The following is a 72089-nucleotide window of genomic DNA, read 5'->3' as shown; positions in this document are numbered from 1 at the left end:
GGGGACAAGCTAAATTTCCCTCTTGGAGTGTACCTCACGCTAAACAGTGCTATGGGAAGATAGGCTCAGAGCGTGGGCTGAGTAGTCTCTGCATATCATTTCCGCCCATTGTTGATGTGGACTGGTATAATTAAGGCAGAGTTTATCCCTGCCTGTTGAACAGAGCCAAGGGACACCAGCCACCTTATCCATTTTAATGAGCTGTCCCTTTAAGAGCAGAGCTCAGCTAAGAAGAACAGCACAATCACCAATTTCAGCATTTGATCAAACAATGAGATATAGAATAGGTTTGATGATTTCTTTGTGCTGCGGAATCTGTCTTCCCAAAAGGTGCAAAAACCAGTGGTTTTTGAAGTGTGCGACCACACTGGGACCATTGGACAGTGGAATATCCAGGCCCAGTAACTACCATTAAGTTATTTATTTTCCCTTATAAATCCATTTTTCTCAATATTAAATCTATAACATGTCACTGCACAGAAAGGATCAGAATTGTAAGAGCAAATAAATCAGGCATTGTTGTAATGATGATGAGGGTTGGAAAGTGAGAGACAGCATTAGGAAGTTGGAGAATTTCAAAACGTCAGGTTCCCTGTGTACAATGTATTGATGGGCTTAAATCGCCTATCTGAAAATGGTCTGGGTGGCAGATCGGGATTATTAAGGAATGAAAGAATTAATATTACTGGTGCTCTCTTTGGTTCTAGACTTGCAATAAATTACAATCTGCAAACTAATGATTGCTTCCGGTTCCTACGTTTTCACTGTGCTTTGCCCTAATAATATAAAGCAGAATCCTCAGAAAAACAACAAAATAAAGAATTCAGTTATAAAACTTTTTTAATAAAAAACTTTTTCCTTTACAAGCAAGCAGTCTTTTTCCCCACAACAATTCCTTCTTTAAAAGACTTTCCATTTCATCTCTTCTTTCACCTTCGTCACCTCCATCACCTCTTCCTCATTCTTCTTCTCCATGCCTTCCATTGCCATCTTCCCCCTCTTGGCCAAGTCTATTAAGACTATCTGTAATACACAGAAAACTGTGGCCACTAGATAAAGGTGCTCATAAATAAGGAGGAGAAGGAGGTACAGTGCGTATGTTGTACTCAGGAAGACTGCCGTATAATGAACACGGGATTTGACCGTCCCTTGTAGAAATAAAGAGTCCAGCATTAGCCGACATGTTGCTGAGTTCACAGAAACACATACATAAATGCACGTGTAACATATGAGCAGGAAAGAGCTGGCACAAATATGGAAATATTCACTGCTAATGGAGGGTGGTGGCGGTTTAAATTTCCTATTCACTGAGAATTTTACCTGTATTAAAGAGGAAAAACACAGTTAGACGGAGTATATAATTTTATCGAGAGTCACAATCTTTCCAGTTTGATTTTTGTCACAATCGAGTCACAATCTTTCCAGTTTGATTTTTTTTCTATTGATTAAAGATGGCATAGGACACAGCAATGTACCCAATAACTGGAATATCTATTAGAGACAAACAAATCTGACCAATTGTTAGCTACCACTCACTTTAGGCAGTCTGACAGTGAAATAGCCTGTTGGTAGCCATATGTATTGGGCAGGTAGTAGATTGAGAGGGATAGAATGTGGAAAGAAGGGAGCTGTAAAAAACAGGACTGGTATCTGAAATAAAGTGTGTGAACAGAATCCTGTTGCAGCAGCTGGTTTTATATGCAGAGTAAAGTTGGACATATTATGGAAGCATGGGTTGGTGAATAAATGAAGAGAAAATTACACAAATAAATATCAACTGTGTCTGGAGGAACAGAAAAGGGTTTCTGGGAAAATTGATATATGGCTGCCGGCAGCATAAGAAATAAACGTTGGATTCCATTATTTTAAAGGGACTCTATAGTCACCATATAAAAGCAAGAAAGACAGGTTCCCCAGCCTTCCTTCTTGCTTTTATATGAACTTTCATTGATTAAAAAAAAAAATTTCGGTGTTTTTATATTAAAAACTTACCTCCGTTCCAGCGCCGAGCTCCCCGCTAGGCCGCGCCCCCTTTTTCGTCAAAATGACGAAATCGCGGGGCCCAATGGGACGGCTTCGCGCTGGACCAATCGCGTTCTTCATAGAGCGGCATTGAATGCCGCCCTATGAAGAACCTGAGCGCTTTACCGCGCATGTGCGCGGAATGCGCGTTCGCGAGCTGAGCAGACAGCTCAGCTCGCTTTCTAAAATTGTCAATAAGGGGGGGGACCTACTGTCCCCCCCCGGCCCCCACCCCTGTGCGGCGGGTGGGGGCCCTAAAATTATCAATGAGGGGGGGGGACCTACTGCCCCCCCCGGCCCCCACCCCTGAGCGGCGGGTGGGGGCCCTAAAATTATCGATAAGGGGGGGGGCTACTGTCCCCCCCCCGGCCCCCACCCCTGAGCGGCGGGTGGGGGCCCTACAATTATCAATAAGGGGGGGACCTACTGTCCCCCCCCCCCCGGCCCCCACCCCTGAGCGGCGGGTGGCGGCCCTACAATTATCAATAAGGGGGGGACCTACTGTCCCCCCCCCCGGCCCCCACCCCTGTGCGGCGGGTGGGGGCCCTAAAATTATCAATGAGGGGGGGACCTACTGTCCCCCCCCGGCCCCCACCCCTGAGCGGTGGGTGGGGGCCCTAAAATTATCAATGAGGGGGGGGACCTACTGCCCCCCCCGGCCCCCACCCCTGAGCGGCGGGTGGGGGCCCTAAAATTATCGATAAGGGGGGGGGGCCTACTGTCCCCCCCCCGGCCCCCACCCCTGAGCGGCGGGTGGGGGCCCTACAATTATCAATAAGGGGGGGACCTACTGTCCCCCCCCCCCGGCCCCCACCCCTGAGCGGCGGGTGGGGGCCCTACAATTATCAATAAGGGGGGGACCTACTGTCCCCCCCCCCGGCCCCCACCCCTGTGCGGCGGGTGGGGGCCCTAAAATTATCAATGAGGGGGGGACCTACTGTCCCCCCCCGGCCCCCACCCCTGAGCGGTGGGTGGGGGCCCTAAAATTATCGATAAGGGGGGGACCTACTGCCCCCCCCCGGCCCCCACCCCTGAGCGGCGGGTGGGGGCCCTAAAATTATCAATGAGGGGGGGACCTATTGTCCCCCCCCCGGCCCCCACCCCTGAGCGGTGGGTGGGGGCCCTAAAATTTATCAATAAGGGGGGACCTACTGTCCCCCCCGGCCCCCACCCCTGAGCGGTGGGTGGGGGCCCTAAATACAAAGGGGGGGGTACCCTAGTTAACCCTCCCCCCCCAAAAAAAAAATTATCTCCCTACCTACCCCCCTCACCCTAAAAATAATGAGGGGGGACCATTAACTAAAAACCTGTAAAAAAGAAAAAATGAGATAAAATCAACTTACCATTCGATGTTTTCTTTCTTCTAAAATCTTCTTTCTTCAGCCCCAAAAAAGGCCAAATAAAAATCCATAATAACCGACGCAATTAAAAAAAAAAAAAAAAAAAAACGAGCGCAAAAAAAAATAATCCATCTTCACCCATGGAGGGCTCCGCGCAGACTGAGCTCCGCAGGGCGGGGCAAGGCTTATAAAGCCTTGCCCCGCCCTGCAATTAGGCTAAGAACACTCTGATTGGTGGGTTTGAGCCAATCAGAGTGCTCTTTGTCATTTTACAAGCGTGGGAAAGTTCTTTGGAATTTTCCCACGCTTGTAAAATGACACAGAGCACTGTGATTGGATGGGTTTCAAGCCATCCAATCACAGTGCTCTGTGTCATTTTACAAGCGTGGGAAAGTTCTTTGGAATTTTCCCACGCTTGTAAAATGACACAGAGCACTGTGATTGGATGGGTTTCAAGCCATCCAATCACAGTGCTCTGTGTCATTTTACAAGCGTGGGAAAGTTCTTTGGAATTTTCCCACGCTTGTAAAATGACACAGAGCACTGTGATTGGATGGGTTTCAAGCCATCCAATCACAGTGCTCTGTGTCATTTTACAAGCGTGGGAAAGTTCTTTGGAATTTTCCCACGCTTGTAAAATAACACAGAGCACTGTGATTGGATGGGTTTCAAGCCATCCAATCACAGTGCTCTGTGTCATTTTACAAGCGTGGGAAAATTCCAAAGAACTTTCCCACGCTTGTAAAATGACACAGAGCACTGTGATTGGATGGCTTGAAATCCATCCAATCACAGTGCTCTGTGTCATTTTACAAGCGTGGGAAAATTCCAAAGAACTTTCCCACGCTTGTAAAATGACAAAGAGCACTCTGATTGGTTTAAACCCACCAATCAGAGTGTTCTTAGCCTAATTGCAGGGCGGGGCAAGGCTTTATAAGCCTTCCCCACCCTGCGGAGCTCAGTCTGCGCGGAGCCCTCCATGGGTGAAGATGGATTATTTTTTTTGCGCTCGTTTTTTTTTTTTTTTTTTTAATTGCGTCGGTTATTATGGATTTTTATTTGGCCTTTTTTGGGCTGAAGAAAGAAGATTTTAGAAGAAAGAAAACATCGAATGGTAAGTTTTTTTTATCTCTTTTTTTTTTTTTTACAGGTTTTTAGTTAATGTTCCCCCCTCATTATTTTTAGGGTGAGGGGGGTAGGTAGGGAGATAATTTTTTTTTTTTGGGGGGGGAGGGTTAACTAGGGCCCCCCCCCCTTTGTATTTAGGGCCCCCACCCACCGCTCAGGGGTGGGGGCCGGGGGGGACAGTAGGTCCCCCCCCTTATTGATCATTTTAGGGCCCCCACCCGCCGCTCAGGGGTGGGGGTCGGGGGGGGACAATAGGTCCCCCCCCTTATTGATCATTTTAGGGCCCCCACCCGCCGCACAGGGGTGGGGGCCGGGGGGGGACAGTAGGTCCCCCCTCTTATTGATAATTTTAGGGCCCCCACCCGCCGCACAGGGGTGGGGGCCGGGGGGGGACAGTAGGCCCCCCCCATTATCGATAATTTTAGGGCCCCCACCCACCGCTCAGGGGTGGGGGCCGGGGGGGACAATAGGTCCCCCCCTTATTGATAATTTTAGGGCCCCCACCCGCCGCACAGGGGTGGGGGCCGGGGGGGACAGTAGGTCCCCCCCCTTATTGATAATTTTAGGGCCCCCACCCTCCTCACAGGGGTGGGGGCCGGGGGGGGGGACAGTAGGTCCCCCCCTTATAGATAATTTTAGGGCCCCCACCCACCGCTCAGGGGTGGGGGCCGGGGGGGGACAATAGGTCCCCCCCTTATTGATAATTTTAGGGCCCCCACCCGCCGCACAGCGGTGGGGGCCGGGGAAGGAGAGTAGGTCCCTGTGGGTTCGGGCTTCAGCTGTCAGCTGAAGCTGTCAGCTGAAGCCACGCCCACAGCAGTGCTGACAGGCTATCAGCACACAAAGCGCGTTCACAGTGCTTTGTGTGCTGATAGCCCGTCTGATGCATTCACCCAGAATGCATCGGACGAGAGGCCTTTTTAGGGCCTCTGAACTCGGAAGTCCCTCTGGTGGCCGTCTGATTGACTGCAACAAGAGGTGTTCCAAGCTTCCAATGTAAACACTGCATTTTCTCAGAAAATACAGTGCTTACAAGAAAAAGGCTCCGGGTAGCTGTAGCACTCTCCTGAACAACCTCATTAAGCTGAAGTTGTTCAGGTGACTATAGTGTCCCTTTAACAATCACCTATGGTGTATTTATATGGAGTTTATATCAATACTTTATGTATAGCACAAGGAAATCAGTAAGGACTTTATAATCAATAATTAATTATTGTTATTAATATCTAAGCATTTTATTATTGTGTTGCTGTTTAAGCTCATATTTTAAAGTAACAGTATAATCACCAAAACAACTTTATATTAATGAAGCAGTTTTTCTGTATACATTATGCCTCTAAAGTCTTACTGCTCAATTCTCTACCATTTTGAAGTAAAATCACTTTTAATTCTGTCTATCCAGCCCTAGCTACACCTCCCCTGGCTGTAAATCACAAAGCCTGCAAAAAAACATATAATTTTCTTTTAGATGTTACTTATTTTAAATGTTTTTATCTCCTGCTATTCAAATGAAACTTTAATCACACACAAGATACCCCTGCATGGTCTAGCAAGCTATTAACAGAGTAGGAGATACGAAATTCTAAATTAAACATAATTTGTAGTAAAGGAAGTGTAAGCTTTACAAAGCTCTTTTCAGGAAGTGTTTAGGAAAGTTGTGTAAGTCACATGCAGGGAGTTGTGACTAGGGCTGCATGAACATAGTGATTCAATTCCTAAATGGTATAGAATTGAGCAGTGTTCCTTTAGGTTTTTATTTAATGCAAAAAAGTAACAAAATAAAAACTTAAAATTTGTAATTTCATTTGTTTTAATTATTTGAAAATGATAGCTAGACAGATAGATATAAAGCAGAAAAATAATCACTCACCATTCTCATTATACTTGTTTTATAGGATAGCAAAGTACAAGTCAACGGTCCTGTACTCAAGAGGTGCCTTTTCACAAGATCCCTTTGCAGGTGAGTAGGAAATATATATTTCCAGTTAATATAACCACTGTCCAGGTGAAGTGTAGCTCTGAGTGCTGTGAGTGTTCACGGAATGTTTGAAAATGACATCACTGTGTGTTACCTAGACGTACTCTGCTGTAATTTATGACATCACAGACTCTGCTCTTCTGCATAGGCCTTACTAAGTATTGCAATGTCAACTTTGTTATTACTTATTTTTTTCATAGATAAAGCAGAGGGTTTGAAAAGGCCATTAGGTACTTTTTTGCATGAAATATAACTTCTAATCTAAACTTCAAATTGACTATACGAACAACAAAAACAGAAATATATTTTTATATTATTAACAGCAATGAATAATATATATACCTATGTCCCTTATAGATTTCTAAGTAGTGCATAATCGCTATTATATACAATATATGAGTTCATGCGCTGTTAATTATTGTTAAATGTTACATTTGTGGAGTTTTTTCTTTATTTGCTTTTCCTGTGATCAACTAGGACTCTACTTGAATTTGTTATATACATCTAGTTAAATAATATATAAGCACACACATATTATATACATAGAGAGCTTAAAATCTATAGCCTGGAGAGCCCATGGCATACTCTCCATAAATTGCCAATGACTTACCAGTAGTGAGTTGAAATTATTATAGATACATATATATATACATGTATGTGTGTGTGTAAATATAATCATACCTTGTCCAGATATTTGTTATGTGTTGGAGCAGCTCTTGGACAAGTTGGTAGATTTGATTAATAGTATTAATAATCGATCTATCTGTAAATATATATATATATATATATATAAACTTCATTGAGATACACCTTTTGTATAATCATCTCTTATTCGGGTTTTGTAAAATCTGGAGAAGATACATAGATGATGCTTTTTATGTGTTGGAGCAGCTCTTTTCCACGTTTGAAGATTACATTGATAGTATCAATAATCTTGATTAGAATATCAAACTCACTGCTATGGTTACAAAGGTACCTAGTTTGAACTAAATTGTACATGAGCCTAGAGAATGTTCTTTATATGAAACCCAAATATAAAAAATAATCTGTTGTTATTTTAGATTTTTCTATCCTAAAAATCATTAGAGAAAATTACCATATTGCCTGTTGCTGGGAAAACAGTTTCTAGTTTCTAATCAAAAGTGAAGAAAAATTGCAAGAAATTTGTGCTGGGTTTACAGAAAAGCTGTTGTGGATCAAATCAAGTGCTTGATATTTTTGCATATCTGCCCCTGTCCAAATTAATAAGTATTTACGTGCACGCTCCCAAAGTAATTCACACCAGACACAAGTTTCAGGTTAATGAAAGACTTGAGGAATCTTTATTCCGAGGGTCCGGTAAAACAATTGGTTAGGTGTTAAGTGGTTCATCAATTGCTCATCCTACCGGGTGTGATGTCACTGGCATCATGGAGCTCTCCTCCAGATTCCAGCGCCATCTTGTTAATTCAAGGGTGTTAGTTGACTACAGGGGAAATTCCCTAGCGGCCATTTTAAGTAACTTATGAATAATATTGATTATAGTTATGCAGAGCAAATAGGCATTTTACGAAAATTAATAGAGTTAATATTCTGTCCACAACAGTCCCCCCTAAAAATTACTATTTACGATGTAAACAACTACTATCTATCCCTAATAATATCCCTAATAGGCTGCTGCTCATCTTCTCAAACATGTTTTCTTGAACTCTTCACTGCACTAGAACCCGTAGCGGCTTGTCCACTACATCTCCGCAACAGACTTTTTACCCGTTAGACAAGACGCTGTCCCTATAGTTTCCCTAGAGAGAAGTAATTGTATACTTAATGTGGTGGGACTGAAGAGGTGCATGTGTTGTGTCACAGGTTCCGTCATCAATGTCTTGGTGTAGGAATGTTGGGGTGGTGCGGTCAATGGTTTGATCTACAGTCTTCTGCAAATATTTCTGTGCACAAGGCATTATACAGCAGACAAAGAAGAGGAAAAGAATCATTACAGTTAGGACAGCCATACCCACTTGGAAGAGTACTTTCTGCCATCCGTTCATCCATCCAAACCATCTATCCCAAGAATTGGTGATCCCTGAGTTTCTTTTTAACTCTTCAGAGAGGCTTTCAAGCTTCTCGATGGCCATAGTTACTTTCCCGTTAGGGCCGGTGTTATCTGGGATAAAAGTGCAGCATGTCATGGTATCTGGGAGTATTTCACACACACCTCCTTTCCCCCGCCAGAATCATGTCTATGGCCATCCTATTCTGAAATGACATTTGGGAGGTGGCTTGTAATTGTTCTGCCAGTCCCTGGAGGGCATCTCTGGTATAATTGACAAAACATTGTTGGTTTTAGTAGATGTAATTAATCCAATTTACATTCTTATAGGCCGTGATGAGTGGAATCAAGGATTTGAATCCAGCTGCAACCTCATCCCTGGCTTTAAAATCATTTGGCACCCCCTTGGCATCTATGTATATGTGAGGGTCGAAACTGCCCTGTACAGGAGTGTCTCTTTTTACTCTAAAGTATGTGTGTGGTGAGTCAAGAGGGCCTTGGTGGTTGTCTGATATTATGTGTATGGGCATGATAACTTTAGTAAAAGCACATTACCCCCACCATAGGCCTGTCAATTTGGATCTGAGTTGCATGTATCCACATAGCCAATAAATGTCTCTCAAGTATTTAACTTGATGTATTAACAGGGTAGCTGGAGGCTTTCGGCATGTAGCACAATAACCAGAAGAGAATTTTCCCACAAACTTCCCTGTGGTACTGTGTGTAGTGTATCAAGTGTAATTACCTGAATATACTGTGACTCCATAAGGTGGCCTGATATCCCTTTGAGTTAGAGGGTATATCTTCTTCCATGATTCACATACTGATGAGTTTGTAATTGACTGCACATAGAGACTTAACCCCTTAAGGACCAAACTTCTGGAATAAAAGGGAATCATGACATGTCACACATGTCATGTGTCCTTAAGGGGTTAAAGGACCACTCTAGGCACCCAGACCACTTCAGCTTAATGAAGTGGTCTGGGTGCCAGGTCCTTCTAGGGTTAACCCATTTTTTCATAAACATAGCAGTTTCAGAGAAACTGCTATGTTTGTGAATGGGTTAAGCCTTCCCCTATTTCCTCTAGTGGCTGTCTCACTGACAGCCGCTAGAGGCGCTTGCGTGATTCTCACTGTGAAAATCACAGTGAGAGCACGCAAGCGTCCATAGGAAAGCATTATGAATGCTTTCCTATGTGACCGGCTGAATGCGCGCGCAGCTCTTGCCGCGCGTGCGCATTCAGCCGACTGGGAGGAGAATAGGAGGATCGGAGGAGGAGATCTCTCCGCCCACCGCTGGAAAAAGGTACGTTTTTACCCCTTTCCCCTTTCCAGAGCCGGGCGGGAGGGGGTCCCTGAGGGTGGGGGCACCCTCAGGGCACTCTAGTGCCAGGAAAACGAGTATGTTTTCCTGGCACTAGAGTGGTCCTTTAAGAAACATGTTTCAACATCAGGAGGTAGATTTAGAGGCACTGTACCTAGATGGGGTCTGGCTCCACCACAAACATAACAGTTAGTTTTATTATGAGAATTAGCATTATATCTCATCCACTCAAGCCATAGATTAGTGTCTGAAAAACCAGTCTCTACTGCCATAGTGTCTTCAAATGTAGGGTTAGCTATGGCTACCATGTCTTTAAGAGTCTTAATGTGGGGTTTGAGAGGGTTGATGGTCATATGTCTTGTATCTACCCACTCAGGTGATGTGTGCATGTCTTGTAAATAGAAAGTTCCCAATTTATTGTATGAACTACCCCCTCTCCAGTACATTCCCATTATATACTCTCCAGTGTCTCCTGGACTAGGGTGTTCTATGTTTAAGGTAAGTTTCATTGGAGTAGACCCAGTTGGTTTGCACAAAGTCATTCTGTGTAACAAGGATTTCCCATTCCTGTCCACTCTATCTAAGGCACTTTGTGGTCTGTAACCCCATGGTCGGCCCGTGTTCCAACCCGCTGCTTTCCAGGAACTACAGTGATGTCCCCAATGGTCACCAGTCACACAAATGTGTGGGTCCTTTTTATTAGGTATGTCTTTGTATATAGTCGAATGTTGGGATTGTGGAAAAGTACAAGAGACAATATCACAGTAAAGCTTCCTCTGGAGCTGGAACTTTCTTGCAGTGCGAAGCGTGTATCCAAGTGTCCTTCCCAGCTAGTTTTACTGAGGTAGATGTAGTTAGAAGGACTTGGAATAAACCATGAAATCTTGGCTCAAGTGTGTGCTTTCTCAGGAATTTCTTAACCAGAACCCTATCACCAGGGAGTAACTTATGGGTGATTGTATCAGACACTGGATCTGGAATAGAAGAAAACACTTGCGCATGGATTTTGGTCAAGGCATGAGAGAGAGCAGTTATGTAATTTACCATTGCATCTGACTGAATTTGGAGCTGCTGAGGAAAGTAACAGCCTAGCCTGGGAGCTGAACCAAATAGAATCTCGTAGGGGGACAAGCTAAATTTCCCTCTTGGAGTGTACCTCACGCTAAACAGTGCTATGGGAAGATAGGCTCAGAGCGTGGGCTGAGTAGTCTCTGCATATCATTTCCGCCCATTGTTGATGTGGACTGGTATAATTAAGGCAGAGTTTATCCCTGCCTGTTGAACAGAGCCAAGGGACACCAGCCACCTTATCCATTTTAATGAGCTGTCCCTTTAAGAGCAGAGCTCAGCTAAGAAGAACAGCACAATCACCAATTTCAGCATTTGATCAAACAATGAGATATAGAATAGGTTTGATGATTTCTTTGTGCTGCGGAATCTGTCTTCCCAAAAGGTGCAAACACCAGTGGTTTTTGAAGTGTGCGACCACACTGGGACCATTGGACAGTGGAATATCCAGGCCCAGTAACTACCATTAAGTTATTTATTTTCCCTTATAAATCCATTTTTCTCAATATTAAATCTATAACATGTCACTGCACAGAAAGGATCAGAATTGTAAGAGCAAATAAATCAGGCATTGTTGTAATGATGATGAGGGTTGGAAAGTGAGAGACAGCATTAGGAAGTTGGAGAATTTCAAAACGTCAGGTTCCCTGTGTACAATGTATTGATGGGCTTAAATCGCCTATCTGAAAATGGTCTGGGTGGCAGATCGGGATTATTAAGGAATGAAAGAATTAATATTACTGGTGCTCTCTTTGGTTCTAGACTTGCAATAAATTACAATCTGCAAACTAATGATTGCTTCCGGTTCCTACGTTTTCACTGTGCTTTGCCCTAATAATATAAAGCAGAATCCTCAGAAAAACAACAAAATAAAGAATTCAGTTATAAAACTTTTTTAATAAAAAACTTTTTCCTTTACAAGCAAGCAGTCTTTTTCCCCACAACAATTCCTTCTTTAAAAGACTTTCCATTTCATCTCTTCTTTCACCTTCGTCACCTCCATCACCTCTTCCTCATTCTTCTTCTCCATGCCTTCCATTGCCATCTTCCCCCTCTTGGCCAAGTCTATTAAGACTATCTGGAATACACAGAAAACTGTGGCCACTAGATAAAGGTGCTCATAAATAAGGAGGAGAAGGAGGTACAGTGCGTATGTTGTACTCAGGAAGACTGCCGTATAATGAACACGGGATTTGACCGTCCCTTGTAGAAATAAAGAGTCCAGCATTAGCCGACATGTTGCTGAGTTCACAGAAACACATACATAAATGCACGTGTAACATATGAGCAGGAAAGAGCTGGCACAAATATGGAAATATTCACTGCTAATGGAGGGTGGTGGCGGTTTAAATTTCCTATTCACTGAGAATTTTACCTGTATTAAAGAGGAAAAACACTGTTAGACGGAGTATATAATTTTATCGAGAGTCACAATCTTTCCAGTTTGATTTTTGTCACAATCGAGTCACAATCTTTCCAGTTTGATTTTTTTTCTATTGATTAAAGATGGCATAGGACACAGCAATGTACCCAATAACTGGAATATCTATTAGAGACAAACAAATCTGACCAATTGTTAGCTACCACTCACTTTAGGCAGTCTGACAGTGAAATAGCCTGTTGGTAGCCATATGTATTGGGCAGGTAGTAGATTGAGAGGGATAGAATGTGGAAAGAAGGGAGCTGTAAAAAACAGGACTGGTATCTGAAATAAAGTGTGTGAACAGAATCCTGTTGCAGCAGCTGGTTTTATATGCAGAGTAAAGTTGGACATATTATGGAAGCATGGGTTGGTGAATAAATGAAGAGAAAATTACACAAATAAATATCAACTGTGTCTGGAGGAACAGAAAAGGGTTTCTGGGAAAATTGATATATGGCTGCCGGCAGCATAAGAAATAAACGTTGGATTCCATTATTTTAACAATCACCTATGGTGTATTTATATGGAGTTTATATCAATACTTTATGTATAGCACAAGGAAATCAGTAAGGACTTTATAATCAATAATTAATTATTGTTATTAATATCTAAGCATTTTATTATTGTGTTGCTGTTTAAGCTCATATTTTAAAGTAACAGTATAATCACCAAAACAACTTTATATTAATGAAGCAGTTTTTCTGTATACATTATGCCTCTGAAGTCTTACTGCTCAATTCTCTACCATTTTGAAGTAAAATCACTTTTAATTCTGTCTATCCAGCCCTAGCTACACCTCCCCTGGCTGTAAATCACAAAGCCTGCAAAAAAACATGTAATTTTCTTTTAGATGTTACTTATTTTAAATGTTTTTATCTCCTGCTATTCAAATGAAACTTTAATCACACACAAGATACCCCTGCATGGTCTAGCAAGCTATTAACAGAGTAGGAGATACGAAATTCTAAATTAAACATAATTTGTAGTAAAGGAAGTGTAAGCTTTACAAAGCTCTTTTCAGGAAGTGTTTAGGAAAGTTGTGTAAGTCACATGCAGGGAGTTGTGACTAGGGCTGCATGAACATAGTGATTCAATTCCTAAATTGTATAGAATTGAGCAGTGTTCCTTTAGGTTTTTATTTAATGCAAAAAAGTAACAAAATAAAAACTTAAAATTTGTAATTTCATTTGTTTTAATTATTTGAAAATGATAGCTAGACAGATAGATATAAAGCAGAAAAATAATCACTCACCATTCTCATTATACTTGTTTTATAGGATAGCAAAGTACAAGTCAACGGTCCTGTACTCAAGAGGTGCCTTTTCACAAGATCCCTTTGCAGGTGAGTAGGAAATATATATTTCCAGTTAATATAACCACTGTCCAGGTGAAGTGTAGCTCTGAGTGCTGTGAGTGTTCACGGAATGTTTGAAAATGACATCACTGTGTGTTACCTAGACGTACTCTGCTGTAATTTATGACATCACAGACTCTGCTCTTCTGCATAGGCCTTATATATAAGCACACACATATTATATACATAGAGAGCTTAAAATCTATAGCCTGGAGAGCCCATGGCATACTCTCTATAAATTGCCAATGACTTACCAGTAGTGAGTTGAAATTATTATAGATACATATATATATACATGTATGTGTGTGTGTAAATATAATCATACCTTGTCCAGATATTTGTCATGTGTTGGAGCAGCTCTTGGACAAGTTGGTAGATTTGATTAATAGTATTAATAATCGATCTATCTGTAAATATATATATATATATATATATATATATATATATATATATATATATATATATATATATATATATATAACTTCATTGAGATACACCTTTTGTATAATCATCTCTTATTCGGGTTTTGTAAAATCTGGAGAAGATACATAGATGATGCTTTTTATGTGTTGGAGCAGCTCTTTTCCACGTTTGAAGATTACATTGATAGTATCAATAATCTTGATTAGAATATCAAACTCACTGCTATGGTTACAAAGGTACCTAGTTTGAACTAAATTGTACATGAGCCTAGAGAATGTTCTTTATATGAAACCCAAATATAAAAAATAATCTGTTGTTATTTTAGATTTTTCTATCCTAAAAATCATTAGAGAAAATTACCATATTGCCTGTTGCTGGGAAAACAGTTTCTAGTTTCTAATCAAAAGTGAAGAAAAATTGCAAGAAATTTGTGCTGGGTTTACAGAAAAGCTGTTGTGGATCAAATCAAGTGCTTGATATTTTTACATATCTGCCCCTGTCCAAATTAATAAGTATTTACGTGCACGCTCCCAAAGTAATTCACACCAGACACAAGTTTCAGGTTAATGAAAGACTTGAGGAATCTTTATTCCGAGGGTCCGGTAAAACAATTGGTTAGGTGTTAAGTGGTTCATCAATTGCTCATCCTACCGGGTGTGATGTCACTGGCATCATGGAGCTCTCCTCCAGATTCCAGCGCCATCTTGTTAATTCAAGGGTGTTAGTTGACTACAGGGGAAATTCCCTAGCGGCCATTTTAAGTAACTTATGAATAATATTGATTATAGTTATGCAGAGCAAATAGGCATTTTACGAAAATTTATAGAGTTAATATTCTGTCCACAACAGTCCCCCCTAAAAATTACTATTTACGATGTAAACAACTACTATCTATCCCTAATAATATCCCTAATAGGCTGCTGCTCATCTTCTCAAACATGTTTTCTTCAACTCTTCACTGCACTAGAACCCGTAGCGGCTTGTCCACTACATCTCCGCAACAGACTTTTTACCCGTTAGACAAGACGCTGTCCCTATAGTTTCCCTAGAGAGAAGTAATTGTATACTTAATGTGGTGGGACTGAAGAGGTGCATGTGTTGTGTCACAGGTTCCGTCATCAATGTCTTGGTGTAGGAATGTTGGGGTGGTGCGGTCAATGGTTTGATCTACAGTCTTCTGCAAATATTTCTGTGCACAAGGCATTATACAGCAGACAAAGAAGAGGAAAAGAATCATTACAGTTAGGACAGCCATACCCACTTGGAAGAGTACTTTCTGCCATCCGTTCATCCATCCAAACCATCTATCCCAAGAATTGGTGATCCCTGAGTTTCTTTTTAACTCTTCAGAGAGGCTTTCAAGCTTCTCGATGGCCATAGTTACTTTCCCGTTAGGGCCGGTGTTATCTGGGATAAAAGTGCAGCATGTCATGGTATCTGGGAGTATTTCACACACACCTCCTTTCCCCCGCCAGAATCATGTCTATGGCCATCCTATTCTGAAATGACATTTGGGAGGTGGCTTGTAATTGTTCTGCCAGTCCCTGGAGGGCATCTCTGGTATAATTGACAAAACATTGTTGGTTTTAGTAGATGTAATTAATCCAATTTACATTCTTATATGCCGTGATGAGTGGAATCAAGGATTTGAATCCAGCTGCAACCTCATCCCTGGCTTTAAAATCATTTGGCACCCCCTTGGCATCTATGTATATGTGAGGGTCGAAACTGCCCTGTACAGGAGTGTCTCCTTTTACTCTAAAGTATGTGTGTGGTGAGTCAAGAGGGCCTTGGTGGTTGTCTGATATTATGTGTATGGGCATGATAACTTTAGTAAAAGCACATTACCCCCACCATAGGCCTGTCAATTTGGATATTAGTTGCATGTATCCACATAGCCAATAAATGTCTCTCAAGTATTTAACTTGATGTATTAACAGGGTAGCTGGAGGCTTTCGGCATGTAGCACAATAACCAGAAGAGAATTTTCCCACAAACTTCCCTGTGGTACTGTGTGTAGTGTATCAAGTGTAATTACCTGAATATACTGTGACTCCATAAGGTGGCCTGATATCCCTTTGGGTTAGAGGGTATATCTTCTTCCATGATTCACATACTGATGAGTTTGTAATTGACTGCACATAGAGACTTAACCCCTTAAGGACCAAACTTCTGGAATAAAAGGGAATCATGACATGTCACACATGTCATGTGTCCTTAAGGGGTTAAAGGACCACTCTAGGCACCCAGACCACTTCAGCTTAATGAAGTGGTCTGGGTGCCAGGTCCTTCTAGGGTTAACCCATTTTTTCATAAACATAGCAGTTTCAGAGAAACTGCTATGTTTGTGAATGGGTTAAGCCTTCCCCTATTTCCTCTAGTGGCTGTCTCACTGACAGCCGCTAGAGGCGCTTGCGTGATTCTCACTGTGAAAATCACAGTGAGAGCACGCAAGCGTCCATAGGAAAGCATTATGAATGCTTTCCTATGTGACCGGCTGAATGCGCGCGCAGCTCTTGCCGCGCGTGCGCATTCAGCCGACGGGGAGGAGAATAGGAGGATCGGAGGAGGAGATCTCTCCGCCCACCGCTGGAAAAAGGTAAGTTTTTACCCCTTTCCCCTTTCCAGAGCCGGGCGGGAGGGGGTCCCTGAGGGTGGGGGCACCCTCAGGGCACTCTAGTGCCAGGAAAACGAGTATGTTTTCCTGGCACTAGAGTGGTCCTTTAAGAAACATGTTTCAACATCAGGAGGTAGATTTAGAGGCACTGTACCTAGATGGGGTCTGGCTCCACCACAAACATAACAGTTAGTTTTATTATGAGAATTAGCATTATATCTCATCCACTCAAGCCATAGATTAGTGTCTGAAAAACCAGTCTCTACTGCCATAGTGTCTTCAAATGTAGGGTTAGCTATGGCTACCATGTCTTTAAGAGTCTTAATGTGGGGTTTGAGAGGGTTGATGGTCATATGTCTTGTATCTACCCACTCAGGTGATGTGTGCATGTCTTGTAAATAGAAAGTTCCCAATTTATTGTATGAACTACCCCCTCTCCAGTACATTCCCATTATATACTCTCCAGTGTCTCCTGGACTAGGGTGTTCTATGTTTAAGGTAAGTTTCATTGGAGTAGACCCAGTTGGTTTGCACAAAGTCATTCTGTGTAACAAGGATTTCCCATTCCTGTCCACTCTATCTAAGGCACTTTGTGGTCTGTAACCCCATGGTCGGCCCGTGTTCCAACCCGCTGCTTTCCAGGAACTACAGTGATGTCCCCAATGGTCACCAGTCACACAAATGTGTGGGTCCTTTTTATTAGGTATGTCTTTGTATGTAGCGGCACCCCGGTGTAGTAGGGGTTTACGCCGCTGAGAAGGTGTCCTTTCCCCCAAGCACGAAGTTAGCTACAGCATAACAGGTTCCCCATAATTACGACATCCAAGTAATAGCCATCCCCTCCAAGCACGAGACGAGACTCTGTGTTGAGGGTCAAAGTAGGAATAACGTTTATTCTGTAACTCGGGCTTTTATGCCGTACAACAACTCCTCCCCGTATCCGGAGGAGATAATACATTTACAGTGGGAGTCACTCCCACTGTACCAGACAGAATATTTTACCATTATTACAAGTTTTAATATCACACACAATATGCAACGAAATTACATTGTGCTACGTGTATTAGGGAACGGAGATCTAAGGGAACAACATACGTGAAAATCCCCTAGATCGGTTGGGCCGTTCGCCAGATACACATTTGCACCAATTACGCAAGAACTATACAATATAAACGAAAACTCTCTGTTGGATCCGGTGTCTTTATTTCGGTACTTTGGATCCGTCGACTAGCATGGGCGTACGTTGTCGGTAAGGTCGGAATTCGTCGTGTGGAAAGTTCGGTCATTAGTCCATGCGGTCAAAATGGCCGCGACCCATTGTTCTCTCCACGTGGCGGTGTATACCGTACGGATCCACAAGTACCCGAAATCCACAATAATCCACATACAACGGCAATTCTCCGAGATGGTATCTGTTACACCAAAAAGGGGTCTGTCACACGGCTCCCTCCTAGTGGTACACTCCGGCAGACCTGGATTGATCCTTTCGGATTAACTTAGGGATGACCGGAATTCACTTGTCCGGAGAATTGTCCAGTTGTCGAGACAACCCATCGGCGTTGCCATTTAGCTTACCGGGTCGATAGCTGATGGCAATCGGCCATTGTCTCCTGCGACCCGGTTAAGCCATACCAATGGATTGTGGTCGGTTACCAAAGAGAATTCTTGTCCATACAAATAAGGTGTTAGTTTTTTCAATGCCCATACCAGGGCCAGGCACTCTTTCTCCACGGCCGCATAACTCACTTCCCTTGGTAGCAATTTTCGGCTGAGGTATGCGACCGGATGCTCTTTTCCATCTTCCCCGATTTGGCTCAACACAGCCCCCAGTCCATACATGGAAGCGTCTGTATGTACAAGGAAACGTTTGTTAGGTACTGGGGCAGCCAAGACAGGAGCATTAACAAGAGCATGTTTGAGGGATTGGAATGCGGCTTCGCAAGCGGGAGACCACAGGACCTGTCTGGGTAAATTCTTTTTGGTCAAGTCAGTCAAAGGTTTGGCTACCGTACTATAATCAGGGACAAAGCGCCTATAATACCCGGCGGTCCCTAAGAAGGCCAATACCTGGGTCTTGGTATTCGGTGTGGGCCAATTCGCTACTGCTTCAACCTTGGCAGGCTCCGGTCTCTGGTTTCCACACCCTACCCGGTGTCCCAGGTATTGGACCTCGGCCATTCCTAAATGGCATTTCTCGGGTTTTAGTGTCAGGCCCGCGGCCCGAATCTTATCTAGGACTACCCCTACGTGGACTAAATGTTCTTCCCAAGACTCACTGTAGATCGCAATGTCATCCAGGTATGCACACGCAAACTCCTGGAAGCCATCGAGGAGCCGATCCACCATTCGCTGGAACGTAGCCGGGGCATTTTTCATCCCGAATGGCATGACCTTAAATTGGTATAAGCCAAACGGGGTGACAAAGGCCGACTTGGGGACGGCATCCTCGGCCAGGGGAATCTGCCAATAACCCTTGCAGAGGTCTATGGTAGAGAGATAGTTACCCCTGGCTATGCGATCTAATAATTCGTCTACCCGGGGCATGGGGTAAGCGTCAGTGGTAGTCTTTTCATTTAGTCGCCTGTAGTCGACGCAGAACCGAGTGGTTCCGTCTTTCTTGGGGACTAGGACTACGGGAGAGGCCCAGGGACTGTCTGATGGCTCAATGACCCCCAGCTGGGTCATTTCCCGTATTTCCTTCAGCATTCCGTCCCGGACGGCTTCCGGAATACGGTAAGGGGGTTGTCGGAGGGGGGCCTGCCCTGGGGTCTCTACCTTGTGTATGGCCAGGGTGGTGTATCCTGGCTCCTGGGAGAAGGTACTCTGTTTCTCCCATAGGAGCTGTCTAGCTTGCTCTAGCTCCGTAGGGTTCAGTCGTTCTCCCAGCTTCACTAGGCTAACTGGGTCGGGGTGAGTCTCCCTTTCTAGCAGGTCAGGTAGGGGTAAATTTTCGGGGTCATCAGTAGCTGGGGCACAAACAGCGTTAACATCTTCCTGTCGCTCTTGGTATTCTTTCAACATGTTCACATGAAAGGATCGTTGGATCCTTTCATCTGCACAGCTGGCAATAAGGTAGGTGGTATCACAGAGTTGGGCTAAAACCTTGTAAGGACCCTGCCACGCAGCCTGCAGTTTGTTGTCCTTCACCGGTTTTAGCACCAATACCTTCTGCCCTATGTGGAATAGTCGTTGCCGGGCACCCCTATCGTACCATCGTTTCTGTCGCCCCTGGGCCGCCTGGAGATTCTCCCTTACCAATAGGGAGAGTTGCTCCATGCGGTCCCGGAGTTCCAGGACATATGGCACAATAGGTGTCCCTGCCTGTTCGGTTTCCCCTTCCCAGTGGTCCCGAATGAGATCGAGGGGTCCTCGCACCCTCCTCCCATACAATAACTCAAAGGGAGAAAAACCCGTAGATTCTTGGGGGACCTCCCTATAGGCAAATAACAGGTGGGGTAAGAATCTCTCCCAGTCTCTGCAACCGTCCGTAAAGGTCCTCAACATCTGTTTGAGAGTCCCATTAAAGCGCTCACAGAGACCGTTAGTTTGGGGATGGTACGGGGAACTGAGCAGGGGTTTAATGTGGCACACTTTCCATAACTGTTGTGTGAGTACGGCAGTGAACTGAGTTCCTTGGTCGGATAGGATTTCTTTAGGGAACCCCACCCGAGTGAATATCTTAACCAAGGCATCGGCTACCGTCTCAGCTTCAATATTCGGCAGGGGTACTGCCTCGGGGTACCGGGTCCCATAGTCCACCACGGTAAGAATGTACTTCTTACCGGACGGGCTATGTCGCGCTAGGGGGCCTACAATGTCGACGGCGACCCTATAGAAGGGTTCCCCAATGATCGGCATCGACATTAATTTAGCCTTCGGGCGATCTCCCCTCTTACCCACCCGTTGGCAAGTGTCACAGGTTCTGCAATATTGTCGCACGTCCCGGTTAAACCCTGGCCAGAAGAAATTCTGGGTAATCCTATGGGCCGTGCGACGTACTCCTGAATGGCCAGCTAAGGGTATATCGTGAGCGATCCTCATGATCTCTTGCCTGTATTTTTTCGGTAGCACTAGTTGCTTCTGCGGGACGGGGTTTTTACCTGCTGCGGGCTCCTGGGGGATCCTATACAGTCTATCCCCCACCCACTCGTAGCTTTCCCCATCTGTCCCCGGTTCCCCTTTCTCTGCCTTATCCCTATACTTCCGTAGAGTGACGTCTTCCCGCGTCTCCCTCCCAAAAGTCTCAGGGGTATCCCAGTCTAAGGGGGTCTGTCCTAAGGTCACAGTCGGAGGGTCAGATCTTACCTGGGTCTCCGCGACTGGCGGGCCGATTCCAATAGCACGAGCCTGAGCCCGGGTGGTGACAGGGCAGGCTCCAGCAGGGCCTTGAGGAGCAAAAGCGGACAACAGCGGGGCTAAGTCATTTCCCAAAAGTACTTCCGCGGGTAGCCCTTTCATCAGGCCCACATTCACTTGGCCAGCTCCCACCCCCCAATCCAAATGCACTCGGGCCGTGGGGAGGCGATGTACTGCACCCCCGGCCACTCTAACGGCCACCGTTTGGCCAGTATGTTCTTTTTCTGGGACCAGATCGTGTTGGATCAATGTCAGGGTGGCCCCAGTGTCTCGTAATCCACTGACAATTTGTCCATTTACTCGGACTGTTTGTCGGTGATGCTGCCGGTTGTCTACAGCAGCCGCATATAGGGGATTGGCCTCGTGTAAAATCTCCCATTGCTCTTCCCCCAGGGGTTGGGCTTCAATGCAATGGGCCCCTGAGGTAAAAGGTCGGGGGTTCCCTTCAGCGGGCTTCCTCCAGGAAGTTTGTCGAGCGGGATCAAGTGGGCATTTGTCTCTCAGGTGACCCACCTGCTGGCACCTATGGCACCGCCGGCGGTCCGGGACACTGGACTGGGTGAAGCGGGAGGAAGTGTTGTAGCTAGGTTGGATAGCGGGGGTGGTTGGAGTAGGGCCGACGGGGCGGCTTTCTACTCGGGCAGCTGTCTTTTGGACCGAGAGATCGGGTTTGCGGGCGTCTGCGTACTCGTCGGCCAACCGGGCGGCTTCGGGTAGGGTAAGGGGTCTCCTATCCCGAATCCACTCTCTGAGCTCCTTGTCCACCTTTTCAAAAAAATGCTCCAACAAAAACAACTGTAAAACCTCCTCCGCGGTGATAGCTTGGCACCCATCCATCCAGTGGCCAGCCGTGCGTTGTAATCGGCAGGCCCATTCGGTGTAGGAGTCACCGGTTTGCTTTCGGGATTCTCGGAAGCGTCTCCGATATGCTTCGGGGGTTACCGCATATCGGGACAATAGAGCTTCTTTTACCAATCGGTAGTTTCCCACCTCATGGTCCGGGATCGCCCGGAAAGCATCGCTGGCTCGTCCGGATAATTTGCCAGACAAAATTTTGACCCACTCCTCGGGGGGTACTTTATGCAGGGCACATTGACGTTCAAAGTCCGCTAGGTATTGGTCAATCTCCCCCTCTGCTTCCACAAAATTTTTAAAAGCGGCAAAGTGTACTTTCCTCTTTTCCTCGGGAGTTTGGAAAGTCCCAGCAATTGGACTGGTGCCGGTGGAAGTCTGGCGCCGGTTGGCATCGACTGCCGCAATTACTTGGGTTACAATCCTAGGTGAGGGGTTTGGTCCGTAGTGAGCCAGCCTTACCCTCACCTCGTGGTCGAATCGTTCATCTTCCGGAGTTCGGACCAAGGCGATCTCCGGTTCTGGGTTTGGTTCGACATCCAGTCCGCCATTCTGTTCAGCTAAGTCCAATGCGACCAATTCTGCCAAAATGTCTCTTTTCTTTTTGTTGCTAGCCGAACGACCACGGCTCTCCAACAAGTCTTTTAGGGTAGATCGTTTCAACCTTCCGTAGTAGGCCTCCATCCTGATTGCTCTCGGCAGCTGTCCTTCTGGGGTGAAAGAACGATCCCACCGCTGCCACCAATTGTAGCGGCACCCCGGTGTAGTAGGGGTTTACGCCGCTGAGAAGGTGTCCTTTCCCCCAAGCACGAAGTTAGCTACAGCATAACAGGTTCCCCATAATTACGACATCCAAGTAATAGCCATCCCCTCCAAGCACGAGACGAGACTCTGTGTTGAGGGTCAAAGTAGGAATAACGTTTATTCTGTAACTCGGGCTTTTATGCCGTACAACAACTCCTCCCCGTATCCGGAGGAGATAATACATTTACAGTGGGAGTCACTCCCACTGTACCAGACAGAATATTTTACCATTATTACAAGTTTTAATATCACACACAATATGCAACGAAATTACATTGTGCTACGTGTATTAGGGAACGGAGATCTAAGGGAACAACATACGTGAAAATCCTCTAGATCGGTTGGGCCGTTCGCCAGATACACGTTTGCACCAATTACGCAAGAACTATACAATATAAACGAAAACTCTCTGTTGGATCCGGTGTCTTTATTTCGGTACTTTGGATCCGTCGACTAGCATGGGCGTACGTTGTCGGTAAGGTCGGAATTCGTCGTGTGGAAAGTTCGGTCATTAGTCCATGCGGTCAAAATGGCCGCGACCCATTGTTCTCTCCACGTGGCGGTGTATACCGTACGGATCCACAAGTACCCGAAATCCACAATAATCCACATACAACGTCAATTCTCCGAGATGGTATCTGTTACACCAAAAAGGGGTCTGTCACATTGTATATAGTCGAATGTTGGGATTGTGGAAAAGTACAAGAGACAATATCACAGTAAAGCTTCCTCTGGAGCTGGAACTTTCTTGCAGTGCGAAGCGTGTATCCAAGTGTCCTTCCCAGCTAGTTTTACTGAGGTAGATGTAGTTAGAAGGACTTGGAATAAACCATGAAATCTTGGCTCAAGTGTGTGCTTTCTCAGGAATTTCTTAACCAGAACCCTATCACCAGGGAGTAACTTATGGGTGATTGTATCAGACACTGGATCTGGAATAGAAGAAAACACTTGCGCATGGATTTTGGTCAAGGCATGAGAGAGAGCAGTTATGTAATTTACCATTGCATCTGACTGAATTTGGAGCTGCTGAGGAAAGTAACAGCCTAGCCTGGGAGCTGAACCAAATAGAATCTCGTAGGGGGACAAGCTAAATTTCCCTCTTGGAGTGTACCTCACGCTAAACAGTGTTATGGGAAGATAGGCTCAGAGCGTGGGCTGAGTAGTCTCTGCATATCATTTCCGCCCATTGTTGATGTGGACTGGTATAATTAAGGCAGAGTTTATCCCTGCCTGTTGAACAGAGCCAAGGGACACCAGCCACCTTATCCATTTTAATGAGCTGTCCCTTTAAGAGCAGAGCTCAGCTAAGAAGAACAGCACAATCACCAATTTCAGCATTTGATCAAACAATGAGATATAGAATAGGTTTGATGATTTCTTTGTGCTGCGGAATCTGTCTTCCCAAAAGGTGCAAACACCAGTGGTTTTTGAAGTGTGCGACCACACTGGGACCATTGGACAGTGGAATATCCAGGCCCAGTAACTACCATTAAGTTATTTATTTTCCCTTATAAATCCATTTTTCTCAATATTAAATCTATAACATGTCACTGCACAGAAAGGATCAGAATTGTAAGAGCAAATAAATCAGGCATTGTTGTAATGATGATGAGGGTTGGAAAGTGAGAGACAGCATTAGGAAGTTGGAGAATTTCAAAACGTCAGGTTCCCTGTGTACAATGTATTGATGGGCTTAAATCGCCTATCTGAAAATGGTCTGGGTGGCAGATCGGGATTATTAAGGAATGAAAGAATTAATATTACTGGTGCTCTCTTTGGTTCTAGACTTGCAATAAATTACAATCTGCAAACTAATGATTGCTTCCGGTTCCTACGTTTTCACTGTGCTTTGCCCATATAATATAAAGCAGAATCCTCAGAAAAACAACAAAATAAAGAATTCAGTTATAAAACTTTTTTAATAAAAAACTTTTTCCTTTACAAGCAAGCAGTCTTTTTCCCCACAACAATTCCTTCTTTAAAAGACTTTCCATTTCATCTCTTCTTTCACCTTCGTCACCTCCATCACCTCTTCCTCATTCTTCTTCTCCATGCCTTCCATTGCCATCTTCCCCCTCTTGGCCAAGTCTATTAAGACTATCTGTAATACACAGAAAACTGTGGCCACTAGATAAAGGTGCTCATAAATAAGGAGGAGAAGGAGGTACAGTGCGTATGTTGTACTCAGGAAGACTGCCGTATAATGAACACGGGATTTGACCGTCCCTTGTAGAAATAAAGAGTCCAGCATTAGCCGACATGTTGCTGAGTTCACAGAAACACATACATAAATGCACGTGTAACATATGAGCAGGAAAGAGCTGGCACAAATATGGAAATATTCACTGCTAATGGAGGGTGGTGGCGGTTTAAATTTCCTATTCACTGAGAATTTTACCTGTATTAAAGAGGAAAAACACTGTTAGACGGAGTATATAATTTTATCGAGAGTCACAATCTTTCCAGTTTGATTTTTGTCACAATCGAGTCACAATCTTTCCAGTTTGATTTTTTTTCTATTGATTAAAGATGGCATAGGACACAGCAATGTACCCAATAACTGGAATATCTATTAGAGACAAACAAATCTGACCAATTGTTAGCTACCACTCACTTTAGGCAGTCTGACAGTGAAATAGCCTGTTGGTAGCCATATGTATTGGGCAGGTAGTAGATTGAGAGGGATAGAATGTGGAAAGAAGGGAGCTGTAAAAAACAGGACTGGTATCTGAAATAAAGTGTGTGAACAGAATCCTGTTGCAGCAGCTGGTTTTATATGCAGAGTAAAGTTGGACATATTATGGAAGCATGGGTTGGTGAATAAATGAAGAGAAAATTACACAAATAAATATCAACTGTGTCTGGAGGAACAGAAAAGGGTTTCTGGGAAAATTGATATATGGCTGCCGGCAGCATAAGAAATAAACGTTGGATTCCATTATTTTAACAATCACCTATGGTGTATTTATAAGGAGTTTATATCAATACTTTATGTATAGCACAAGGAAATCAGTAAGGACTTTATAATCAATAATTAATTATTGTTATTAATATCTAAGCATTTTATTATTGTGTTGCTGTTTAAGCTCATATTTTAAAGTAACAGTATAATCACCAAAACAACTTTATATTAATGAAGCAGTTTTTCTGTATACATTATGCCTCTGAAGTCTTACTGCTCAATTCTCTACCATTTTGAAGTAAAATCACTTTTAATTCTGTCTATCCAGCCCTAGCTACACCTCCCCTGGCTGTAAATCACAAAGCCTGCAAAAAAACATGTAATTTTCTTTTAGATGTTACTTATTTTAAATGTTTTTATCTCCTGCTATTCAATTGAAACTTTAATCACACACAAGATACCCCTGCATGGTCTAGCAAGCTATTAACAGAGTAGGAGATAGGAAATTCTAAATTAAACATAATTTGTAGTAAAGGAAGTGTAAGCTTTACAAAGCTCTTTTCAGGAAGTGTTTAGGAAAGTTGTGTAAGTCACATGCAGGGAGTTGTGACTAGGGCTGCATGAACATAGTGATTCAATTCCTAAATGGTATAGAATTGAGCAGTGTTCCTTTAGGTTTTTATTTAATGCAAAAAAGTAACAAAATAAAAACTTAAAATTTGTAATTTCATTTGTTTTAATTATTTGAAAATGATAGCTAGACAGATAGATATAAAGCAGAAAAATAATCACTCACCATTCTCATTATACTTGTTTTATAGGATAGCAAAGTACAAGTCAACGGTCCTGTACTCAAGAGGTGCCTTTTCACAAGATCCCTTTGCAGGTGAGTAGGAAATATATATTTCCAGTTAATATAACCACTGTCCAGGTGAAGTGTAGCTCTGAGTGCTGTGAGTGTTCACGGAATGTTTGAAAATGACATCACTGTGTGTTACCTAGACGTACTCTGCTGTAATTTATGACATCACAGACTCTGCTCTTCTGCATAGGCCTTACTAAGTATTGCAATGTCAACTTTGTTATTACTTATTTTTTTCATAGATAAAGCAGAGGGTTTGAAAAGGCCATTAGGTACTTTTTTTGCATGAAATATAACTTCTAATCTAAACTTCAAATTGACTGTACGAACAACAAAAACAGAAATATATTTTTATATTATTAACAGCAATGAATAATATATATACCTATGTCCCTTATAGATTTCTAAGTAGTGCATAATCGCTATTATATACAATATATGAGTTCATGCGCTGTTAATTATTGTTAAATGTTACATTTGTGGAGTTTTTTCTTTATTTGCTTTTCCTGTGATCAACTAGGACTCTACTTGAATTTGTTATATACATCTAGTTAAATAATATATAAGCACACACATATTATATACATAGAGAGCTTAAAATCTATAGCCTGGAGAGCCCATGGCATACTCTCCATAAATTGCCAATGACTTACCAGTAGTGAGTTGAAATTATTATAGATACATATATATATACATGTATGTGTGTGTGTAAATATAATCATACCGTGTCCAGATATTTGTTATGTGTTGGAGCAGCTCTTGGACAAGTTGGTAGATTTGATTAATAGTATTAATAATCGATCTATCTGTAAATATATATATATATATATATATATATAAACTTCATTGAGATACACCTTTTGTATAATCATCTCTTGTATGTACGTAGTGGGGAATCGCGATGCAGCCTAGAACAACATCTAACCCCATTAAACCCCCCCAATAACGACAGACCACTTAGTATGGATGAAACAGGCCACAGCATTTATTATCACAACTAAATTACTGCATAACACATCCATAACTTTATTTATTAAATCTCTTCTTTTCTGTAACCAAAACATTAGACATAAATAAGCATAAATTAACATATATACATATATAACTCCACCCATAGTGTTATACAGTGACCCAACCGTCCTTGCCAATAAAACCATGGAGTGGTTCCTAATCACCACTCCCTCTCACCTCCCCCCTCGTCATAAAAAATCCTTCCAATGCCTGCCATCAGCCGACCTTATCCACGCTCGATGGGCACGAGACCTCAGGCAACCTAAAGTTAAACCTTTAGAGCAGGGGAGGTTTGAGACCTTAAAAACTTGTTCATCTCATTCCATCTACTTAAACGTAACCTCAAACTCAATTGGCAAGGACATACCCCCGGCTAGCTGCGACAAAATATAGTATAGGGCGGGCGGGAGGGAAGCTGTTTGCTGGCCCGAATCCCAAGTGGCACTGAGGTAAGACCTCCCCCACACTGTCTTACACAGAACATAATCACACCCACAGACTCTTCCCAACCAATCCCATGCATCTATCCCCACACTCCTACATGTGCCCTTGTCCGCTTAGCTGTGCTATCTCCCCAGGGCCTTGTATGTACGTAGTGGGGAATCGCGATGCAGCCTAGAACAACATCTAACCCCATTAAACCCCCCCAATAACGACAGACCACTTAGTATGGATGAAACAGGCCACAGCATTTATTATCACAACTAAATTACTGCATAACACATCCATAACTTCCATAAAGTTAAACCTTTAGAGCAGGGGAGGTTTGAGACCTTAAAAAACTTGTTCATCTCATTCCATCTACTTAAACGTAACCTCAAACTCAATTGGCAAGGACATACCCCCGCCACAACCCCGCTGTTTTACGCCTAAAATCAGCGGGGGACCCCACCACAACCAGCCATGGCCTGTTCCACCACTTCTCGCAGCGCTAGAGTAACAGAGGTCAAGTCCGACCTCCAGCAAGCGCACCCTTCCTTCGAGATAACTAGGCCACATTCGTCCAAACCCAAAAGGCTAACCGGAAATTTTAATTTGAATTATTTTTTTTTATATATTTATGGCCACGACAAACCTAAAAACACATCTAGTCCGATGACCGACAGCAGCGCACCAGGGCACTCACTTGCGGAGCGCACTGCCAACAGGAAAGGGCGATAGGCGCAGCCTAGTCCCTGAGAACCTTGGGGAAGAAACATAATGCGTAACATGTCCAAATTGAAGAGCACCCAAGTCCGAAACTGTTACCGACCCATGTCATGCCACCCAGGGATGACAAAACCCCTGGTACCCCATGAGGCGGGACAGCTGACCCCGTATGAGGAGGAGCCACACCCCCCTCACGTATCCGGTGCCAGACCCCGAACCTCCGCTCCTGAAGGCGGAAGATCCAACCACTCGCCCCCGCCTCCTGGCCCAAAGTACACACGAAAATCCCACCCTCCCCAGTCTGTGGTGGTGGGGGACCGTAACCGCGGAGATAAATCCAGTCAGAGACCAGCAAGGCGAACCCAAGGAACCCACCACCTTGACTCCCACCATCCGAGCCCTCGGAACCATTGGCGCAGGCACGCCCAGCCTGGCGGTGTCCTTAGCCGCCCCAACCAAAATAAATGCCCCTTGAATTCCCCACCATCCTTATCCAGGAATTTGAGCCCCCAAGAGGAACACCCCAACTAAATGGACGTGGGGGTGAAAACCCATCTCCGAGAACCAAACAGGGTGAGGAGGCCGAACAATCCAGAGGACGGAACAGCACTCCCAATGAAAACAGGCAAATGACGGAAACCGGCACTGCCCCCGATCGGAACGGTATATTGCAGACTATCCTGGAAACCCATTATAGCATGGTAGGAGCCCAACCATTACCCCGTGCATTCCACCTACCACAGGAGGATGCAGAAAGTAAACCCCGCAACATCCAAGAATTGCACAGATTCTATTGACGAATCAGCAAACCGCAACCGACTTACCCTTCCCAACGACAACAGCCGTTGAGCGTCGAAACCTGAAGGAAGTCCGACCCTACGCTTACCCAACTCCACCAAAAACACCCACCCACGTGCCGACGATCGTAACATGAACAGGAAGCCGAGCCCTGCTAGTCGCAGAAATCGCCCCCAATGCCCATAATAGACGGGACCAAACATGTAGATGAGCAGTCCACTCCCGGAAACCCCCAGGAAACGTTCCCATCCGTCCCGATCACTCCCACCTTATTAGAGAGGGCCCCACTCCGCCTCAGAGATCAACCCACAGACCAGCTTCATCCGACCGTTGGACCAAGCGACCACACCTCCACTGCCCTATAAAATCGACCCCGCGACACCTCCGCCTGAAGTACGCCCTATAGTGAACAAGACAGAGCATCGGCCATCCCATTATGAATACCCGGACGAAAGAAAAATAAATAAATAAATAAAATAAACCTTTGCCCAGCCGCCCCTAGCCTCAAACAGCGCCGAGCCAGGCACCGCAACCAGAGCACAACTGGGGTAGAGGGTACTGTCACATGATAAAGACAGCCAGCACCACCCCACGATGGTCCCGATGGAGAACCACCCCACCTGTTCGCGAGCTGGGAACCCGATGCCTACCATGCCCCTAGAAAGGGGAAGCTCCAAGAACACCAGAGTCCGCCAGAGCCCCAATGCTAGCCACCGTAACGGGCAGGAGTCAGCACACCATTGAGAGCCCAACATGGCCCAAAACCCCAAACCCGTTGCACGGCAAACAGTCGGAAGTCATCGGAAAGAAGTTAGGGGGCCAGATTGCACAAGCCACTGTCAAGGCCCAGAAGGAACCCCATACAGTCCCAAGGGCAACCACAACAGGCAAAGTCCAGCGCCCCCCAGAGAGCCCATGGGTAGCACAGCCGAAAACCACACCTCCCCGCAAAACCCCGACGCCTCCTGCCCGATGACCCAAACCGCAGCCAGTGGTAACCAATGTTCCCCCTGCAGAAATTGACCCCTCTAACCATGAGACTACAGCACGTATCCCGACCCACGGACATGGCCTGGGCCACGGAACCCGGAATCTCTGAAACACTACCCCAAGAAAAAACACCAATTGTTTGGAGACTAGTACCGCCTCTCTTTTGTTTTATTTTTTGTTTTTTATTTTCCGTTTTGTTAAGCCATTCGGGAATGTACAGTTAATTTCTGTCTTATAAATATTTTTTTTTTTTTTTTTTGGTATTGAAATCTATGTATTGATGTATGTAGTAATTTTTTTATTTAGTAATTTTTAATTTTTTTTTTTTTTAAAAAGGACCAAACTGAAGAAAAGAAGGAACCACGGAGGCATGTGAAGCGCCAAAAGAGGGGGAAGGGAAATGTACATACCGGTCGCAGCCTGGCGATCCAAACCCGGCACTGCGCTCACAGAAGGCTGAGGCAAAGAAACAGCAGTTCCAGCATCCAGAAAAGCCATCAGCTGTGATCCAGGCGCCACCTGCTGGACGTGTCCTGAAACAGCAGCAGTCCTGAGAAGAGAGCAGTGGAGAAGACGCGATCCCCTGCCCCAGAGGAGATTGCCGAGGTAAGTGACCTGCAGGGGGGGGGAGGGGGTCCAGGCAAGGTAGGAGGGGGGGGTGGAGAACAGAGGGGACCCAGATAGAGCAGAATAGGAACATGGAGAGGGGAAAAGAGGGGAGGGACAGGGAGGAGATGGGGGGCAGGATAGGAACCAGGAGAGGGGAAGGGAGGGAGCAGAAAGAAAGGAAAAGGACCCACAGAGCTGAAAGGCGGGGGGGGGGTGGGGAGGACAGAAAAGGATGAGAGGGTCCCGGGGGCCCTGACAGTGGGAAGATGGGCCCCCCAGGGGACCCACTGACAGCAGCCACATGGGAGGGGGAGGGAACAGAAAAGAGAGTACCGGGAGCCTTCCTCACCGGCAGAGGAGGCTCCCGACCGACAAGGGGACCACCCACGCACCCCCAACAGCGGTACCACTTACCACAGGGGCCCCAGCGGCAGCCCCACCCCCCTGCCGGCCGCAGGGGGACCTGGAATGGTGCCGGGCGGCCACTCGCCGCCTGGATGTACTCACGGGCGGTAGATGAAGGCCTGACCTCAGACCTTGAGGGAGCAGGCTGCGCCACGCGCGCAGCCTTGGAAGGCCGCAAATCTCGGTCTCTGGATGCAGGCCGCGTGCCTGGAGCCCCCAGACACGCGGTCCTGGTGGTGCCTCAGGCCCGGGCTCCACACCCTCAACCGGGCCTGAGGAGTAGGAGCTGGGAAGAGCCTGGCAGGCGGTGGGAACGCCTGCCAGTGCTGGAGCGGCCCCCAGGGGTAGGGGCCGCAGGGGAGGCAGCAGGGGAGACCGCAGGGGGTGCTCCAGGGGGAGGTAGGCCGCGGGGGGGGGGCCCACACCGGTAGCCATACCTCATTAATGCTTGCCCATTGTCCCCACAGGTGCCGGCCACCATCCAAGCCTCAACCATCAAGCTGTGTAACCTGCAGGCCCAGGCAAACAGGAGCAGGAGGACAGGAAGCTGTTTGCTGGCCCGAATCCCAAGTGGCACTGAGGTAAGACCTCCCCCACACTGTCTTACACAGAACATAATCACACCCACAGACTCTTCCCAACCAATCCCATGCATCTATCCCCACACTCCTACATGTGCCCTTGTCCGCTTAGCTGCGCTATCTCCCCAGGGCCTTATTCGGGTTTTGTAAAATCTGGAGAAGATACATAGATGATGCTTTTTATGTGTTGGAGCAGCTCTTTTCCACGTTTGAAGATTACATTGATAGTATCAATAATCTTGATTAGAATATCAAACTCACTGCTATGGTTACAAAGGTACCTAGTTTGAACTAAATTGTACATGAGCCTAGAGAATGTTCTTTATATGAAACCCAAATATAAAAAATAATCTGTTGTTATTTTAGATTTTTCTATCCTAAAAATCATTAGAGAAAATTACCATATTGCCTGTTGCTGGGAAAACAGTTTTTAGTTTCTAATCAAAAGTGAAGAAAAATTGCAAGAAATTTGTGCTGGGTTTACAGAAAAGCTGTTGTGGATCAAATCAAGTGCTTGATATTTTTGCATATCTGCCCCTGTCCAAATTAATAAGTATTTACGTGCACGCTCCCAAAGTAATTCACACCAGACACAAGTTTCAGGTTAATGAAAGACTTAAGGAATCTTTATTCCGAGGGTCCGGTAAAACAATTGGTTAGGTGTTAAGTGGTTCATCAATTGCTCATCCTACCGGGTGTGATGTCACTGGCATCATGGAGCTCTCCTCCAGATTCCAGCGCCATCTTGTTAATTCAAGGGTGTTAGTTGACTACAGGGGAAATTCCCTAGCGGCCATTTTAAGTAACTTATGAATAATATTGATTATAGTTATGCAGAGCAAATAGGCATTTTACGAAAATTAATAGAGTTAATATTCTGTCCACAACAGTCCCCCCTAAAAATTACTATTTACGATGTAAACAACTACTATCTATCCCTAATAATATCCCTAATAGGCTGCTGCTCATCTTCTCAAACATGTTTTCTTGAACTCTTCACTGCACTAGAACCCGTAGCGGCTTGTCCACTACATCTCCGCAACAGACTTTTTACCCGTTAGACAAGACGCTGTCCCTATAGTTTCCCTAGAGAGAAGTAATTGTATACTTAATGTGGTGGGACTGAAGAGGTGCATGTGTTGTGTCACAGGTTCCGTCATCAATGTCTTGGTGTAGGAATGTTGGGGTGGTGCGGTCAATGGTTTGATCTACAGTCTTCTGCAAATATTTCTGTGCACAAGGCATTATACAGCAGACAAAGAAGAGGAAAAGAATCATTACAGTTAGGACAGCCATACCCACTTGGAAGAGTACTTTCTGCCATCCGTTCATCCATCCAAACCATCTATCCCAAGAATTGGTGATCCCTGAGTTTCTTTTTAACTCTTCAGAGAGGCTTTCAAGCTTCTCGATGGCCATAGTTACTTTCCCGTTAGGGCCGGTGTTATCTGGGATAAAAGTGCAGCATGTCATGGTATCTGGGAGTATTTCACACACACCTCCTTTCCCCCGCCAGAATCATGTCTATGGCCATCCTATTCTGAAATGACATTTGGGAGGTGGCTTGTAATTGTTCTGCCAGTCCCTGGAGGGCATCTCTGGTATAATTGACAAAACATTGTTGGTTTTAGTAGATGTAATTAATCCAATTTACATTCTTATAGGCCGTGATGAGTGGAATCAAGGATTTGAATCCAGCTGCAACCTCATCCCTGGCTTTAAAATCATTTGGCACCCCCTTGGCATCTATGTATATGTGAGGGTCGAAACTGCCCTGTACAGGAGTGTCTCTTTTTACTCTAAAGTATGTGTGTGGTGAGTCAAGAGGGCCTTGGTGGTTGTCTGATATTATGTGTATGGGCATGATAACTTTAGTAAAAGCACATTACCCCCACCATAGGCCTGTCAATTTGGATCTGAGTTGCATGTATCCACATAGCCAATAAATGTCTCTCAAGTATTTAACTTGATGTATTAACAGGGTAGCTGGAGGCTTTCGGCATGTAGCACAATAACCAGAAGAGAATTTTCCCACAAACTTCCCTGTGGTACTGTGTGTAGTGTATCAAGTGTAATTACCTGAATATACTGTGACTCCATAAGGTGGCCTGATATCCCTTTGGGTTAGAGGGTATATCTTCTTCCATGATTCACATACTGATGAGTTTGTAATTGACTGCACATAGAGACTTAAAGGACCACTCTAGGCACCCAGACCACTTCAGCTTAATGAAGTGGTCTGGGTGCCAGGTCCTTCTAGGGTTAACCCATTTTTTCATAAACATAGCAGTTTCAGAGAAACTGCTATGTTTGTGAATGGGTTAAGCCTTCCCCTATTTCCTCTAGTGGCTGTCTCACTGACAGCCGCTAGAGGCGCTTGCGTGATTCTCACTGTGAAAATCACAGTGAGAGCACGCAAGCGTCCATAGGAAAGCATTATGAATGCTTTCCTATGTGACCGGCTGAATGCGCGCGCAGCTCTTGCCGCGCGTGCGCATTCAGCCGACGGGGAGGAGAATAGGAGGATCGGAGGAGGAGATCTCTCCGCCCACCGCTGGAAAAAGGTAAGTTTTTACCCCTTTCCCCTTTCCAGAGCCGGGCGGGAGGGGGTCCCTGAGGGTGGGGGCACCCTCAGGGCACTCTAGTGCCAGGAAAACGAGTATGTTTTCCTGGCACTAGAGTGGTCCTTTAAGAAACATGTTTCAACATCAGGAGGTAGATTTAGAGGCACTGTACCTAGATGGGGTCTGGCTCCACCACAAACATAACAGTTAGTTTTATTATGAGAATTAGCATTATATCTCATCCACTCAAGCCATAGATTAGTGTCTGAAAAACCAGTCTCTACTGCCATAGTGTCTTCAAATGTAGGGTTAGCTATGGCTACCATGTCTTTAAGAGTCTTAATGTGGGGTTTGAGAGGGTTGATGGTCATATGTCTTGTATCTACCCACTCAGGTGATGTGTGCATGTCTTGTAAATAGAAAGTTCCCAATTTATTGTATGAACTACCCCCTCTCCAGTACATTCCCATTATATACTCTCCAGTGTCTCCTGGACTAGGGTGTTCTATGTTTAAGGTAAGTTTCATTGGAGTAGACCCAGTTGGTTTGCACAAAGTCATTCTGTGTAACAAGGATTTCCCATTCCTGTCCACTCTATCTAAGGCACTTTGTGGTCTGTAACCCCATGGTCGGCCCGTGTTCCAACCCGCTGCTTTCCAGGAACTACAGTGATGTCCCCAATGGTCACCAGTCACACAAATGTGTGGGTCCTTTTTATTAGGTATGTCTTTGTATATAGTCAAATGTTGGGATTGTGGAAAAGTACAAGAGACAATATCACAGTAAAGCTTCCTCTGGAGCTGGAACTTTCTTGCAGTGCGAAGCGTGTATCCAAGTGTCCTTCCCAGCTAGTTTTACTGAGGTAGATGTAGTTAGAAGGACTTGGAATAAACCATGAAATCTTGGCTCAAGTGTGTGCTTTCTCAGGAATTTCTTAACCAGAACCCTATCACCAGGGAGTAACTTATGGGTGATTGTATCAGACACTGGATCTGGAATAGAAGAAAACACTTGCGCATGGATTTTGGTCAAGGCATGAGAGAGAGCAGTTATGTAATTTACCATTGCATCTGACTGAATTTGGAGCTGCTGAGGAAAGTAACAGCCTAGCCTGGGAGCTGAACCAAATAGAATCTCGTAGGGGGACAAGCTAAATTTCCCTCTTGGAGTGTACCTCACGCTAAACAGTGCTATGGGAAGATAGGCTCAGAGCGTGGGCTGAGTAGTCTCTGCATATCATTTCCGCCCATTGTTGATGTGGACTGGTATAATTAAGGCAGAGTTTATCCCTGCCTGTTGAACAGAGCCAAGGGACACCAGCCACCTTATCCATTTTAATGAGCTGTCCCTTTAAGAGCAGAGCTCAGCTAAGAAGAACAGCACAATCACCAATTTCAGCATTTGATCAAACAATGAGATATAGAATAGGTTTGATGATTTCTTTGTGCTGCGGAATCTGTCTTCCCAAAAGGTGCAAACACCAGTGGTTTTTGAAGTGTGCGACCACACTGGGACCATTGGACAGTGGAATATCCAGGCCCAGTAACTACCATTAAGTTATTTATTTTCCCTTATAAATCCATTTTTCTCAATATTAAATCTATAACATGTCACTGCACAGAAAGGATCAGAATTGTAAGAGCAAATAAATCAGGCATTGTTGTAATGATGATGAGGGTTGGAAAGTGAGAGACAGCATTAGGAAGTTGGAGAATTTCAAAACGTCAGGTTCCCTGTGTACAATGTATTGATGGGCTTAAATCGCCTATCTGAAAATGGTCTGGGTGGCAGATCGGGATTATTAAGGAATGAAAGAATTAATATTACTGGTGCTCTCTTTGGTTCTAGACTTGCAATAAATTACAATCTGCAAACTAATGATTGCTTCCGGTTCCTACGTTTTCACTGTGCTTTGCCCTAATAATATAAAGCAGAATGCTCAGAAAAACAACAAAATAAAGAATTCAGTTATAAAACTTTTTTAATAAAAAACTTTTTCCTTTACAAGCAAGCAGTCTTTTTCCCCACAACAATTCCTTCTTTAAAAGACTTTCCATTTCATCTCTTCTTTCACCTTCGTCACCTCCATCACCTCTTCCTCATTCTTCTTCTCCATGCCTTCCATTGCCATCTTCCCCCTCTTGGCCAAGTCTATTAAGACTATCTGTAATACACAGAAAACTGTGGCCACTAGATAAAGGTGCTCATAAATAAGGAGGAGAAGGAGGTACAGTGCGTATGTTGTACTCAGGAAGACTGCCGTATAATGAACACGGGATTTGACCGTCCCTTGTAGAAATAAAGAGTCCAGCATTAGCCGACATGTTGCTGAGTTCACAGAAACACATACATAAATGCACGTGTAACATATGAGCAGGAAAGAGCTGGCACAAATATGGAAATATTCACTGCTAATGGAGGGTGGTGGCGGTTTAAATTTCCTATTCACTGAGAATTTTACCTGTATTAAAGAGGAAAAACACTGTTAGACAGAGTATATAATTTTATCGAGAGTCACAATCTTTCCAGTTTGATTTTTGTCACAATCGAGTCACAATCTTTCCAGTTTGATTTTTTTTCTATTGATTAAAGATGGCATAGGACACAGCAATGTACCCAATAACTGGAATATCTATTAGAGACAAACAAATCTGACCAATTGTTAGCTACCACTCACTTTAGGCAGTCTGACAGTGAAATAGCCTGTTGGTAGCCATATGTATTGGGCAGGTAGTAGATTGAGAGGGATAGAATGTGGAAAGAAGGGAGCTGTAAAAAACAGGACTGGTATCTGAAATAAAGTGTGTGAACAGAATCCTGTTGCAGCAGCTGGTTTTATATGCAGAGTAAAGTTGGACATATTATGGAAGCATGGGTTGGTGAATAAATGAAGAGAAAATTACACAAATAAATATCAACTGTGTCTGGAGGAACAGAAAAGGGTTTCTGGGAAAATTGATATATGGCTGCCGGCAGCATAAGAAATAAACGTTGGATTCCATTATTTTAACAATCACCTATGGTGTATTTATATGGAGTTTATATCAATACTTTATGTATAGCACAAGGAAATCAGTAAGGACTTTATAATCAATAATTAATTATTGTTATTAATATCTAAGCATTTTATTATTGTGTTGCTGTTTAAGCTCATATTTTAAAGTAACAGTATAATCACCAAAACAACTTTATATTAATGAAGCAGTTTTTCTGTATACATTATGCCTCTGAAGTCTTACTGCTCAATTCTCTACCATTTTGAAGTAAAATCACTTTTAATTCTGTCTATCCAGCCCTAGCTACACCTCCCCTGGCTGTAAATCACAAAGCCTGCAAAAAAACATGTAATTTTCTTTTAGATGTTACTTATTTTAAATGTTTTTATCTCCTGCTATTCAAATGAAACTTTAATCACACACAAGATACCCCTGCATGGTCTAGCAAGCTATTAACAGAGTAGGAGATAGGAAATTCTAAATTAAACATAATTTGTAGTAAAGGAAGTGTAAGCTTTACAAAGCTCTTTTCAGGAAGTGTTTAGGAAAGTTGTGTAAGTCACATGCAGGGAGTTGTGACTAGGGCTGCATGAACATAGTGATTCAATTCCTAAATGGTATAGAATTGAGCAGTGTTCCTTTAGGTTTTTATTTAATGCAAAAAAGTAACAAAATAAAAACTTAAAATTTGTAATTTCATTTGTTTTAATTATTTGAAAATGATAGCTAGACAGATAGATATAAAACAGAAAAATAATCACTCACCATTCTCATTATATTTGTTTTATAGGATAGCAAAGTACAAGTCAACGGTCCTGTACTCAAGAGGTGCCTTTTCACAAGATCCCTTTGCAGGTGAGTAGGAAATATATATTTCCAGTTAATATAACCACTGTCCAGGTGAAGTGTAGCTCTGAGTGCTGTGAGTGTTCACGGAATGTTTGAAAATGACATCACTGTGTGTTACCTAGACGTACTCTGCTGTAATTTATGACATCACAGACTCTGCTCTTGTGCATAGGCCTTACTAAGTATTGCAATGTCAACTTTGTTATTACTTATTTTTTTCATAGATAAAGCAGAGGGTTTGAAAAGGCCATTAGGTACTTTTTTGCATGAAATATAACTTCTAATCTAAACTTCAAATTGACTGTACGAACAACAAAAACAGAAATATATTTTTATATTATTAACAGCAATGAATAATATATATACCTATGTCCCTTATAGATTTCTAAGTAGTGCATAATCGCTATTATATACAATATATGAGTTCATGCGCTGTTAATTATTGTTAAATGTTACATTTGTGGAGTTTTTTCTTTATTTGCTTTTCCTGTGATCAACTAGGACTCTACTTGAATTTGTTATATACATCTAGTTAAATAATATATAAGCACACACATATTATATACATAGAGAGCTTAAAATCTATAGCCTGGAGAGCCCATGGCATACTCTCCATAAATTGCCAATGACTTACCAGTAGTGAGTTGAAATTATTATAGATACATATATATATATACATGTATGTGTGTGTATAAATATAATCATACCTTGTCCAGATATTTGTCATGTGTTGGAGCAGCTCTTGGACAAGTTGGTAGATTTGATTAATAGTATTAATAATCGATCTATCTGTAAATATATATATATATATATATATATATATATATAAACTTCATTGAGATACACCTTTTGTATAATCATCTCTTATTCGGGTTTTGTAAAATCTGGAGAAGATACATAGATGATGCTTTTTATGTGTTGGAGCAGCTCTTTTCCACGTTTGAAGATTACATTGATAGTATCAATAATCTTGATTAGAATATCAAACTCACTGCTATGGTTACAAAGGTACCTAGTTTGAACTAAATTGTACATGAGCCTAGAGAATGTTCTTTATATGAAACCCAAATATAAAAAATAATCTGTTGTTATTTTAGATTTTTCTATCCTAAAAATCATTAGAGAAAATTACCATATTGCCTGTTGCTGGGAAAACAGTTTCTAGTTTCTAATCAAAAGTGAAGAAAAATTGCAAGAAATTTGTGCTGGGTTTACAGAAAAGCTGTTGTGGATCAAATCAAGTGCTTGATATTTTTGCATATCTGCCCCTGTCCAAATTAATAAGTATTTACGTGCACGCTCCCAAAGTAATTCACACCAGACACAAGTTTCAGGTTAATGAAAGACTTGAGGAATCTTTATTCCGAGGGTCCGGTAAAACAATTGGTTAGGTGTTAAGTGGTTCATCAATTGCTCATCCTACCGGGTGTGATGTCACTGGCATCATGGAGCTCTCCTCCAGATTCCAGCGCCATCTTGTTAATTCAAGGGTGTTAGTTGACTACAGGGGAAATTCCCTAGCGGCCATTTTAAGTAACTTATGAATAATATTGATTATAGTTATGCAGAGCAAATAGGCATTTTACGAAAATTAATAGAGTTAATATTCTGTCCACAACAGTCCCCCCTAAAAATTACTATTTACGATGTAAACAACTACTATCTATCCCTAATAATATCCCTAATAGGCTGCTGCTCATCTTCTCAAACATGTTTTCTTGAACTCTTCACTGCACTAGAACCCGTAGCGGCTTGTCCACTACATCTCCGCAAGAGACTTTTTACCCGTTAGACAAGACGCTGTCCCTATAGTTTCCCTAGAGAGAAGTAATTGTATACTTAATGTGGTGGGACTGAAGAGGTGCATGTGTTGTGTCACAGGTTCCGTCATCAATGTCTTGGTGTAGGAATGTTGGGGTGGTGCGGTCAATGGTTTGATCTACAGTCTTCTGCAAATATTTCTGTGCACAAGGCATTATACAGCAGACAAAGAAGAGGAAAAGAATCATTACAGTTAGGACAGCCATACCCACTTGGAAGAGTACTTTCTGCCATCCGTTTATCCATCCAAACCATCTATCCCAGGAATTGGTGATCCCTGAGTTTCTTTTTAACTCTTCAGAGAGGCTTTCAAGCTTCTCGATGGCCATAGTTACTTTCCCGTTAGGGCCTGTGTTATCTGGTATAAAAGTGCAGCATGTCATGGTATCTGGGAGTATTTCACACACACCTCCTTTCCCCCGCCAGAATCATGTCTATGGCCATCCTATTCTGAAATGACATTTGGGAGGTGGCTTGTAATTGTTCTGCCAGTCCCTGGAGGGCATCTCTGGTATAATTGACAAAACATTGTTGGTTTTAGTAGATGTAATTAATCCAATTTACATTCTTATATGCCGTGATGAGTGGAATCAAGGATTTGAATCCAGCTGCAACCTCATCCCTGGCTTTAAAATCATTTGGCACCCCCCTTGGCATCTATGTATATGTGAGGGTCGAAACTGCCCTGTACAGGAGTGTCTCTTTTTACTCTAAAGTATGTGTGTGGTGAGTCAAGAGGGCCTTGGTGGTTGTCTGATATTATGTGTATGGGCATGATAACTTTAGTAAAAGCACATTCCCCCCACCATAGGCCTGTCAATTTGGATCTGAGTTGCATGTATCCACATAGCCAATAAATGTCTCTCAAGTATTTAACTTGATGTATTAACAGGGTCGCTGGAGGCTTTCGGCATGTAGCACAATAACCAGAAGGGAATTTTCCCACAAACTTCCCTGTGGTACTGTGTGTAGTGTATCAAGTGTAATTACCTGAATATACTGTGACTCCATAAGGTGGCCTGATATCCCTTTGGGTTAGAGGGTATATCTTCTTCCATGATTCACATACTGATGAGTTTGTAATTGACTGCACATAGAGACTTAAAGGACCACTCTAGGCACCCAGACCACTTCAGCTTAATGAAGTGGTCTGGGTGCCAGGTCCTTCTAGGGTTAACCCATTTTTTCATAAACATAGCAGTTTCAGAGAAACTGCTATGTTTGTGAATGGGTTAAGCCTTCCCCTATTTCCTCTAGTGGCTGTCTCACTGACAGCCGCTAGAGGCGCTTGCGTGATTCTCACTGTGAAAATCACAGTGAGAGCACGCAAGCGTCCATAGGAAAGCATTATGAATGCTTTCCTATGTGACCGGCTGAATGCGCGCGCAGCTCTTGCCGCGCGTGCGCATTCAGCCGACGGGGAGGAGAAGAGGAGGATCGGAGGAGGAGATCTCTCCGCCCACCGCTGGAAAAAGGTAAGTTTTTACCCCTTTCCCCTTTCCAGAGCCGGGCGGGTGGGGGTCCCTGAGGGTGGGGGCACCCTCAGGGCACTCTAGTGCCAGGAAAACGAGTATGTTTTCCTGGCACTAGAGTGGTCCTTTAAGAAACATGTTTCAACATCAGGAGGTAGATTTAGAGGCACTGTACCTAGATGGGGTCTGGCTCCACCACAAACATAACAGTTAGTTTTATTATGAGAATTAGCATTATATCTCATCCACTCAAGCCATAGTCTCTACTGCCATAGTGTCTTCAAATGTAGGGTTAGCTATGGCTACCATGTCTTTAAGAGTCTTAATGTGGGGTTTGAGAGGGTTGATGGTCATATGTCTTGTATCTACCCACTCAGGTGATGTGTGCATGTCTTGTAAATAGAAAGTTCCCAATTTATTGTATGAACTACCCCCTCTCCAGTACATTCCCATTATATACTCTCCAGTGTCTCCTGGACTAGGGTGTTCTATGTTTAAGGTCAGTTTCATTGGAGTAGACCCAGTTGGTTTGCACAAAGTCATTCTGTGTAACAAGGATTTCCCATTCCTGTCCACTCTATCTAAGGCACTTTGTGGTCTGTAACCCCATGGTCGGCCCGTGTTCCAACCCGCTGCTTTCCAGGAACTACAGTGATGTCCCCAATGGTCACCAGTCACACAAATGTGTGGGTCCTTTTTTATTAGGTATGTCTTTGTATATAGTCGAATGTTGGGATTGTGGAAAAGTACAAGAGACAATATCACAGTAAAGCTTCCTCTGGAGCTGGAACTTTCTTGCAGTGCGAAGCGTGTATCCAAGTGTCCTTCCCAGCTAGTTTTACTGAGGTAGATGTAGTTAGAAGGACTTGGAATAAAACATGAAATCTTGGCTCAAGTGTGTGCTTTCTCAGGAATTTCTTAACCAGAACCCAATCACCAGGGAGTAACTTATGGGTGATTGTATCAGACACTGGATCTGGAATAGAAGAAAACACTTGCGCATGGATTTTGGTCAAGGCATGAGAGAGAGCAGTTATGTAATTTACCATTGCATCTGACTGAATTTGGAGCTGCTGAGGAAAGTAACAGCCTAGCCTGGGAGCTGAACCAAATAGAATCTCGTAGGGGGACAAGCTAAATTTCCCTCTTGGAGTGTACCTCATGCTAAACAGTGCTATGGGAAGATAGGCTCAGAGCGTGGGCTGAGTAGTCTCTGCATATCATTTCCGCCCATTGTTGATGTGGACTGGTATAATTAAGGCAGAGTTTATCCCTGCCTGTTGAACAGAGCCAAGGGACACCAGCCACCTTATCCATTTTAATGAGCTGTCCCTTTAAGAGCAGAGCTCAGCTAAGAAGAACAGCACAATCACCAATTTCAGCATTTGATCAAACAATGAGATATAGAATAGGTTTGATGATTTCTTTGTGCTGCGGAATCTGTCTTCCCAAAAGGTGCAAACACCAGTGGTTTTTGAAGTGTGCGACCACACTGGGACCATTGGACAGTGGAATATCCAGGCCCAGTAACTACCATTAAGTTATTTATTTTCCCTTATAAATCCATTCTTCTCAAGCATTAAATCTATAACATGTCACTGCACAGAAAGGATCAGAATTGTAAGAGCAAATAAATCAGGCATTGTTGTAATGATGATGAGGGTTGGAAAGTGAGAGACAGCATTAGGAAGTTGGAGAATTTCAAAACGTCAGGTTCCCTGTGTACAATGTATTGATGGGATTAAATCGCCTATCTGAAAATGGTCTGGGTGGCAGATCGGGATTATTAAGGAATGAAAGAATTAATATTACTGGTGCTCTCTTTGGTTCTAGACTTGCAATAAATTACAATCTGCAAACTAATGATTGCTTCCGGTTCCTACGTTTTCACTGTGCTTTGCCCTAATAATATAAAGCAGAATCCTCAGAAAAACAACAAAATAAAGAATTCAGTTATAAAACTTTTTTAATAAAAAACTTTTTCCTTTACAAGCAAGCAGTCTTTTTCCCCACAACAATTCCTTCTTTAAAAGACTTTCCATTGCATCTCTTCTTTCACCTTCGTCACCTCCATCACCTCTTCCTCATTCTTCTTCTCAATGCCTTCCATTGCCATCTTCCCCCTCTTGGCCAAGTCTATTAACCCCTTCACGACGGGTGACGGACGAGGTCCGTCATCCTGGGGATGCCCTTAACGACGGGTGACGGACCTTGTCCGTCACGCGGTAAAATTAACCCCAGATCGCCGCAATCGCGGCGATCGTGGGGTTAATGGTGCTCCGGTCTGCCTCTGCATTAGAGGCAGACCGGGAGCACCGGATCGGGCTGTCCCAGCTCATGTGCCCGCTCTGACAGCATGTCAGAGCGGGCACATGTGCTCTGTATACTCACCTCCGCCTCCCTGCACTTCCGGGTTCACTGTGAAGTGCAGGGAGCCGGATCAGTGATGATCCTGCCCCCTGGTGTTAAAAAAAAAAGTTAAATTAAAATCCCACCCCCCTTTACCCATATTAATAAAAAATTAACCCCTTCCCTGCCAATTGATCACTGACTACAGTGATCAATTGGCAGGGATTACATTTTAATATGATCTGATTTTTTTTTTTAACCCCTGAGGGTTAATTCTTTTTTTTTTTAACCCTCAGGGGTTAAATTTATTTTATTAATTAATTTAAATATTTTAAAATGATAAATTTAGCTAGCTGGGGAGGGTGGAAGTTAGTGGGGAATTGGGGGATTTAGTGTTAGGCTAACTAGGGGTTAACGTTAAAAAAAGTTTTAAAATAAGCTTTAAAAAGTTAAATTAAGTAAAAAAAAAGTTTTAATAACGTTTAAGTAAAAAATAAAAAAAAAATAAACCCTTTACCCAGTCCAAATAAAAATTAACCCCTTACCTGCCAGTCTATCACTGCCTACAGTGATCAAAATACAGATCACAGTATTATACTGTGATCTAATTTTTTTTAACCCCTGACGATTAACTTTTATTTATTTTTTAACCCTCAGGGGTTAAATTAATTTAATTAACTAATTTAAATATTGTATAATTAAATATTTTGCTAGCTGGGGTGGGTGGGAGTTATGGGAAAATGGGGAATTTACTGTTAGTGCTGCTTACTGCTAGTTAGGGGTTAACGGTAAAAGAAAAAGCTTAGAAAAATGTTAAATCTGTAAAAAAAAAAGTTTTACGAAAGTTTAGGAAACTTTAAAAAAATGAATAAGCAAAACAAAAGTTTAAAAAATAGTTTTAAAAAGTAAAAAAAGTTTTAAAAAGTTACAAAATTAATTTAATAACGCTCATTACCACTACACCTGGTACAAGCTAGCGGAAAAATGATCCCACGCTAAGGTTCAAAATATGCCTTTTGAAATACCCTGGGATGTCTTCTTTAAGAAATGGTATGGCTTTATGGGGTATTTGGATTATATAGCCTGGTAAAATACTCTAAAATGGGACATGGGCACAGCGTAAAAATTTAAAGTTTGAAAAAAAATGGAATGGCTGTGTCCCAAATGTGCCCCTCCGATGTCCACATATACCTGGCAAAGGTACATACGGGGGTATTTTTGTACTCAGCCGACATAGCTGAGCAACATATAAAGTATTATAGAGTGGTGGTACACATAAGGTTTGCAAAATATACTGTGCAAACTCACTTTGTGTGTCAAAAAGGCAGACAAAACGCTTATTACCACTACACCTGGTACAAGCTAGCGGAAAAATGATCCCACACTAATTTTCAAAATATGCCTTTTGAAATACCCTGGGATGTCTTCTTTAAGAAATGGTATGGCTTTATGGGGTATTTGGATTATATAGCCTGGTAAAATACTCTAAAATGGGACATGGGCACAGCGTAAAAATTTAAAGTTTGAAAAAAAATGGAATGGCTGTGTCCCAAATGTGCCCCTCCGATGTCCACATATACCTGGCAAAGGTACATACGGGGGTATTTTTGTACTCAGCCGACATAGCTGAGCAACATATAAAGTATTATAGAGTGGTGGTACACATAAGGTTTGCAAAATATACTGTGCAAACTCACTTTGTGTGTCAAAAAGGCAGAAAAAACGCTTATTACCACTACACCTGGTACAAGCTAGCGGAAAAATTATCCCACGCTAAGGTTCAAAATATGCCTTTTGAAATACCCTGGGGTGTCTACTTTAAGAAATGGTAGGCCTTTGTGGGGTAGTTTGAATTTAAAACTTACGAAGATGCTTGGAAATTGCACATAGGCCCAGCGTCAAAATTCAAAGTTCTGTAAAAACTGATATGGCTTGGTCTCCAATATGCCACTGTAGCTTCACAAAATAGTGCCAAAGACATTCATTGGGGATGTCTTTTTACTCAGAAGACTTAGCTGAGCATAATTTGGGGGGTTTGAACTTAGTGGCACATATGAAATATACAAAATGCCCAGCAAAAATGCAATCCGTATGTAAAAAATGCACAAAATTATTTTTTACCACATACTTTGGCATGTAATGGTAAAAAAATGGGGGCATGTTAAGGCACAATATGCACCTTATGAGATACCCTGGAGTGTCTACTTTTACAAATGGTAGGCCTTTGTGGGGGTTTTTGAACAGTCAAACTGTTATAATACCCCAAATGGAAGCATAGGCTCATTAAATCCGTCTCTCAAAATTCTACTGTGAATACTGAAAAGGACAGGTCTCCTGTATGGCACTGTAGCTTCACGAAATAGTGCCATAGACATACAAATGGGGTGTCCTTTTACTCAGAAGACTTAGCTGAGCATAATTTGGGGGGTTTGAACTTAGTGGCACATATGAAATATACAAAATGCCCAGCAAAAATGCAATCCGTATGTAAAAAATGCACAAAATTATTTTTTACCACATACTTTGGCATGTAATGGTAAAAAATGGGGGCATGTTAAGGCACAATATGCACCTTATGAGATACCCTGGAGTGTCTACTTTTACAAATGGTAGGCCTTTGTGGGGGTTTTTGAACAGTCAAACTGTTATAATACCCCAAATGGAAGCATAGGCTCATTAAATCCGTCTCTCAAAATTCTACTGTGAATACTGAAAAGGACAGGTCTCCTGTATGGCACTGTAGCTTCACGAAATAGTGCCATAGACATACAATGGGGGTGTCCTTTTACTCAGAAGACTTAGCTGAGCATAATTTGGGGGGTTTGAACTTAGTGGCACATATGAAATATACAAAATGCCCAGCAAAAATGCAATCCGTATGTAAAAAATGCACAAAATTATTTTTTACCACATACTTTGGCATGTAATGGTAAAAAAATGGGGGCATGTTAAGGCACAATATGCACCTTATGAGATACCCTGGAGTGTCTACTTTTACAAATGGTAGGCCTTTGTGAGGGTTTTTGAACAGTCAAACTGTTATAATACCCCAAATGGAAGCATAGGCTCATTAAATCCGTCTCTCAAAATTCTACTGTGAATACTGAAAAGGACAGGTCTCCTATATGGCACTGTAGCTTCACAAAATAGTGCCAAAGACATACAATGGGGGTACCGTTGTACTCAGCAGAAGTAACTGAACACATAATAAAACTTTGTACAGGAATAGCACACACCAACTTTACAAAATACACATGAGAAGTTCTTTGTTATACGTTTGTGTGCGAAAACCCCCCAAAAACACAATTTTACTCCAATATTTAGCAGAGGTGGGCGGTAAAATGGCTACGTAGAAAGTGTCAAAACAACCTTAGGTAAATAGCCTGTGATGTCTACTTTATATAAATATATACTTTTGTGTGGCAATTTTGTTTTATTTTATGGCTATTAGGCTTACAAGACAAACATACCAAATTCTAAAATCGCTCCACATTAAAATTTTATTTTACTCCTTGTGCTTTGTGACCTGTAACTACCAAAAAAAACTTAAAATCCCAGACACATTATATATTCTGTAAATCAGAACAAATAAATTAATTTATTTTTAATTACTTTCCTTAACCTGCACTAATTATGCACACATTATGATTGCAAAAACTGTAAAAAAAAAACAATATTTTTCATTTTTTTTGCATTTTTCTGTATTTTTTTTATAATAAGTAAGCATTTATATATATATATATGTTATATCAAATTAAAGCCCTTTCTGTCCTTTAAAAAACAGTATATAATATGTGTCGGTGCAATAAATGAGAGAGATGCAAATTGCAGTTGAACGCAAACAGCAAGAAAATGCAAAAATTGCTTGTGTCATTAAGCGTAAGTCAAGCTTCTGAAGCTCTGTCCTTAAGGGGTTAAGACTATCTGTAATACACAGAAAACTGTGGCCACTAGATAAAGGTGCTCATAAATAAGGAGGAGAAGGAGGTACAGTGCGTATGTTGTGCTCAGGAAGACTGCCGTATAATGAACACGGGATTTGACCGTCTCTTGTAGAAATAAAGAGTCCAGCATTAGCCGACATGTTGCTGAGTTCACAGAAACACATACATAAATGCACGTGTAACATATGAGCAGGAAAGAGCTGGCACAAATATGGAAATATTCACTGCTAATGGAGGGTGGTGGCGGTTTAAATTTCCTATTCACTGAGAATTTTACCTGTATTAAAGAGGAAAAACACTGTTAGACGGAGTATATAATTTTATCGAGAGTCACAATCTTTCCAGTTTGATTTTTGTCACAATCGAGTCACAATCTTTCCAGTTTGATTTTTTTTCTATTGATTATAGATGGTATAGGACACAGCAATGTACCCAATAACTGGAATATCTATTAGAGACAAACAAATCTGACCAATTGTTAGCTACCACTCACTTTAGGCAGTCTGACAGTGAAATAGCCTGTTGGTAGCCATATGTATTGGGCAGGTAGTAGATTGAGAGGGATAGAATGTGGAAAGAAGGGAGCTGTAAAAAACCGGACTGGTATCTGAAATAAAGTGTGTGAACAGAATCCTGTTGCAGCAGCTGGTTTTATATGCAGAGTAAAGTTGGACATATTATGGAAGCATGGGTTGGTGAATAAATGAAGAGAAAATTACACAAATAAATATCAACTGTGTCTGGAGGAACAGAAAAGGGTAACAATGAGTGGTATGGGTATTGAAAGGTCAAAGCAGTGGTTTCTGGGAAAATTGATATATGGCTGCCGGCAGCATAAGAAATAAACGTTGGATTCCATTATTTTAACAATCACCTATGGTGTATTTCTATGGAGTTTATATCAATACTTTATGTATAGCACAAGGAAATCAGTAAGGACTTTATAATCAATAATTAATTATTGTTATTAATATCTAAGCATTTTATTATTGTGTTGCTGTTTAAGCTCATATTTTAAAGTAACAGTATAATCACCAAAACAACTTTATATTAATGAAGCAGTTTTTCTGTATACATTATGCCTCTGAAGTCTTACTGCTCAATTCTCTACCATTTTGAAGTAAAATCACTTTTAATTCTGTCTATCCAGCCCTAGCTACACCTCCCCTGGCTGTAAATCACAAAGCCTGCAAAAAAACATGTAATTTTCTTTTAGATGTTACTTATTTTAAACGTTTTTATCTCCTGCTATTCAAATGAAACTTTAATCACACACAAGATACCCCTGCATGGTCTAGCAAGCTATTAACAGAGTAGGAGATACGAAATTCTAAATTAAACATAATTTGTAGTAAAGGAAGTGTAAGCTTTACAAAGCTCTTTTCAGGAAGTGTTTAGGAAAGTTGTGTAAGTCACATGCAGGGAGTTGTGACTAGGGCTGCATGAACATAGTGATTCAATTCCTAAATGGTATAGAATTGAGCAGTGTTCCTTTAGGTTTTTATTTAATGCAAAAAAGTAACAAAATAAAAACTTAAAATTTGTAATTTCATTTGTTTTAATTATTTGAAAATGATAGCTAGACAGATAGATATAAAGCAGAAAAAGAATCACTCACCATTCTCATTATACTTGTTTTATAGGATAGCAAAGTACAAGTCAACGGTCCTGTACTCAAGAGGTGCCTTTTCACAAGATCCCTTTGCAGGTGAGTAGGAAATATATATTTCCAGTTAATATAACCACTGTCCAGGTAAAGTGTAGCTCTGAGTGCTGTGAGTGTTCACGGAATGTTTGAAAATGACATCACTGTGTGTTACCTAGACGTACTCTGCTGTAATTTATGACATCACAGACTCTGCTCTTGTGCATAGGCCTTACTAAGTATTGCAATGTAAACTTTGTTATTACTTATTTTTTTCATAGATAAAGCAGAGGGTTTGAAAAGGCCATTAGGTACTTTTTTTGCATGAAATATAACTTCTAATCTAAACTTCAAATTGACTGTACGAACAACAAAAACAGAAATATATTTTTATATTATTAACAGCAATGAATAATATATATACCTATGTCCCTTATAGATTTCTAAGTAGTGCATAATCGCTATTATATACAATATATGAGTTCATGCGCTGTTAATTATTGTTAAATGTTACATTTGTGGAGTTTTTTCTTTATTTGCTTTTCCTGTGATCAACTTGGACTCTACTTGAATTTGTTATATACATCTAGTTAAATAATATATAAGCACACACATATTATATACATAGAGAGCTTAAAATCTATAGCCTGGAGAGCCCATGGCATACTCTCCATAAATTGCCAATGACTTACCAGTAGTGAGTTGAAATTATTATAGATACTGTGACGAAACCAATCTCGCCACATTGTATTGGAGGAGCCTGGTTGCCCGCCTGCTGCCTCTGGACTATGGACCGGCAGCTAAAGGGTTAATTTTACTGTGCAGAAGGATTTATTTCTCCCTTTCTGCACAGCAGTTCGGTAGATTTCATCTACCGAACAAACAGCCGTTCACCAACCTCCCCAGAGCCGTGGGAAGCCGGCCGGCGTTGTTAATTGGCCACCCAGAAGCTGGAGTGTGCTGCCAATTTACCTCCCTGAAGCTGCGGTTAATTGCCTGTTAACTGTGTGGCCGCTGTTACACTTAGCGGCCGCTAGGTGGCGCTGTTCTGGAGCTCCCCGGGCAGCCATCACTTTTCTACCCGGCTTTCATGCACCAAAATCGGACACTTTTCCGTGCAGGCACCGCTGATCCTCCGGCCCCTGGTTCTCATTCGTATGGATTTGGTGAATGCAGGGAAATTCGGTAGTTTATGTTTTATGTGAACTGTAGTAACCCAGATAGCCTGCCATGGAGCCTGTTCGTATAATTAAAGACTTTGGCTCCATGGCAATTAAAATGTATTTGTGTGATCTGGGTGCCATTCTAACCTAATAATGTGCACCCAGACCTGAACTATCTGGGGATATGTTACATGTCTATGTTTTGTGTATAAAATGTGTCTGTATGTATTTTAAAGTGATAGTCTGTTTCTGTGTCACCATGTGCATAATGGAGTCTGGCCTTTGTCCTAGGAGATAATTGAATTACTTCATTAATTATCTCCAGGACAGAGAGGAGGAAACCAAGATACATTGTGGGAAAGTATTGTGGCTGTGTGTACTAATCTGATACATGTCTGTCTGCTGTTTCAGTCTTCCATCTGGTCCCCTAGGGGAGTGTCCACCAGGTGGGAGACCTGCATAAATACAGGGGCAGGTAGCCCTGAATAAACAGACCACTGCTTGACCTTCAACACGGAGCCTTGTCTCGTTCTTGGGGGGATTCACTGTATGCTGTTGGAGTTTGACTGCTAGGAGTGTAAGCTGATGTCTGCTTTTCCTATTCATCTGCTAGCAGCTATTCGTGAGGTTCCAGCTTAGAGTGCTATCTTATTACCTGGTATGCAGTTCGGGAGTTGGGTGCATTCATTTATATCCAAATTCGTGAGTTTTGGTGCTTTTACAGTCGCTGTGCCTTTTTGGGAAAAGGGGATTATCGCCTAAACCGATTTTTCCCCTTTTATGCTGAAACGGTCCGTAACAGATACATATATATATACATGTATGTGTGTGTGTAAATATAATCATACCTTGTCCAGATATTTGTTATGTGTTGGAGCAGCTCTTGGACAAGTTGGTAGATTTGATTAATAGTATTAATAATCGATCTATCTGTAAATATATATATATATATATATAAACTTCATTGAGATACACCTTTTGTATAATCATCCCTTATTCGGGTTTTGTAAAATCTGGAGAAGATACATAGATGATGCTTTTTATGTGTTGGAGCAGCTCTTTTCCACGTTTGAAGATTACATTGATAGTATCAATAATCTTGATTAGAATATCAAACTCACTGCTATGGTTACAAAGGTACCTAGTTTGAACTAAATTGTACATGAGCCTAGAGAATGTTCTTTATATGAAACCCAAATATAAAAAATAATCTGTTGTTATTTTAGATTTTTCTATCCTAAAAATCATTAGAGAAAATTACCATATTGCCTGTTGCTGGGAAAACAGTTTCTAGTTTCTAATCAAAAGTGAAGAAAAATTGCAAGAAATTTGTGCTGGGTTTACAGAAAAGCTGTTGTGGATCAAATCAAGTGCTTGATATTTTTGCATATCTGCCCCTGTCCAAATTAATAAGTATTTACGTGCACGCTCCCAAAGTAATTCACACCAGACACAAGTTTCAGGTTAATGAAAGACTTGAGGAATCTTTATTCCGAGGGTCCGGTAAAGCAATTGGTTAGTTGTTAAGTGGTTCATCAATTGCTCATCCTACCGGGTGTGATGTCACTGGCATCATGGAGCTCTCCTCCAGATTCCAGCGCCATCTTGTTAATTTAAGGGTGTTAGTTGACTACAGGGGAAATTCCCTAGCGGCCATTTTAAGTAACTTATGAATAATATTGATTATAGTTATGCAGAGCAAATAGGCATTTTACGAAAATTAATAGAGTTAATATTCTGTCCACAACAGTCCCCCCTAAAAATTACTATTTACGATGTAAACAACTACTATCTATCCCTAATAATATCCCTAATAGGCTGCTGCTCATCTTCTCAAACATGTTTTCTTGAACTCTTCACTGCACTAGAACCCGTAGCGGCTTGTCCACTACATCTCCGCAACAGACTTTTTACCCGTTAGACAAGACGCTGTCCCTATAGTTTCCCTAGAGAGAAGTAATTGTATACTTAATGTGGTGGGACTGAAGAGGTGCATGTGTTGTGTCACAGGTTCCGTCATCAATGTCTTGGTGTAGGAATGTTGGGGTGGTGCGGTCAATGGTTTGATCTACAGTCTTCTGCAAATATTTCTGTGCACAAGGCATTATACAGCAGACAAAGAAGAGGAAAAGAATCATTACAGTTAGGACAGCCATACCCACTTGGAAGAGTACTTTCTGCCATCCGTTTATCCATCCAAACCATCTATCCCAGGAATTGGTGATCCCTGAGTTTCTTTTTAACTCTTCAGAGAGGCTTTCAAGCTTCTCGATGGCCATAGTTACTTTCCCGTTAGGGCCTGTGTTATCTGGGATAAAAGTGCAGCATGTCATGGTATCTGGGAGTATTTCACACACACCTCCTTTCCCCCGCCAGAATCATGTCTATGGCCATCCTATTCTGAAATGACATTTGGGAGTTGGCTTGTAATTGTTCTGCCAGTCCCTGGAGGGCATCTCTGGTATAATTGACAAAACATTGTTGGTTTTAGTAGATGTAATTAATCCAATTTACATTCTTATAGGCCGTGATGAGTGGAATCAAGGATTTGAATCCAGCTGCAACCTCATCCCTGGCTTTAAAATCATTTGGCACCCCCCTTGGCATCTATGTATACGTGAGGGTCGAAACTGCCCTGTACAGGAGTGTCTCTTTTTACTCTAAAGTATGTGTGTGGTGAGTCAAGAGGGCCTTGGTGGTTGTCTGATATTATGTGTATGGGCATGATAACTTTAGTAAAAGCACATTCCCCCCACCATAGGCCTGTCAATTTGGATCTGAGTTGCATGTATCCACATAGCCAATAAATGTCTCTCAAGTATTTAACTTGATGTATTAACAGGGTAGCTGGAGGCTTTCGGTATGTAGCACAATAACCAGAAGGGAATTTTCCCACAAACTTCCCTGTAGTACTGTGTGTAGTGTATCAAGTGTAATTACCTGAATATACTGTGACTCCATAAGGTGGCCTGATATCCCTTTGGGTTAGAGGGTATATCTTCTTCCATGATTCACATACTGATGAGTTTGTAATTGACTGCACATAGAGACTTAAAGGACCACTCTAGGCACCCAGACCACTTCAGCTTAATGAAGTGGTCTGGGTGCCAGGTCCTTCTAGGGTTAACCCATTTTTTCATAAACATAGCAGTTTCAGAGAAACTGCTATGTTTGTGAATGGGTTAAGCCTTCCCCTATTTCCTCTAGTGGCTGTCTCACTGACAGCCGCTAGAGGCGCTTGCGTGATTCTCACTGTAAAAATCACAGTGAGAGCACGCAAGCGTCCATAGGAAAGAATTATGAATGCTTTCCTATGTGACCGGCTGAATGCGCGCGCAGCACTTGCCGCGCGTGCGCATTCAGCCGACGGGGAGGAGAAGAGGAGGATCGGAGGAGGAGATCTCTCCGCCCACCGCTGGAAAAAGGTAAGTTTTTACCCCTTTCCAGAGCTGGGCGGGAGGGGGTCCCTGAGGGTGGGGGCACCCTCAGGGCACTCTATTGCCAGGAAAACGAGTATGTTTTCCTGGCACTAGAGTGGTCCTTTAAGAAACATGTTTCAACATCAGGAGGTAGATTTAGAGGCACTGTACCTAGATGGGGTCTGGCTCCACCACAAACATAACAGTTAGTTTTATTATGAGAATTAGCATTATATCTCATCCACTCAAGCCATAGATTAGTGTCTGAAAAACCAGTCTCTACTGCCATAGTGTCTTCAAATGTAGGGTTAGCTATGGCTACCATGCCTTTAAGAGTCTTAATGTGGGGTTTGAGAGGGTTGATGGTCATATGTCTTGTATCTACCCACTCAGGTGATGTGTGCATGTCTTGTAAATAGAAAGTTCCCAATTTATTGTATGAACTACCCCCTCTCCAGTACATTCCCATTATATACTCTCCAGTGTCTCCTGGACTAGGGTGTTCTATGTTTAAGGTAAGTTTCATTGGAGTAGACCCAGTTGGTTTGCACAAAGTCATTCTGTGTAACAAGGATTTCCCATTCCTGTCCACTCTATCTAAGGCACTTTGTGGTCTGTAACCCCATGGTCGGCCCGTGTTCCAACCCGCTGCTTTCCAGGAACTACAGTGATGTCCCCAATGGTCACCAGTCACACAAATGTGTGGGTCCTTTTTATTAGGTATGTCTTTGTATATAGTCGAATGTTGGGATTGTGGAAAAGTACAAGAGACAATATCACAGGAAAGCTTCCTCTGGAGCTGGAACTTTCTTGCAGTGCGAAGCGTGTATCCAAGTGTCCTTCCCAGCTAGTTTTACTGAGGTAGATGTAGTTAGAAGGACTTGGAATAAACCATGAAATCTTGGCTCAAGTGTGTGCTTTCTCAGGAATTTCTTAACCAGAACCCAATCACCAGGGAGTAACTTATGGGTGATTGTATCAGACACTGGATCTGGAATAGAAGAAAACACTTGCGCATGGATTTTGGTCAAGGCATGAGAGAGAGAGCAGTTATGTAATTTACCATTGCATCTGACTGAATTTGGAGCTGCTGAGGAAAGTAACAGCCTAGCCTGGGAGCTGAACCAAATAGAATCTCGTAGGGGGACAAGCTAAATTTCCCTCTTGGAGTGTACCTCACGCTAAACAGTGCTATGGGAAGATAGGCTCAGAGCGTGGGCTGAGTAGTCTCTGCATATCATTTCCGCCCATTGTTGATGTGGACTGGTATAATTAAGGCAGAGTTTATCCCTGCCTGTTGAACAGAGCCAAGGGACACCAGCCACCTTATCCATTTTAATGAGCTATCCCTTTAAGAGCAGAGCTCAGCTAAGAAGAACAGCACAATCACCAATTTCAGCATTTGATCAAACAATGAGATATAGAATAGGTTTGATGATTTCTTTGTGCTGCGCAATCTTTCTTCCCAAAAGGTGCAAACAACAGTGGTTTTTGAAGTGTGCGACCACACTGGGACCATTGGACAGTGGAATATCCAGGCCCAGTAACTACCATTAAGTTATTTATTTTCCCTTATAAATCCATTCTTCTCAAGCATTAAATCTATAACATGTCACTGCACAGAAAGGATCAGAATTGTAAGAGCAAATAAATCAGGCATTGTTGTAATGATGATGAGGGTTGGAAAGTGAGAGACAGCATTAGGAAGTTGGAGAATTTCAAAACGTCAGGTTCCCTGTGTACAATGTATTGATGGGCTTAAATCGCCTATCTGAAAATGGTCTGGGTGGCAGATCGGGATTATTAAGGAATGAAAGAATGAATATTATTGGTGCTCTCTTTGGTTCTAGACTTGCAATAAATTACAATCTGCAAACTAATGATTGCTTCCGGTTCCTACGTTTTCACTGTGCTTTGCCCTAATAATATAAAGCAGAATCCTCAGAAAAACAACAAAATAAAGAATTCAGTTATAAAACTTTTTTAATAAAAAACTTTTTCCTTTACAAGCAAGCAGTCTTTTTCCCCACAACAATTCCTTCTTTAAAAGACTTTCCATTTCATCTCTTCTTTCACCTTCGTCACCTCCATCACCTCTTCCTCATTCTTCTTCTCCATGCCTTCCATTGCCATCTTCCCCTTCTTGGCCAAGTCTATTAAGACTATCTGTAATACACAGAAAACTGTGGCCACTAGATAAAGGTGCTCATAAATAAGGAGGAGAAGGAGGTACAGTGCGTATGTTGTGCTCAGGAAGACTGCCGTATAATGAACACGGGATTTGACCGTCCCTTGTAGAAATAAAGAGTCCAGCATTAGCCGACATGTTGCTGAGTTCACAGAAACACATACATAAATGCACGTGTAACATATGAGCAGGAAAGAGCTGGCACAAATATGGAAATATTCACTGCTAATGGAGGGTGGTGGCGGTTTAAGTTTCCTATTCACTGAGAATTTTACCTGTATTAAAGAGGAAAAACACTGTTAGACGGAGTATATAATTTTATCGAGAGTCACAATCTTTCCAGTTTGATTTTTGTCACAATCGAGTCACAATCTTTCCAGTTTTATTTTTTTTCTATTGATTAAAGATGGCATAGGACACAGCAATGTACCCAATAACTGGAATATCTATTAGAGACAAACAAATCTGACCAATTGTTAGCTACCACTCACTTTAGGCAGTCTGACAGTGAAATAGCCTGTTGGTAGCCATATGTATTGGGCAGGTAGTAGATTGAGAGGGATAGAATGTGGAAAGAAGGGAGCTGTAAAAAACAGGACTGGTATCTGAAATAAAGTGTGTGAACAGAATCCTGTTGCAGCAGCTGGTTTTATATGCAGAGTAAAGTTGGACATATTATGGAAGCATGGGTTGGTGAATAAATGAAGAGAAAATTACACAAATAAATATCAACTGTGTCTGGAGGAACAGAAAAGGGTAACAATGAGTGGTATGGGTATTGAAAGGTCAAAGCAGTGGTTTCTGGGAAAATTGATATATGGCTGCCGGCAGCATAAGAAATAAACGTTGGATTCCATTATTTTAACAATCACCTATGGTGTATTTATATGGAGTTTATATCAATACTTTATGTATAGCACAAGGAAATCAGTAAGGACTTTATAATCAATAATTAATTATTGTTATTAATATCTAAGCATTTTATTATTGTGTTGCTGTTTAAGCTCATATTTTAAAGTAACAGTATAATCACCAAAACAACTTTATATTAATGAAGCCGTTTTTCTGTATACATTATGCCTCTGAAGTCTTACTGCTCAATTCTCTACCATTTTGAAGTAAAATCACTTTTAATTCTGTCTATCCAGCCCTAGCTACACCTCCCCTGGCTGTAAATCACAAAGCCTGCAAAAAAACATGTAATTTTCTTTTAGATGTTACTTATTTTAAACGTTTTTATCTCCTGCTATTCAAATGAAACTTTAATCACACACAAGATACCCCTGCATGGTCTAGCAAGCTATTAACAGAGTAGGAGATACGAAATTCTAAATTAAACATAATTTGTAGTAAAGGAAGTGTAAGCTTTACAAAGCTCTTTTCAGGAAGTGTTTAGGAAAGTTGTGTAAGTCACATGCAGGGAGTTGTGACTAGGGCTGCATGAACATAGTGATTCAATTCCTAAATGGTATAGAATTGAGCAGTGTTCCTTTAGGTTTTTATTTAATGCAAAAAAGTAACAAAATAAAAACTTAAAATTTGTAATTTCATTTGTTTTAATTATTTGAAAATGATAGCTAGACAGATAGATATAAAGCAGAAAAAGAATCACTCACCATTCTCATTATACTTGTTTTATAGGATAGCAAAGTACAAGTCAACGGTCCTGTACTCAAGAGGTGCCTTTTCACAAGATCCCTTTGCAGGTGAGTAGGAAATATATATTTCCAGTTAATATAACCACTGTCCAGGTGAAGTGTAGCTCTGAATGCTGTGAGTGTTCACGGAATGTTTGAAAATGACATCACTGTGTGTTACCTAGACATACTCTGCTGTAATTTATGACATCACAGACTCTGCTCTTGTGCATAGGCCTTACTAAGTATTGCAATGTCAACTTTGTTATTACTTATTTTTTTCATAGATAAAGCAGAGGGTTTGAAAAGGCCATTAGGTACTTTTTTGCATGAAATATAACTTCTAATCTAAACTTCAAATTGACTGTACGAACAACAAAAACAGAAATATATTTTTATATTATTAACAGCAATGAATAATATATATACCTATGTCCCTTATAGATTTCTAAGTAGTGCATAATCGCTATTATATACAATATATGAGTTCATGCGCTGTTAATTATTGTTAAATGTTACATTTGTGGAGTTTTTTCTTTATTTGCTTTTCCTGTGATCAACTTGGACTCTACTTGAATTTGTTATATACATTTAGTTAAATAATATATAAGCACACACATATTATATACATAGAGAGCTTAAAATCTATAGCCTGGAGAGCCCATGGCATACTCTCCATAAATTGCCAATGACTTACCAGTAGTGAGTTGAAATTATTATAGATACTGTGACGAAACCAATCTCGCCACATTGTATTGGAGGAGCCTGGATGCCCGCCTGCTGCCTCTGGACTATGGACCAGCAGCTAAAGGGTTAATTTTACTGTGCAGAAGGATTTATTTCTCCCTTTCTGCACAGCAGTTCGGTAGATTTAATCTACCGAACAAACAGCCGTTCACCAACCTCCCCAGAGCCGTGGGAAGCCGGCCGGCGTTGTTAATTGGCCAGCCAGAAGCTGGAGTGTGCTGCCAATTTACCTCCCTGAAGCTGCGGTTAATTGCCTGTTAACTGTGTGGCCGCTGTTACACTTAGCGGCCGCTAGGTGGCGCTGTTCTGGAGCTCCCCGGGCAGCCATCACTTTTCTGCCTGGCTTTCATGCACCAAAATCGTACACTTTTCCGTGCAGGCACCGCTGAACCTCCAGCCCCTGGTTCTCATTCGTATGGATTTGGTGAATGCAGGGAAATTCGGTAGTTTATGTTTTATGTGAACTGTAGTAACCCAGATAGCCTGCCATGGAGCCTGTTCGTATAATTAAAGACTTTGGCTCCATGGCAATTAAAATGTATTTGTGTGATCTGGGTGCCATTCACCTAATAATGTGCACCCAGACCTGAACTATCTGGGGATATGTTACATGTCTATGTTTTGTGTATAAAATGTGTCTGTATGTATTTTAAAGTGATAGTCTGTTTCTGTGTCACCATGTGCATAATGGAGTCTGGCCTTTGTCCTAGGAGATAATTGAATTACTTCATTAATTATCTCCAGGACAGAGAGGAGGAAACCAAGATACATTGTGGGAAAGTATTGTGGCTGTGTGTACTAATCTGATACATGTCTGTCTGCTGTTTCAGTCTTCCATCTGGTCCCCTAGGGGAGTGTCCACCAGGTGGGAGACCTGCATAAATACAGGGGCAGGTAGCCCTGAATAAACAGACCACTGCTTGACCTTCAACACGGAGCCTTGTCTCGTTCTTGGGGGGATTCACTGTATGCTGTTGGAGTTTGACTGCTAGGAGTGTAAGCTGATGTCTGCTTTTCCTATTCATCTGCTAGCAGCTATTCGTGAGGTTCCAGCTTAGAGTGCTATCTTATTCCCTGGTATGCAGTTCGGGAGTTTGGTGCATTCATTTATATCCAAATTCGTGAGTTTTGGTGCTTTTACAGTAGCTGTGCCTTTTTGGGAAAAGGGGATTATCGCCTAAACCGATTTTTCCCCTTTTCTGCTGAAACGGTCCGTAACAGATACATATATATATACATGTATGTGTGTGTGTAAATATAATCATACCTTGTCCAGATATTTGTTATGTGTTGGAGCAGCTCTTGGACAAGTTGGTAGATTTGATTAATAGTATTAATAATCGATCTATCTGTAAATATATATATATATATAAACTTCATTGAGATACACCTTTTGTATAATCATCCCTTATTCGGGTTTTGTAAAATCTGGAGAAGATACATAGATGATGCTTTTTATGTGTTGGAGCAGCTCTTTTCCACGTTTGAAGATTACATTGATAGTATCAATAATCTTGATTAGAATATCAAACTCACTGCTATGGTTACAAAGGTACCTAGTTTGAACTAAATTGTACATGAGCCTAGAGAATGTTCTTTATATGAAACCCAAATATAAAAAATAATCTGTTGTTATTTTAGATTTTTCTATCCTAAAAATCATTAGAGAAAATTACCATATTGCCTGTTGCTGGGAAAACAGTTTCTAGTTTCTAATCAAAAGTGAAGAAAAATTGCAAGAAATTTGTGCTGGGTTTACAGAAAAGCTGTTGTGGATCAAATCAAGTGCTTGATATTTTTGCATATCTGCCCCTGTCCAAATTAATAAGTATTTACGTGCACGCTCCCAAAGTAATTCACACCAGACACAAGTTTCAGGTTAATGAAAGACTTGAGGAATCTTTATTCCGAGGGTCCGGTAAAACAATTGGTTAGGTGTTAAGTGGTTCATCAATTGCTCATCCTACCGGGTGTGATGTCACTGGCATCATGGAGCTCTCCTCCAGATTCCAGCGCCATCTTGTTAATTTAAGGGTGTTAGTTGACTACAGGGGAAATTCCCTAGCGGCCATTTTAAGTAACTTATGAATAATATTGATTATAGTTATGCAGAGCAAATAGGCATTTTACGAAAATTAATAGAGTTAATATTCTGTCCACAACAGTCCCCCCTAAAAATTACTATTTACGATGTAAACAACTACTATCTATCCCTAATAATATCCCTAATAGGCTGCTGCTCATCTTCTCAAACATGTTTTCTTGAACTCTTCACTGCACTAGAACCCGTAGCGGCTTGTCCACTACATCTCCGCAACAGACTTTTTACCCGTTAGACAAGACGCTGTCCCTATAGTTTCCCTAGAGAGAAGTAATTGTATACTTAATGTGGTGGGACTGAAGAGGTGCATGTGTTGTGTCACAGGTTCCGTCATCAATGTCTTGGTGTAGGAATGTTGGGGTGGTGCGGTCAATGGTTTGATCTACAGTCTTCTGCAAATATTTCTGTGCACAAGGCATTATACAGCAGACAAAGAAGAGGAAAAGAATCATTACAGTTAGGACAGCCATACCCACTTGGAAGAGTACTTTCTGCCATCCGTTTATCCATCCAAACCATCTATCCCAGGAATTGGTGATCCCTGAGTTTCTTTTTAACTCTTCAGAGAGGCTTTCAAGCTTCTCGATGGCCATAGTTACTTTCCCGTTAGGGCCTGTGTTATCTGGTATAAAAGTGCAGCATGTCATGGTATCTGGGAGTATTTCACACACACCTCCTTTCCCCCGCCAGAATCATGTCTATGGCCATCCTATTCTGAAATGACATTTGGGAGGTGGCTTGTAATTGTTCTGCCAGTCCCTGGAGGGCATCTCTGGTATAATTGACAAAACATTGTTGGTTTTAGTAGATGTAATTAATCCAATTTACATTCTTATAGGCCGTGATGAGTGGAATCAAGGATTTGAATCCAGCTGCAACCTCATCCCTGGCTTTAAAATCATTTGGCACCCCCTTGGCATCTATGTATATGTGAGGGTCGAAACTGCCCTGTACAGGAGTGTCTCTTTTTACTCTAAAGTATGTGTGTGGTGAGTCAAGAGGGCCTTGGTGGTTGTCTGATATTATGTGTATGGGCATGATAACTTTAGTAAAAGCACATTCCCCCCACCATAGGCCTGTCAATTTGGATCTGAGTTGCATGTATCCACATAGCCAATAAATGTCTCTCAAGTATTTAACTTGATGTATTAACAGGGTAGCTGGAGGCTTTCAGTTTGTAGCACAATAACCAGAAGGGAATTTTCCCACAAACTTCCCTGTAGTACTGTGTGTAGTGTATCAAGTGTAATTACCTGAATATACTGTGACTCCATAAGGTGGCCTGATATCCCTTTGGGTTAGAGGGTATATCTTCTTCCATGATTCACATACTGATGAGTTTGTAATTGACTGCACATAGAGACTTAAAGGACCACTCTAGGCACCCAGACCACTTCAGCTTAATGAAGTGGTCTGGGTGCCAGGTCCTTCTAGGGATAACCCATTTTTTCATAAACATAGCAGTTTCAGAGAAACTGCTATGTTTGTGAATGGGTTAAGCCTTCCCCTATTTCCTCTAGTGGCTGTCTCACTGACAGCCGCTAGAGGCGCTTGCGTGATTCTCACTGTGAAAATCACAGTGAGAGCACGCAAGCGTCCATAGGAAAGCATTATGAATGCTTTCCTATGTGACCGGCTGAATGCGCGCGCAGCTCTTGCCGCGCGTGCGCATTCAGCCGACGGGGAGGAGAAGAGGAGGATCGGAGGAGGAGATCTCTCCGCCCACCGCTGGAAAAAGGTAAGTTTTTACCCCTTTCCCCTTTCCAGAGCCGGGCGGGAGGGGGTCCCTGAGGGTGGGGGCACCCTCAGGGCACTCTAGTGCCAGGAAAACGAGTATGTTTTCCTGGCACTAGAGTGGTCCTTTAAGAAACATGTTTCAACATCAGGAGGTAGATTTAGAGGCACTGTACCTAGATGGGGTCTGGCTCCACCACAAACATAACAGTTAGTTTTATTATGAGAATTAGCATTATATCTCATCCACTCAAGCCATAGATTAGTGTCTGAAAAACCAGTCTCTACTGCCATAGTGTCTTCAAATGTAGGGTTAGCTATGGCTACCATGTCTTTAAGAGTCTTAATGTGGGGTTTGAGAGGGTTGATGGTCATATGTCTTGTATCTACCCACTCAGGTGATGTGTGCATGTCTTGTAAATAGAAAGTTCCCAATTTATTGTATGAACTACCCCCTCTCCAGTACATTCCCATTATATACTCTCCAGTGTCTCCTGGACTAGGGTGTTCTATGTTTAAGGTAAGTTTCATTGGAGTAGACCCAGTTGGTTTGCACAAAGTCATTCTGTGTAACAAGGATTTCCCATTCCTGTCCACTCTATCTAAGGCACTTTGTGGTCTGTAACCCCATGGTCGGCCCGTGTTCCAACCCGCTGCTTTCCAGGAACTACAGTGATGTCCCCAATGGTCACCAGTCACACAAATGTGTGGGTCCTTTTTATTAGGTATGTCTTTGTATATAGTCGAATGTTGGGATTGTGGAAAAGTACAAGAGACAATATCACAGTAAAGCTTCCTCTGGAGCTGGAACTTTCTTGCAGTGCGAAGCGTGTATCCAAGTGTCCTTCCCAGCTAGTTTTACTGAGGTAGATGTAGTTAGAAGGACTTGGAATAAACCATGAAATCTTGGCTCAAGTGTGTGCTTTCTCAGGAATTTCTTAACCAGAACCCTATCACCAGGGAGTAACTTATGGGTGATTGTATCAGACACTGGATCTGGAATAGAAGAAAACACTTGCGCATGGATTTTGGTCAAGGCATGAGAGAGAGCAGTTATGTAATTTACCATTGCATCTGACTGAATTTGGAGCTGCTGAGGAAAGTAACAGCCTAGCCTGGGAGCTGAACCAAATAGAATCTCGTAGGGGGACAAGCTAAATTTCCCTCTTGGAATGTACCTCACGCTAAACAGTGCTATGGGAAGATAGGCTCAGAGCGTGGGCTGAGTAGTCTCTGCATATCATTTCCGCCCATTGTTGATGTGGACTGGTATAATTAAGGCAGAGTTTATCCCTGCCTGTTGAACAGAGCCAAGGGACACCAGCCACCTTATCCATTTTAATGAGCTGTCCCTTTAAGAGCAGAGCTCAGCTAAGAAGAACAGCACAATCACCAATTTCAGCATTTGATCAAACAATGAGATATAGAATAGGTTTGATGATTTCTTTGTGCTGCGGAATCTGTCTTCCCAAAAGGTGCAAACACCAGTGGTTTTTGAAGTGTGCGACCACACTGGGACCATTGGACAGTGGAATATCCAGGCCCAGTAACTACCATTAAGTTATTTATTTTCCCTTATAAATCCATTTTTCTCAATATTAAATCTATAACATGTCACTGCACAGAAAGGATCAGAATTGTAAGAGCAAATAAATCAGGCATTGTTGTAATGATGATGAGGGTTGGAAAGTGAGAGACAGCATTAGGAAGTTGGAGAATTTCAAAACGTCAGGTTCCCTGTGTACAATGTATTGATGGGCTTAAATTGCCTATCTGAAAATGGTCTGGGTGGCAGATCGGGATTATTAAGGAATGAAAGAATTAATATTACTGGTGCTCTCTTTGGTTCTAGACTTGCAATAAATTACAATCTGCAAACTAATGATTGCTTCCGGTTCCTAAGTTTTCACTGTGCTTTGCCCTAATAATATAAAGCAGAATCCTCAGAAAAACAACAAAATAAAGAATTCAGTTATAAAACTTTTTTAATAAAAAACTTTTTCCTTTACAAGCAAGCAGTCTTTTTCCCCACAACAATTCCTTCTTTAAAAGACTTTCCATTTCATCTCTTCTTTCACCTTCGTCACCTCCATCACCTCTTCCTCATTCTTCTTCTCCATGCCTTCCATTGCCATCTTCCCCCTCTTGGCCAAGTCTATTAAGACTATCTGGAATACACAGAAAACTGTGGCCACTAGATAAAGGTGCTCATAAATAAGGAGGAGAAGGAGGTACAGTGCGTATGTTGTACTCAGGAAGACTGCCGTATAATGAACACGGGATTTGACCGTCCCTTGTAGAAATAAAGAGTCCAGCATTAGCCGACATGTTGCTGAGTTTACAGAAACACATACATAAATGCACGTGTAACATATGAGCAGGAAAGAGCTGGCACAAATATGGAAATATTCACTGCTAATGGAGGGTGGTGGCGGTTTAAATTTCCTATTCACTGAGAATTTTACCTGTATTAAAGAGGAAAAACACAGTTAGACGGAGTATATAATTTTATCGAGAGTCACAATCTTTCCAGTTTGATTTTTGTCACAATCGAGTCACAATCTTTCCAGTTTGATTTTTTTTCTATTGATTAAAGATGGCATAGGACACAGCAATGTACCCAATAACTGGAATATCTATTAGAGACAAACAAATCTGACCAATTGTTAGCTACCACTCACTTTAGGCAGTCTGACAGTGAAATAGCCTGTTGGTAGCCATATGTATTGGGCAGGTAGTAGATTGAGAGGGATAGAATGTGGAAAGAAGGGAGCTGTAAAAAACAGGACTGGTATCTGAAATAAAGTGTGTGAACAGAATCCTGTTGCAGCAGCTGGTTTTATATGCAGAGTAAAGTTGGACATATTATGGAAGCATGGGTTGGTGAATAAATGAAGAGAAAATTACACAAATAAATATCAACTGTGTCTGGAGGAACAGAAAAGGGTTTCTGGGAAAATTGATATATGGCTGCCGGCAGCATAAGAAATAAACGTTGGATTCCATTATTTTAACAATCACCTATGGTGTATTTATATGGAGTTTATATCAATACTTTATGTATAGCACAAGGAAATCAGTAAGGACTTTATAATCAATAATTAATTATTGTTATTAATATCTAAGCATTTTATTATTGTGTTGCTGTTTAAGCTCATATTTTAAAGTAACAGTATAATCACCAAAACAACTTTATATTAATGAAGCAGTTTTTCTGTATACATTATGCCTCTGAAGTCTTACTGCTCAATTCTCTACCATTTTGAAGTAAAATCACTTTTAATTCTGTCTATCCAGCCCTAGCTACACCTCCCCTGGCTGTAAATCACAAAGCCTGCAAAAAAACATGTAATTTTCTTTTAGATGTTACTTATTTTAAATGTTTTTATCTCCTGCTATTCAAATGAAACTTTAATCACACACAAGATACCCCTGCATGGTCTAGCAAGCTATTAACAGAGTAGGAGATACGAAATTCTAAATTAAACATAATTTGTAGTAAAGGAAGTGTAAGCTTTACAAAGCTCTTTTCAGGAAGTGTTTAGGAAAGTTGTGTAAGTCACATGCAGGGAGTTGTGACTAGGGCTGCATGAACATAGTGATTCAATTCCTAAATGGTATAGAATTGAGCAGTGTTCCTTTAGGTTTTTATTTAATGCAAAAAAGTAACAAAATAAAAACTTAAAATTTGTAATTTCATTTGTTTTAATTATTTGAAAATGATAGCTAGACAGATAGATATAAAGCAGAAAAATAATCACTCACCATTCTCATTATACTTGTTTTATAGGATAGCAAAGTACAAGTCAACGGTCCTGTACTCAAGAGGTGCCTTTTCACAAGATCCCTTTGCAGGTGAGTAGGAAATATATATTTCCAGTTAATATAACCACTGTCCAGGTGAAGTGTAGCTCTGAGTGCTGTGAGTGTTCACGGAATGTTTGAAAATGACATCACTGTGTGTTACCTAGACCAGGGGTCTGCAACCTTTAAGACAAAAAGAGCCACTTGGACCAGTTTCCGAAGAAAAAAAAAAAACTGGGAGCCGCAAAACCATTGCGACATTTAAAACAAATATAACACTGCATATATTGTTTCTTACCTTAATGCTATATATACAGGATCGTGCAGTCAGCTGTCAATCTGAAGAAAACAAGGACTTTCACTTAACAATGTAAAATATATTTTTGCAAATTAATAGCTAATTAAAATGTTTAATTTACCTGGTTAATGGGACTTTTGCTCCTGAACCTCAGTGCTCAGTGTCTGCACATCAGGGCTGTAAGACGTCACCTTCATTTTCACACAGGCTTGCAAGCTGTCATCTGTGAGGCGTGATCGATGTTTGTTTTTAATATAGTTCATGTTGGAGAAGACCTGCTCACATACATATGTGGAACCGAAGATCGACAGGACTCCAAATGCATACTTTTTCATGTTTATATAAGTGTTGGGGATGGCATTCCATGTTTCGAATACAAGTTTGTCCTGTTTGGGAAGGTTTTCAATATCACTCCATTTATGATTCTGAGCCAGAATGGCCTTCTGACAGGCAACATCCTCAAGAGTAGCGGTCAAGTATTTGAACTTGGACACCCATATATCTTTGTCGGCTATATCGGCCAGTTCCATCTCAAGATCAGGTTGACTTACACCTGCAAATGCAGTCATATTCAATAGGGATGGATCGATCGCCAGGGGAGTGACAGGGAAGGATAATGTGTTTTTTTCCTCTCTGAACTCACAGAATCGTTTCCCAAACGAGCTTTGCATTGCGGTGATTGCAGACTTGAAATATTCCAAATTTATCGTATCATGACTTTGTTTGAACTCTCTCAAAGAGGGAAAGTGAGACAGTGTACCTCTCTGGAAATCTTTGACAAACACTGTCAACTTGCGCTCGAATGCCAAAACCTCCTCCAGCATGTGCAGGGCTGTGCCTCCTTTCCCCTGAAGGGTTGTATTTAGCGTGTTTAGATGGGCTGTCATGTCTACCATAAAATGTAATTTTTCCAGCCACTCTGGCTGTTCCAGCTCAGCAAAGGTGAGCTCTTTGCTGGCCAGGAAGGTTTTTACTTCTTCCAAACATGTGACAAAGCGTTTTAGCACCTCGCCTCTGGACAGCCACCGGACCTTGTTGTGAAGCAGGAGGTCAGAATATGTGCTTTCCACCTCATCCAATAGCAAACGAAACTGGCGGTGATTTAAACCCTTTGCCATTATCTTATTAACAATCTGAATGACCACATCCATCACTTTTGTGCATTCAGGGGGAAATGTTTGAGCACACAATGCCTCTTGGTGCAGGATGCAATGAAATGACAGCAGTGTTCTACCCAGCGCCTTCTGCAGTAGAGCCACAAAGCCCTTCTGTGCTCCTCTCATGCTCGGTGCCCCATCAGTAGCCACTGAGACCAGGTGGTTGGTGTTTATTTCTTTAGCACTTAAAAAGTCCAGGACAGCCTTACAGATATCCTCACCCCTTGTTTGGTTTTTTAGTGGTATCAGCTCAATCAGTTCTTCCTGTGGCCCAAAAGAGTTCACATATCGGCAGAACAGCGCTATTTGTTCAATATCACTTTTATCTTTGGACTCATCACAGGCGATGGAGTACGCCACAGCTGAATTAATGTCTTGAATTTGCTGTTTGCTAATGTTTTCTGCCATTTTTAGGGTTCTGTCTTTAACAGTCTTCGCAGAGAGAGGCATGTCTTTGATTTTCTGCACAATTTCATTCTTGTTTTTGAAGTCCATGTATAGATGTTCCGAAATATTAATGAATGCTTCTTTTATATACTCTCCATCTGTGAACGGCTTCCCGTGCTTGACTATTTCCTGAGCGGCTACAAAACTAGCATATGTTGTGGAATTTGCAGACTTCACCCACTTCTTGAAATTATTTTTGCTCCTATCAACCTTCCTCATAAGTTCTGCAATGGCTTTTCGTCTCTCATCTCCATCTGGATATTTTTCAGCAAAGGCTGTGTGTTTATTGTGGAAATGTCTTGCAATATTTGACTTTTTGTTGTTTGCAAATTTCTCACCACATATTAAGCATACTGGTAAACCAGTCTTGTCAGTAGAGAATGCAAATGATTCTGTCCATGTATCATTAAACACTCTGTTTTCTTCAGAAATTTTTCTTTTCTTGCCTTTATCCATGGCTGGCCTACCGGGGGTCCAAAACAGGGACGTAATTAGAAATCAGAGGGCCCCATAGCAAAATCAATGCCCCAAAATGCCATAGAAAATTAATCAGGGCCCCAGTCTACTATAAATCATAATCAGTGCCTGATGTAAATAATAATTAATAATGAGGGCCCAATGTCATCCTCGTCATTATAAAAAGAACTTTGTTGTCACTTTTTTTTCCTTCTGATTGCTTAAAAAGATGACAACAAAGTATTAGTAACCCAGCTACTAAGGATTATGGCTGCGCTATGCTCAGTTACCCTTTATGTATTATGGTCACAATTGTCCACAAAAGCTGGTTATGCGTAACACATTTAATTTCATTATTATGACTGATCATACAGTTTACTACAGCAGATTTCAAGTAGTATCTATTAACAAGTATTAACATGCCTCCTAACATTTCAAATGGACAAAGGAATACTTGAAGAACAATATATCTTATTTATACAGACCGATTTCTAACCACATTTATTGTAGTTTAAAGACACATTACTGGGAGTATTATTGCTGTGGAGCTCCGTTATACACTCAGACACATTACTGGGAGTATTATTGCTGTGGAGCTCTGTTATACACTCAGACACATTACTGGGAGTATTATTGCTGTGGAGCTCTGTTACACACTTAGACACATTACTGGGAGTATTATTGCTGTGGAGCTCTGTTATACACTCAGACACATTACTGGGAGTATTATTGCTGTGGAGCTCTGTTATACACTCAGACACATTACTGGGAGTATTATTGCGGTGGAGCTCCGTTATACACATTACTGGGAGTATTATTACTGTGGAGCTCTGTTATAAACTCAGGCACATTACTGGGAGTATTATTGTGGTGGAGCTCTGTTATAAACTCAGGCACATTACTGGGAGTATTATTGTGGTGGAGCTCCGTTATATACTCAGACACATTACTGGGAGTATTATTACTGTGGAGCTCTGTTACAAACTCTGACACATTACTGGGAGTATTATTGCGGTGGAGCTGTGCTGTAGACTCAGACACATTTATTGTAGTTTAAAGACATACTACTGTCAGTATTATTTTGGTGGAGCTCTGCTGTAGACTCACCAACAAAATGGAGCTCCTAGAAAAGAGGGGCAATGATGATAGAAATGAGTGACAAAGGAATTTGGGAAATAGGGACTTCTCCTCCTAAATAGGAATACTTGGGATTTATGTTTTATTATATGATATAAATTACACTTTAAAAAAAAAAAAAAAAAAAATACATTGTACACTAGTGGCACATTAAATTGGATAAAAATGTCTTTAAGTTCTGTCTGTGTAAGTGTGTGGGCCGGGCTCACACCCCCCCCCCCCCCCCCCGAGGCATCACTTCACTTACCTCACACTGGTGCCTGGCACGCTGCTGCTGCTGCTGCTGCTGCTGCTGCTGCTGCTGACGGGAGTCTGGACGGATGTCATCTTCCTCCTCGCAGTCGTAGACCTGCATGCGCGCCGCTGCCCTCCGATCTGACAGCGGGCGGGAAGGAGACGTCAGGACGGTGCGTAACTACAGCGCCCGCCACAGTGGGGAGTGTCAGGGCGCACAATGCGCCTCCTCCCCTCCCTAGTATCCGCCCCGGAGCCGCGGCAAAGGTTCAAAAGAGCCACATGCGGCTCCGGAGCCGCGGGTTGCCGACCCCTGACCTAGACGTACTCTGCTGTAATTTATGACATCACAGACTCTGCTCTTCTGCATAGGCCTTACTAAGTATTGCAATGTCAACTTTGTTATTACTTATTTTTTTCATAGATAAAGCAGAGGGTTTGAAAAGGCCATTAGGTACTTTTTTGCATGAAATATAACTTCTAATCTAAACTTCAAATTGACTGTACGAACAACAAAAACAGAAATATATTTTTATATTATTAACCCCTTCAGGACCGCTGACGGTTCAGGACCGTCAGCGGTAAAACGTGCGTTTGGACCGCTGACGGTCCTGAACCGTCATAACGGTTTTGGGCTACTTACCTGATCGCCGTCGGTCCCACGGCGGCGATCAGCTCTCCTCCCGGTCCAGGGGGACTGCCTGTCTGCCCGGGCAGTCCCCCCTCGGCAGATCAGGACCCCACGGCCATGTGATCACTCGATCACATGACCGCAATAGGGGTCTTTGTATCTGCCTGCAGGGGGACTGTCTGTGCTGACAGGCAGTCTCCCTGCAAGTGTAAAATCATAAAATAAAGTTAAAAAAAAACCAATCAGTGTAAAAAAAATTATAATATGTGTATATATATGATATATATACATGTATTATATCTATATATATAATATATGTATATGTATCATATATATAATGTCACACTAAGTGTATTTTTATATTTATATATACGTATATTAATATAAAAATACACTTATATTTAAATTACACACGAATATATACAATATATATAATAACTATATATATGGTATATATATATTATTATAAAATACAAATAATATGTTAATAAAAATAAATAACAAAAAATAAAAATAATTTTTAATAATTAAAAAAAAATTATATATATATATTCAATTTTATTCTAACAGTATTTTGATATTGATATATATATATTTATATCAAAATACACTTAGAATGTAATGATATATATATCTATGTATAAATAAATAAATAAAAATAATACGAAATATACATATGTCCACATACAAAATTACATTATTAATTTCATAAATATACACGTAGACGTCAAATATATAAATATGTATATATATTAAAATTCTACGTGCATATTTATGTAATATTTTTACCTAATTAAGTAATTTTAATGATTGCAATTTGAGGGACCTGCCTGCCAACCCAGGCCAAAAGTCCAGATAATTTAATTTGCTAGCACTGTGCTTAACCCTGTAACTTTCTATGACACCCTAAATCCTGTACATGGGGGTACTGTTTTACTCGGGAGACTTCGCTGAACACAATTATTAGTGTTTCAAAACAGTAAAACATATCACAGCGATGATATTGTCAGTGAAAGTGAAGTTTTTTGCATTTTTCACACACAAACAGCTCTTTCACTGAGGATATTATTGCTGTGATATATTTTACTGTTCTGATACACTAATATTTGTGTTCAGCGAAGTCTCCTGAGTATAACAGTACCCCACATGTAGAGGTTTTATAGTGTTTGTGAAAGTTACAGGGTCAAATATAAGGCTTGATTTTTTTTATTGAAATTTGTCAGATTGGTTAGGTTGCCTTTGACAGCGTATGGTAGCCAAGGAATGAGAAT

This window comes from Pelobates fuscus, chromosome 4, assembly GCF_036172605.1.
Source record: "Pelobates fuscus isolate aPelFus1 chromosome 4, aPelFus1.pri, whole genome shotgun sequence".
Classification (NCBI taxonomy): Eukaryota; Metazoa; Chordata; class Amphibia; order Anura; family Pelobatidae; genus Pelobates; species Pelobates fuscus.
This window is presented reverse-complemented; position numbering follows the sequence as displayed.